Below are 72089 nucleotides of genomic sequence, written 5' to 3'. Positions count from 1 at the left end.
CAGTTCCCATTTGTTGCACACTTGCTTCGCGCAAATCCTGTGTTACACCCCAAGTCCTCAGAGGTTACAGATAAAAACCCAATGTAAGAAATGCACACGCAGTATTGTAGTACAAGGCAAACAAAAAATTGGAAAATAAGGAAGAAAAGGATATGGACTCTGACGAGCTTAAAAAAAGCTTCATAGAAGTGGAGAAGGAAGATTAAAGCCAAGTTGTTTTTTTGTTTTGTTTTTTTATTGAGACAGAGAGAAACAGCATGAGTAGGGGAGGGGCAGAGATAGAGAGGGAAACACAGAATCTGAAGACAGGCTCCAGGCTCTAAGCTGTCAGCACAAAGCCTGATGCAGGACTTGAACCCACCAACCGTGAGATCATGACCCGAGCCAAAGTCGACTGCTTAACCAACTGAGCCACCCAGGCGCTCCTACAACTGAGGAAAGGAGCCAAACTTCTACACGCAGAGATGAGGAGGGCACCTAAGGCATTTGAAATAGGCGACAGAGTGACTAAGACATGGGAGAAAGAATGTGTAGCCTGTTCAGAGAGCACACAGGCTAGGCTAAGGTAGCAGGTGAAGTCGTGAGGTGCGTGGCAACCCTGTGTTCTCTAACGCAGTGCTCCGTGCGTTTTTGGTTTAGCTGCTCACTGAGTTGCTTGAATCACTGAGCAGAGCAGTCACTCCATCAAACCTGTCAGGCACGGGGCAGCTCTGAGCTTGCCTCTGCGCAGCACCTGGTCTGTAGTGAGAAGACACTGCACCACATTTCTTGCTCCAGGGTGGGGATGGAGAGAGTGATCTGACCCATAAGCACATGTGCGCACACGCGTGCACACACACATGCACACTTTTGGGAGGTCTCCCAGCACGGGGGTAAGTCTGTCTGGGTTAAAATCCTAGCTCTGCCCCTTACTAGTTATGCGAACATGGGCAATTTACTTCACCCTTCCTAAGGCTCACTTCCTCCTTAAGAAAGGACCATGATAACATCACACCTACTTTGCTGGAATAACGTGAGGATTAAATGTGACTTATTGCACATACATTAACCAGGACTGCATTACACAGCGCCGTTGTGCAATTTAGAAAATTTCAACCCTCTCTCCAGAGAGGCAAAACCTTTAGCCAGGGCACTCAGATCAATGAGTGGAGATGAAGACATTTTCAGTCCCTCGGTGCCTTCACCTTGCAGAGGTGCAACCTGGACAACTGTACATAGAAAACCCAGAGAAAAGACTCAGCATGATGCTTTAAGATGATCTCAATAAATATTGGCCATTATTATAAGTGTTAGGCGGCAAACCTCTGCAAAACACAGTGTGGAGGCTCCGCCGGAGACTGCTTGGTTAGGCTGGTTATGAAGAGAGACTGCTGTATTCACCATCCACCCCTAAATCTTAGGAAAACGTTCAAAATACAGAATTGGAAAGCAGAGCAGTGGGCATCCACGCCCGTGTGACTCTCCCACTAGATGGTGCTGTCTCTCAATGCAGGCTCAGCTTGGGCTTGTTTTGGTGCGAACTGATCTCCGTTTAGAAATAGCCTTTATTTACCAGGAACTCAATCGATAGCCAGGTGGTGTTTGTCTCCCACAGGCTTCCTTCAGCTCTTTGTGGAGGAGGAGGTGTTACATCTCTCTCCGAGCATCCGTGTTCCACAATATACTTAAACACCGCTCCAAGAAATGACTCTCCGTACATGGTAGAAAGCGTCAGGAGGGCTGTGAGCCGCTATGAAGAAAGTCCATTAACTTCCTGACTCTTTGAATTCTAAACCAGAATGGCATCAATAATTGATTTACCATGTAACAGACTCACTTTCCTGTTTGACCACCCCCGGCTGTTATAGTGAGAGCGGAGGCAGGACTTGATCATTCGACTGTGTGGTTATAAAAAGTTATTCTCCAGACACCCGGCAGCAAGCCAGGGGAAGAGACTCTGCTCAACTTAAGTCCTAAGGCTATATTTTCATTACTTCTATCTTCCTCTTATTTTCTTTTGTCTCATTCTAAGGAATTTGTGAACATCACTACCCAAAACATAGGTTTTTGAGAAGTCTTTCAGTTGAATGTGTTTATATCACATTATGTGGATAACCTGCTGCTTAAAGAAATTAACTAATCACTTTACAAACTGTAAGTTTTCTTTTATTACTGTTTAAGTTCAGGTGTCAATAGACAGTATCTGCTTGCATATTTTTTTCCTTTTTGTCACTCCTAAGTCTGAAAGATTTTTGAGGGAAAGATATGAGACTTCAGGGTATTTTTCAAAAGATTTCTGCAAACCGTTTAAAACGGTATAATGGAATTTTTAGGTAAAGCAAATGGATCGATTAGCGAACTGAAGAGAGCCTTCTCTGACGTGCGTTGTGGGCAGTGCTGGGGCAGACGTGGTGCTGCTGTTTCTCCAGGTCCATTTGTGAACAGAGCACCTCCTGCCAAATTTGGAACAAAACCTACATCTCAGTTTTAATGGTAAAATATCTGCAAAATGAGAAGAGGGAAGAGAAATCACCGAATCAGATCATTTTCCTGCCTAAAATGCTCCTGCTGCTGCTTCTTGCCTCTTGCAGCGGTTCTCAGAGTTGGGACACTTGGACAAACTCTCTCCACAGCATTTGAGGTTGTGGGTTTTCGGAAGGCTGTGTGAGCTGGGAGGCGGGGCTCTATTACAGTATCCATCTTCAAACGTTCAGACTATACACACGGCCTTTGAGGTTCTGGCGACTAATAACACACACCCCGGTTCATTCCAGGGAGTAAGTCCTTTTAACTCCACTGCCCTAGAGGAAAAAGTAAAAGAAAACCAAAATTTACCAGGGCGCCAGGGTGGCTCAGTTGGGTTAGCAACTGGATCTGGATTTCGGCTCAGTTCACGATCTCACAGTTTGCGGGACTCCCGAGTGAGGCTGTGCTGACAGTATGGGGCCTGCTTGGGGCACTCTCTCTCTCTCTGCCCCTTCCCTGCGCGTTCTCTCTCTCCATCTCTCAAAATAAATAAACTTTTAAAAAGTGTTCTTAATTTAAAAAGACATAACTTACCTAGTTCAGTATATAATGTTCTCCATACTCTGACTCCTGCCAAAAAGCTCCAGCTCATTTACTGCCGGCTCCTCAGTGCGTTCTCTGACCAGCTAAGGGAAGTGTTCATTCGTCCTCCCACTATGCCATTTTCCTTCAGAGTTATGTGCATGTTCTCTGCCTGGGATGCCTGTCCCATTTTAGATTATCAAAAAAAAAAAAAAATCCTTCTCCTTATCCTCAGCTCAAGTCTTTATTTTCTCTGTGACACATTCCTCCTCTCCTCCTGAAAACTAAATATCACCTTCTTTTGGCCATCTCTTCATCTCCTCCATCAACTGAGAGTAAGAACTGCCTTGTCTGATATGATCACTGTACCTGGCACTTAGCTAATAAACCCATGCTTAGTGAATCCATGATTGCAGTACTGTTCAAAGGGAAGCACATTGCGTTTGGGTTGCTTGGTAACAGTGGTGTAGGATGGTGAAACAAACCAGTGCAAATCTTTTTTTTTTTCCTAACATTTATTTAATTTGGAGTCAGAGACAGAGCATGAGCAGGGGCAGGGCAGAGAGAGAAGGAGACACAGGATCCAAAGCAGGCTCCAGGCTCTGAGCTGTCAGCACAGAGCCCTACACAGGGCTTGAACTCATGACTCGAGATCATGACCTCAGCCGAAGTCGACGCTTATCCGACTGAGCCACTTGGGTGCCCCAAACCAATGCAAATCTTATTTAAGGGTTAACCAATTAGCCAGTTTTAAAAACTAAGTCAGACTGAAGAGGAAGGACTGGCCAGCATCTCACACAGAAGTATCTTGGCAGGATCTGAAACCTTAAAAGTATGGAACATTCAAACTATAGAACATAAATGATAGTCTTATGGATTCTTAAACGGGAAATAGCTTGTCTCATTTCAGACCTCATTTTAATATTCTAGCTGAGACAGGGAAGATCCAGAGAGGTAAGAGACTGACTCTTTTCAAAATGTCTTAGCCCTTTCAGCTCTCCGGCCCTGGGGGGAGCTGTCACGGGGAGTGGACTCTGAGGAGAAGCTGCAGGTGAGGGCGGTGCATTGCAGCAAAATTCCAAACAGTTCCAGAAGTCCTCACCTGCAGTGCTCATCACGCTCGGGTCCTGCTCTCCGCCTCACCCTGTGTTGGGTGATTTTCTAAGGAATTGGTAGAATTGTAAATTCTACTTAAATGTCTATATTATTATTTATTTATAACATTATTTTATTCTAAAGCAGTTGCTAGTATAAACATTCAAAGAACTGGTTTTTATAAAGCCATATCTCTAATTCAAACAACAAGCATGGCTAACAAAATGAGCTGAGAGGGATTTTTCAGAGAGAAAAAGTATAGGAAAAAGAAGTAACTTCCCAGATTTAGGGAGCTATGTATGCGTCCCACAATTCCCCAAACATACGACCACTGTCTCTCTCCCTCATACCGAGAAGCAAGGAGAGGGGGAGAGATGAGAAATCACCGAAAGGAAGCCTGGATGGTTACTGAGATGATTTTGGAATAGAAAACAAACCTAAAGGTTGCTAAGTCCAATGGTCAGTTTTTAGTTCTTATCTTACTTGACCCAGCAGCAGAATTTGATACAGTTGGTCAGTCCCTCCCTCCTGCTGCAAATATTTTTCTTCCCGTGGTTTGCATTCTGTCTTGAAGCTTTGGTTAACCCCAGGGCTCATCCCTTGAATGTATTTATTTTTATATCTACCGGTATTCATTTGGTGAGCTCATCTAGCCTCATGGCTTTAAATATCACTAATTTATTTCTGCAGCTCAGTCTTCCCTCCCTCCCCCACCCCATCACCCCACATGCATGGGTGCATACTCACCTGCCTACTTAACTTTTCCCCTTGGACTTTAATAGGTATTTCAAGTTTTACATGATCCAAACTGAGCTCCTATTCCTCCTTTTTAAACCTGCCCCTTCTGGAACCATTTCCATCTTAGTTAATGGTAACTCTATATCCTTCCAGATACTTAGACTCCGTCCTGGCTTCCCCTCTCACAAACCCAACATCCAGTTCAAGCCGATACTCAAACAGATAAAAAAATCCCTACATGTTAGAGGGTAATGTGTTTTATTTATTCCTATACCTTGAACAGTATGTCTGGAAGAACACAACACTGCTCACAAAATACTTGTTGAATAAAGGAATGAATGATTTTGAGACTAAGAATAAGTACATGTTTTTAAAATTTTTTAATGTTTATTTATTTTTGAGAGACAGAGAGACAGTGTGTGAGCAAGAGAGGGGCAGAGAGAGAAGGAGACACAGAATCAGAAACAGGCTCCAGGCTCTGAGCTGCCAGCACAGAGCCTGAAGTGGGGCTCAAACTCACAAACCGGGAGATCATGACCTGAGCTGAAGTTGGCCGCTTACCCAACTGAGCCACCCAGGCGCCCCAATGTTTTCAAAAAAGATTTTTCCTTAAAATCAAGAGTTTAATATGTCAAAGCACAAAGTTAGCTATTGGGAAGGAAAGAAATAGATTTTTGACAATAAATTTCTTATTTTAGATCACCCATACATATGGTTCCTATGCTTGGCAACATGTTAAAATTACCTGCAGAGTCTTTCTATCCTGATGCTCAGAAATTACATCAGAGTATGTGGGGGAAGCGCCCAGCCATCAGGATTTTCTAAAGATCTGCAGGCGATTCCAATGGGAGCCAAGCCTGAGAACCACTGCCGTGTAGGAATCATACTTAAAGTTAGTGTTTGCATACTAATTACTTGTTCTAAATGTTTCCTAGTGCAATCTTTCTCTTTTTTCTTCCCTAACAAGCTAATCTATTATTTTTCGTAAGATTTTTCAACCACTCAGCCTGCTAGCACTGTGTACAAAAAGTAAAGAATGCAAGAAAATCAACCTAAAATTAACAGAACACAAATAATTGTTCTGAAAGGCAGCTAAAATAAGAATACAAGAGGGTTAGCTTTCGATGTGCCAGAAATAACCATTTCAAATATACTGCAGAAAGACAAATCTATTCACAAAGAAATAAAAATTACAAAATACTAAGGGATATTTAAGATATAATCAAGACTTAAATAAAAGACAAACTATAGTACTTTATACAAATTTAAAAAAGAAACGTTTTGAATCAGTTGAAACATACAGTATTCCTGCATGGGGAGATTAAATATTTTAGACATGTCAATTCTTCCCCAAAGAATCTAACCTTAATGTATGCCCAGTCACAATCCCATCTTGACTAGATGATTTAAAAAGTCACCTGGGCAACTGCGTGGCTCAGCTGGCTAAGCATCTGACTCTTGATTTAGGCTCAGGTCACTGACTCAGTCGTGAGATAGAGCCCAGATTGGGCTGTGTGCTGAGTGTGGAGCCTGCTTGGGATTCTCTCACCCTCTCACCCACTGACCCTCTGACCCTCCCCTACTCACATTCTCTTTCACTCAAAATGAATAAATAAAAACAAACCAAAAAATTCACCTAAAAGATATTAAAAAGAAAATTAGGAGGGACAACTTACCCTCTCAAATATCACACCAATCAATACAGCTATAATAATCTAAATAATGTGGTTCTAGTGAAAGAATAAATGGATATAGGAATGTGTTAACATTTTCTGGTGTTTTCCAATTGTGGGGCTATAATTACCTCAACAAAGAACTCAAATAATCTATTGTACTTCAATTGTGTACCAAGTCCCTCTCTTAGAGATTTATTTTTTCTAGTTAAATTTAGTGAAAAACTGTTTTGCCTTATTAAGTGGTTAAAGAAAAAAAAAATTTTGAAACAGGAAAGGAAACTTCCTCCTTGTTCCCTAAATCCTAATTTGGGAGGCACTACAATTAAGCTCCCCAAACTGATCCATTACTTGTGGGGATTCATATGTGACATAGTTGTTACCAACTACTGCCATGTCTATTTTTTTCATCAAGTTTACCACAATTTATTTTCTCACTTATTTAATATTTACTTCACCAAGATAAAAATAAATTCCTCAAGGAAAGGGACCTGGTAAGTCACTGGTGGTCTAGAGAATGGTACCTGCAAAATATTTGCCAGATACAGCCGTGGTGAGAATCCCACATTCATCGACTTCTCCGGGTCCTACCATTTCTGACTTCGTAAGATGCTCCACAGCCTATGAGTCGGTTCACTGTTATATCCCACCCAAAGTCCCCTGGAAAGTATTTGCTTACACTGGAGCTGGATGGTCTAGATCTTCAGGACTGAGAAATTACCCAAACATTCCATGCTGCATAAAAACATGTTAACAAGCCTCACAATTCAACTTTATTTTAATATTAAAATTTTTAAATGTTTATTTCTTTTTGAGAGAGAGGGGAAGAGAGAGAGCATGAGAGGGGCAGAGAGAGAAAGAGAGGGAGACACAGAATCTGAAGCAAGCTCCAGGCTCTGAGCTGTCAGCACAGAGCCCGATGTGGGGCTTGAACCCACAAACCATGAGATAATGATCTGAACCCAAGTGGGATGCTTAACCAATTGAGCCACCCAGGTGCCCCTGATTTTAATATTTTTGATACTACAGATCTATGAAAAAATATGAAAAATTCCCTTAGTTGTGTGGTAATCACATACATATTAGATCCTCAAATCAAGCCACAACTAAGCCAAATTTTTTGTAGAAATACCATTTTGGAAAATCCAGAGTATTCTGCCCCATTACTTACACTGTTCTATTAGAGATAAATCTAAACCTAGCAGAAATAATCACATTTTTCTAGTTTCCTCAAAGAATCACTAAGCTTAACTTTTATATTGAAATTAAATTATTTGAACATATAAACAGTGGGTCAAATTTAAAATAAGGATCTAAGTGCAGAAGGGAGAAACAGGGTTTTCTGATAGCAGATAGGGCAGATTTACATTGAGATTGTCGAGTTTAACATGGTAAGTTTTATTCACCAAATTCACATAACTTTTATATACAGTTAATGTTAAAATGTTCTTGTTCATAACCAAATGTTAGTTGATGGAATTTCATGAATTAGTAGCTTCAAAAAAAATGAAACATAACAGGTGCATATGAAAAACATCAAACTTTTCAGAAAGAACAGAATACAATACTGAATTTTCAGTAATTCGAATTTTACTATGCTTGCCAATATAAAGTTCTATTATATAGCTTTGATTATGATTATGTTTAGTGAATATTAAATAAGGTACTAAGAATAGTGAAAGTCTCCTTGCCTTAGCATTATCAATTTGGAATATGTATGAGATCAATATTACAAAAGATAAGAAGAAAAAGAAAGGTTCTCAAAATACTTGGATGATCTATTAATGTAAAACCATTGTCTTTTTTTAATTTTATCTCTATTTATTTTTGAGAGAGAGACAGAGAGCATGTGCAGGAGAGGGGCAGAGAGAGAGAGAGGGAGACAGAGAACCCCCCAAGCCTGATGCAGGACTCAAACTCATGAACCATAAGATAATGACCTGACCTGAGCTGAAATCAAGAGTCAGGTGCTTACTGACTGGGCCACCCAGGTGCCCCCCATTTTCTCTTTTTAAAACGCAAATGTGTGTATGTCTTTGTTCTCTGGCCTTCTCCTTCAGACCTACTTATGTATTATCTCTCTTACCAAATTCTGGCCTCTTTTCTACTTATTTGTTCTCTACACAGTGGTAAACTTCTTAAGGATCAGAACTGCATGTCCCACCTGTCTTAGCACGCATGTCCTGAAGTGGTCTAGCACCACGTTCTGCGTATACTAAAACGTGTGTTGCTTGTATAGAGCAGGCAGCCAAGTGGGATGGTCCCTTTAATGTCCATTTTAGGACAGAGCTATAATACAGTTAATGCTTGAATAACACAGGGATTAAGGGCGGCAACACCCATGCACTTGAAAATCTGTGTATGACGTTTGACACCTTCAAAACTTAAACGCTAATAGCCTATTGTTATTGTTACCAATAACCAACAGTTAACACACATTTTGCATATGTGTTTTCTATTTTATTCTTACAATAAAGTTAGCTAGAGAAAGGAAAATATTATTAAGAAAATCATAAGAGTAAATACATTTATAGTACTAAATCAAAAAAATTCACATATAAGCGGATCTATGCGATTCAAACCTTCAAGTGTCAACTGAACTATAATAGCAAGTACTCTATCTGTAGAGTGATTATTATTTTTTCAAAGAACTTCCATAATTATGCTCTCACTTTACTCTCGTATTAATGATGTAGAATATCAAAAGCAGAATTATTATGTAGGTGGAAACCAGGACATAGGGATTTAAGTGATTTGTCTTAATTCACACAAACATGGACCCATCTGAAACCCAAATACAAATTCCCTGCCTTCTTTTAATCCAGGATTCTTTCTCTAGATGCTCTTGACCTGTCTTTCATGGAAAGAAATCAACCTGCTTTCATGAAATTCACTATAACTCCATTTTAATTGAATTAACCCTTAGTTAAATTACATAAGAAATAACTACTAATCCATATGAACAAGTCACTGTCTTTAGCAAAAATTTAGCATGGATTTCATGTGTTTTTTCTACGAGACACTGGGGACAGAGTGGTAAATGTAACAAAGTGGTAAATGTAACAAAGTGCCGTTAAGAATTCTCTGCACTTTTCAGGCACGTGGGGTTCCTGTGCTACATACAGTGGTACTGTACTAAAAACCACTCACTCGTCGCTTGCCTCTGTGCTGCTGCATGGAAACAAGATGGCAGGAGTGATGTCAACAATGCACGTTCCTCAGGGCTGTGACATCAGCACCCACAGAGAATGTGGTCCTAATACATTGGACTAAGAGTTTCAGCTGGATTTTCAATCTGAAGAAAACAAAACAAAACAAAACAAAACAAAACAGGAGAAAGCACAGCAAAAGCAAACAACCAGTTATCAAAGGCCTTGGAAGAACACTAGAAATAAAGGATTTCCTTTTCTCTGCTGTTTTATATACAAGCATAATAAAATGTGCATTTTTAAATCCTAGTCTCCCCATGACCAAAATAATGAATGAGTGGAAAAGGAAAAAGGAGGAGAAAATTGGAACTAGTGTATTTCTTCTTTTCATTTTTCACATTAGTTATGATTTTGTGGGGGTGTTGACATACATCAGGAAGTACTGTATTTCAAAACAAAACCAAGTGAGATATATACAGATATGGTTTCCTAAACTGCAAAATAATGGGAAAAAGCAAAGCGGGATTTTCTGAGGAGTTTGGACAACACCATTTTGCCCAGAAGGCAAAGATAAAGTTACAGTTGTGTTAAGGCTTTTATAAAGAAAGGGCTGGATCAGAAAGGACTCTGATAAATGGCTTTGTACAGATTGGACATGATTGTTTGGCTAATCTTGGCAAGATCTGTAGTTTTAACTCACAGTCAGAGGCCTGCAGAACACAGAGTACCTGTGAGGAGCAGCAGGTGCCTTGAACATGAAGGCCCGGATGCCACATTGCTTTCTGCAAGTTAACATACCATGCTACCCAAATCTTTTGTTCCCAAAATAAAAATGGGTGCTTCTAGGGACAATACTTCTAACACTGTGCTTCCAACATTTCAACCTAAGGCTCTTCATATCAGTTGCTATAATTATCACTGTGAAATGGGACACTCATTTCTTGCCATATATAGATATAAGGGACGTGTGCTGGACGTCAGCATTATTATAGGTGCCTTCCTCAGGACAGTCCTCACTGGTTGATCACACACCTTGCCCGAAACACCCTTTCCAGGCAACCTAGAAGTCCATTGTTCAAACATCGGATTCACTTTGTTTGCATTTTGAGAAAATCAACAGGAAAAGCCAACTTCCCAGACTGGCAAATGTTGGAAATGGTTATGAGCATTATGAACAGATCATTCTTTTAAATATTTGAATTTACTCAAAGCATGCTTTAGAAAGTGTACAGAGATGATGATGAACTATTTGAGGAATACTTCTCTTAAAAATCAGGGCACCTGGGTGGCTCAGTTGGTTAAGCGTCTGACTTTTGCTCAGGTCATGATCTCATTGTTTGTGGGTTTGAGCCCCATGTCAGGCTCTATGCTGACAGCTCAGAGCCCAGAGCCTGCTTCAGAATCTGTGTCTCCCTCTTGCACTTGTGCTCTATCTTAATAATAAATAAACATAAAAAGTTAAAAAAAATCCACAGTGGGTGTCTGGGGAGGCTGGGTGTCTCAGTCAGGTTGAGATCCCAGAGGTTATGATCTTGCAGTTCATGAGTTCAAGCTCCACGTTGGCTGCCTATCAGTGTGGAGCCCACTTGATCCTCTGTCCCTCTCTATCTGCCCTCCTCTGCTTGCTCTCTCTTAAAAATAAAATCCACATTTTAAAAAATGGTGGATGTCTGGGGCGCCTGAGTGGCTCAGGTCATCACCTCACAGTTGTGGGATTGAGCCCTGCATTGGGTGTGGGCTCCATTTTGGGTTCGAGCTGACAGAACAGATGATAGTTGGGATTCTCTCTCTCTCTCTCTCTCTCTCTCTCTCTCTCTCTCCCTCTCTCTCTTTCTGCCCCACCCCTGCTCATGCTCTCTCTCTCAAAAATAAATAAATTTTTAAAATATGGTGGTGTCATGGTCATCGTATTATTATTTTTATTATAATGGTTATTCTTACTATTACCACTTCTACATTACAGATGGAGATATTGAATCTCAGAAAATTAAATAACAAATCTGAGGTGACAGAGACAATAAGTGGTAAGACAAGATTTGTTCATAGGCCCATATCATCAGTAACATATTTTCATTTATTTGCCACAGTGTCCCGCTTTTTTTGTCCTTTCAGTTTTTTTTTTTGAGGGATTATCTATATATTTTTCCCCATAATATTTTATTGTCAAATTGGCTTCCACACAACACCCAGTGCTCTTCCCCACAAGTGCCCTCCTCCATGACCATCACCTCTTTTCCCCCCTCCCTCTTCCCCTTCAACTCTCAGTTCATTTTGAGCATTCAATAGTCTCTCAAGTTTTGCGTCCCTCTCTCTCCCCAACTCTCTTTCCCTTTCAGTTTTTTTAAACATTATTTTAAATATTGTGTGATCTAAGGAGATATATAATAACTATTATACAAATGGATTAAACAGTCATAAATTAGTTGGTATAAAACCAGAGATGTCCCTGAAATGTGCCAAACCACATTTTAAATGTTTGGTATAGATTTTGTCCACAAACTGCATTATACTCTAAGCCTTCATATGAATTTTTAATATTGTAAGTTAAAAGTATTGTATAAAAATTAAAGTTTCACAATGCTGTTTGTCTCTGTAAGAATGTTTTATTGCAAAGTTCCAAATTAAATGAATAGTTATAAAACATGCACAATGTTCTAACCTTCAACCTTGACTATTTCAAGGTTAATAATGGTATAAATACATAATATTTCTCAGGGTTTGCTCTGAGAGTGACTGAAATACAGCCTCTTTTATCACAAAAAGCTAGGACCTCTGATTTTACATGTATAGTGTTCCAATTTTTGAAATAAAACTGGAAAACTTATCACAATCCATGTGTTTATCCATTAACACCAAGTCCCAAAAAACGGATCAGAGAAATAGAAGAAAAACAAAAGCATGTATAGTGCTCCCCGAAGCCTGAGTAGATAGTTCAGGAAAAAGGGAGAGACCAACAGCAGGAAATCCAAGAAGGTCTGAAAAGTAATCAGCGCAGTGTCTTTAGACACTAGGAGGTCACTGACGCCCTTAAGAAGAGTCCTTTTAGTGCGGTAGTGGGGACGGAAGCCAGATGGCCTTGTGAATGCTGACAGTGGCCTGAGTTAATCCAAGCATAGCCATGTCAAAACAAACTTACGTCAGATTATTTTCATTAGAAAATCAGCAAGACATTCAACTTTAATGGATTTTTTAAAATAGAACATAGCCCTCCCCAGTTAAAATCCTGATTTTCTTCTTGATTTACATCTCCTGCTCATTTTTTTAAAGACTATCTGTGTTTTACAACTTGACCTACACATTTCTGATTACATTAGGTGTCGGTGACTGTTGTATCCCTATCTGAGTATCAGACTGGAAGGTACTAAATGCAAATCAAATGAAAGACAGTAAATGCACATACTAAGACGGCTGTATTCAGTGAGATTTGACATGGGTCTAAGAGATGAAGAATGAGAAACGGTGTGTGTTAAAACTGATTACAAGTGGATATGGATCTGCAGTCACACAGACTCACAGTTTTGTGTCTTAAACAACTAATTTTAAAAGACGAAAAATTCTATTAAAGTGATTTTACTTCGTTCCCTCAGCAGGAACCCTCATGGCAGCTGGGTTGGCAGATCATTTGTTTTCATGAGCAACCTTTGAACCAATCAGGACACAGATAATCTTATTATACCTCTGTGGGTTTATGTTTCTTTTGATGAGAGTCTAGAGAAGTCATGGGTAATACTTCACTGTGTGCCAGGAACCGCTTATGTTTCAGTTGCACAAGGTCAGATCTTAATTTAACCACCAACTGGGTACTTAATTTTAGATACACAGAGGAACACATTGGCTCCAAGGCACTTCCTCTGGTTTAGGAAGGCAAGGCCCTGGATAAGAATGACAAGACGATCATTCCAAAAGGTGAGATTATGAAATATTTGATCTGTACCTCACCAGCTAGCTTATTAAGTAGTTTAGTATTGGGAATATTTTAAACAAATGGAAATACCTGTTGTGGTAGCTTCTCATTACTTTTTTCCCAATTGATCACCTGTCGGTTTGCCTTTCTGAGGTCTTTTAAGTCACAGGACATAGGCAGGGCTGTTTTTGTTTGTTTATAGAATATTAACTCTATGGCATAGTCACAAAGCATAATCATATCATGAGAAAAACAGACCAAGAATAAATATGCTTATAGGCAGTGTCAATTTGCACACTATGGAATCCCAGAAGGGTCTTAGCCAGCCCTGGTTTCTGAGTAAAAAATTAAATGATTTTTGTCACTAATAATAAATTTCTATCAAGGCTCTTTTATCACTTATAGCAAAAGATGGATGCCTTATATTCAAATAGAAAAATTCCTTAAGTTCTTTTAAATCAGTTGAAAAAAAAGGAACTTGGTAGAATTGGAAATTTGCTTCCACCAAATGAATCATAGAATCTTGAGGTTGGAAAGTCTTTAGAATTTGCCTGAGAGCATCATCTGGCTCTTAAATTAGCACATAACTTCCAAGGAAGCTTCTAAATCTAAAATGAAATGATTTCTATGAAAGAATAGTAATGTAGATGAGGAAGTCATAACACTGCTTTGTACTGAGAACATTATAGTATTGTCATAAAGTATCATAATTTTACTCTCCTGTTGTTTCTATAGGAATAGCTTGTTTTCAAATGAAAATTTACCTAAAATGTTTCCACTAAAATTGTTTGGTAGGTTTGCTGATTGTTTACTTAAACTCTTAGAAAACTTATGAATATTTGGAACAAAAAATGAGACCTTCTTTTCAGTAATTCTATTATAGTAGATGGATCATCAGTCACAGTATGTGGGTGTCTAATCCAAACAGCTGGATTTATACCCATATCTCCACCACTCCCTATTATGTGCAGGTTTGGGCCAATTACCTAACAGCTCTGTGCCTCAGCTTCCATATCTGTAAAATAGGGGAAATTGTATTATAGAAGCTAAATAGCATAATCAACTAAGGTACTGAGCATAACGCATGTCATAGGTAAGTAATCAATAGATGTTACTTATAACAGGCATCAAATTCAATAAAACAAATTTATTGAGGATGTGCTTGACCATCTGCCAACCCTTGGAAAGGAAAGGAACAAATTGTGTTGTTTCTGGGGGAAAGTCTAGCATTCATTATTTAAAAGCAGCAAACTCCCTGCAGCCATGAATCCTATTATCTTGTGTCTAGCTTTATGCCTGGAACATAGCAGACAAGGAACACATATGTTTGAATGAATGAACAAGATGGTCTGAGAATCCTTAGGGGAAAAAAATAGTAATCACTGAGAACTGGTGGGTCAGTGTTTCTCCTTTGTCTTTCGGATTTAGTAGAGAAGGCAAATGTAGTAGACATTAGGCATCTGTGTTTCAACAAAGTATTTGACAGTATTTCTTGATGATCATCATGTTATCAAAAAGGAGACGTTAATACTAGACGATGATGTATTTTGGAGGATTTGTAACTGGATAAACAGCTTTTCTTAAAGGGTGCTAAATGATAGATCAATGTCAACCTGAAGTCCTCTCTGTCCTGTGCCAATTTCTGTTCAACATTTATCATTATTAATAGTGCAAATGGACATATAGAAGGCATACAAACAGATCTGCAAATAGAAAAATACTTGCAGGGATAGAAAATGCATTACATCTTAACAGACTGGAATAAAGTCCAAATTGTTAGGAAGGAAGGAAGGAAGGAAGGAAGGAAGGAAGGAAGGAAGGAAGGAAGGAAGGAAGAAAAAAATGTAATAGGGTTATATAAAGAGTCCTGCACAGAATTTCCCAGCAATGATGTGAGGAAAAAATATGACGTGTAGAATTGGGGCCAATAAGGATCCAAACAAAATGTGTAACATGATAGCCCCCAAATTCATCTGAGTTTAGGTTAAATTAACTAATCTATAGTGTCTAGGAAGAAGGAGATGGTCATCCCTGCTTAATGGTGTGTTGATCTGAGTACAACTATTGTGTGGCCATCAGAGCCCATGGTCCAGAGCCACAAGAAATGGATAAATGAGTGTGTTTATAGGAAAGCAATCGAGATGGTGGAGGGAGGTGAACCTGTGGCACAAGAAGAAAAGTTCTTCAGCCTCGAGAGGAAAGGCTCACTGGAGACTTAACAGCCTTTCTGGGGAATGATGCCCCCATGTAGCAGAGAAACAACAGTTTATCAGTGCGACTCTGAGGAATAGAACTAGGATCACAGAATAATGATTTGAAGAGATAGGTTCAATTTTAACGTTCTTTTCCAATTGCTAAAGCTGACCCAAGGGCTCTGTGGAGATAGAGTATGCTTCCTGTCGCTTCAGTGTTGAGGGCTGAGGCTGGACAATTGCTTCCTGGGCTTGTTGTAAATGGAATTTACAGGTGGAGCTACCTAATGGTCAACTATGAAGTCTGGTGATTCTAAAGAAAAGGGAGAAGAAGGAAGTAATGAATATGTCAGAGTAATTGCTCAAGGGTGAGGAATTGAATGTAAACTGCCAAACAACCCCTAGAATTCTAGTTCCTTGTTCCAGAGGAGTTAACCACAGAATGATAAGAGGTAGTGTTTGTTGACTACTCACGTTGGACACAGTTAATGCAGCGGCTAATCCATGGGGCAGGTTTTGAACAAAGTTTCAGTTGCTACACTCAGCTGTCTCCCCCAGAAAGAAATCAATGGCCTGTATATGATGTCAAAGTAAACTATGAAGAAATGCAATCGCTCATTGTTGTTTGAGTTTTGAATGGGAAAGATTTGACTGAGCCGCAGGCAGAACTTCTGTAATGTCAAATAAACATGAATATACAGTAGTATACACATATAGAATGTATATAGTATATGCAAATATATAGTGATATACATAGACATGTAGAGTACATAACAATACTTTTATTACGGTCTAGAGGCATTTCATTTTTATTGTTATTATAGCTAATTAATATAGTCAAACATTTTTTACTTACCCTAAACTTACCTGCATAGACTAAATGTAGCTATTTTATTGTCTATAACCGGTCTTACTTTTCTCAAAAGCTGCCACTCTCTAATTAGTGGAAAATGAAATTTTGGTCTCATACAGACAGATAAGATAACTCTAAAACCTGTGCTTGCATGACTCAGGTAAATGGATCAGTCTTTCAGATTTCTGTTCTTCCCAAGCCAAGAAACTCCCTCCACCGGATTTCACTCGCTTTACTATAAATTCTGCAAATTTCCCTCTTCTCAAAGTCACCAAGGTCCCTGGAGTGTCAGGAAGTGACCTATCTCATCACCTGTAAGGTTCAGCCTATGAGCCAGATGCTGGGGCCAGCTTTCTGGAAGGCTTTGTAAGCTTTGGCTGCATAAAGTCAGTTTTGGTTCCTTCCAAGTGGCCAGTCATATCTGATTCAGTGAATATCATTTTCACATGTGACACTTTATGTCTGGCAGTAAATATTCTTCAAGGATATTAATTTTAATAAATGTATAGTTTTCCATTGCTTAGATATGCAATAATGTCTTATCCAAATTTCTTACACAAATGTTGGACTCTCTATTATTTCTAGTGTTTTGACAGCTAAATACAGCTGAGATGAGCACTTTCATATACAGTTTTTTTGTCCACATCTCTCATTATTGCTAGAAGATAGATTCCTAGAATTAGAATTATAAACAAATGGTAGGACTTAAAAAAAAGTTATATTTTCATTCTAGCTTGTGATAAGGGCACATCCATTAATAAGTTGCCTTTTCATGGGCCATGCTTGCTCTGTTCTTTTCTTATCTACATTTATATTCCTCTAGAAACCCATCTACTAATGAACGTAGATCTTCTTGCTCTTTGCATCATTTTCACAAACTAGCACACATCTTTCTATATCTCTGTTTTAGCTGAATTTGATGTAGAAATCAATAGTAAGGGTAAAAATACCTAATGTTGTTATTTGAAACTAGAGATAAGCAAAACAAGTTTGACAGTTCTTATCACTGGTCTCTTAACCTGGAAATTAAGCCTCAGTTAATGCAGTCCCAAAACTGGAAGCCATCAAACACAAGCTGAATCTATTAATCTGCCAATTTTAAGAGTAGTGTCTATTTGATTATTCAATTATTCATTTGTTCAGCCAATCGTTAGTGAATTCTTATCAGATATGAGATATCATACTTAGATAGTATTGGTCTAGAGAGGAATATGTCCATTTTTCCTTCTCAGATCTCTTCTAAAATGTCAGGTTGGGTCTCTCTGAGTCAACATAAAAGTAACCCTCATTTCCTGGATGAAGTATGTGTGCGCGCATGTGGGTACGTGTGTAATTTATCAGCAGGGCAAGTCATGCTATGGAGGAAGGGAACTGGTCTAATTCTCCCTGTATTGCTAGGATTACACCATGAAGAGGGAATTGCTGTAACTTATTACTTATAAATACAGTTGCCTGGGTCCTGGGGGTGGAACCCAATTCTGACAGAGAATTTTGGCTCTCTCTGAAATCTCTTGGGGACTGGTTGACTCACTGAAATTAGCCCCACAAAGCCATTGATCTGATTTGCCACTTTGTGCTACCGGATTCTGAAAAAAGCAAAAGTGGGTAGCCACCAGTAAATACCAAAGTTATGACAAAATTTTATTTATAGTGATGTCAACTTATCTTTAAAATTGCGCATATAATGGTCAAAATGCAGGAAAATAAAGATGAGCATTCTTTTGAATATAACAACTATTTTCTTGACAAAACCAAAACTTAAAAATCCTCTTTAACTATTACCTTTCCTCTGATAGGACAAATCCTGATGATCCTCTCTGAGGCCTCCAGTAGATGAACACATCACTCAAAACCATAGCAGTTTCAAGGTGAGAGAAAATGGCCTCAGGGTCTCAGGGTCCCCCATTCCACACAGCAGTACCTTCAGGATTGAATTTGAGCTAACCGTGTATAAAACTCTGAAGAAATCTAACTTTTACTATTTTTCCCTTTTCTTATCCCCTTATTACCATCCACTAGACTTGGTCTTAGACCCTCTACCACCTTGTCCACTCTTAATGTGACCCTCAGTGACTATTCCAAGAGATCCTAGTTCTGCACTGGGGACCAGTATAGCGCTGTGGACATTTTAAAAGGGACACTGGAAGATGGGACAATAAGCCGTAAAGGACAGAGTCTTTCACTGATGCAACCGAATGACACTGAGGAGACAGATGCTGGGGACAGTGTGATATTTATGGACACAAAGCCCTTCCTTGCATGGAAGTGAATCGTACACTCTGGGAACTGTTTACAGCCAGCCCTGCTTAGGACTCACAAACTCATCAACAGTACAGTGTTAGCATGGAAAATGGATTGGAGGTAGTGTAGAGAATCCAATGCAAAGAGGTGTTATGTACCCTTGTTCATTCCTGCCACTGACCTTGCAACACCATCCCAACCTCCTGACCACTTCAGTCAGGCACTGACTGGTATGCTGATCCGCTTTTGAAGGACAGTAATGTTAAGACTCCAAGACACAAAGTACACAGAACGAAGGTGAGTGTAGGACACCCCAGACCACCCTAAGCAGCACAAAACCTTATTGCAGGGAGCCAAAGATAAAGATTTATATGTCCTGGAAGCTGTTTTGTATTTTTGGAAGTTACTGTCATTAAGAGCTGGCTGTTAAGAGCAAGATCAAAGTGTTTGTTTGGTTTTTTTTTCCCTCCTGTGGGTTGTTTTCCTGCAGCTTTGGAAAGACCTTAAAAATGAAGGTACCTATAATCTGTCCAGACTCTACTTATTAGCTCTGTGACTCAATAATGTATGACTATTATTATAATCACCATTGTTATTATTATCAAAGATTTTCTTTAAAAAATTTTAATGTTTATTTTTTAAAGAAAGAGAGCATGAGCAGGGGAGGGACAGAGAGAGGGAGACACAGATCTGAAGCAGGCTCCAGGCTCTGAGCTGTCAGCACAGAGCCCCACACAGGGCTCAAACTGACAAACCACAAGATCATGACCTGGGCTGAAGTCAGATGCTTAACCAACTGAGCCATCCAAGTGCTCTTTACCAAAGGTATTCTAAAACTTCCATGACCACCAAATTTCCCTTTTACCACTGTCTAAATCTAGGATTTCACTAGGCTCATCTATAAAATAAACTAGTAATTACTGATATCAGAATAATGCATTTAGCACTTGGAAATCCTAAGTTTTGATTGCTTTTTGAGGGATATGTAAGAGGGCTTCAGAGGCTCCATGAATTCCCCAAAATTTTGTGCAGAATTTTGAGTGGGATTGCATCCCTCTGGAGAGAGAAGCCATTGCTTTCATCATATGTGTTCTTGACCTTAAGGAAGGTTAACCAGCACTTTACTTTTTTTGTTTAAATATTATAAATTTGAAAATAGTTGACCCACAATGTTACATTATTTTCAGCTATGCAACATAGCGATTCAGTAGCTCTGCATGTTATGAGATGCTGCCCATGAGTGTGGCTACCCGGGGTCACCATGCAATACTACTGCAGGATCATTGGCTGTATTCTCTATGCTGTGCCTTTCTTGCCATGACTTACTCCTTCACTGGAAGCTGTAACTCCTTCTCCACTCCCCTCCACCTTTTTCTTGCCCCCTCTGGCAAACCATACAGTTTGTTCTCTGTATTTATAAGCCCGATTCTGCTTTTTGTTTGTTTATGCGTTTGTTTTTTTAGGATCCACATATGAGTGAAACTATGGTATGTGACTTTCTCAGTCTGACTTATTTCACTGAGCATAACAGCCTCTCGGTCCATCCATGTTGTGGCAAATGGCATAATCTCTTTGTGTGTGTGTGTGTGTGTGTGTGGCTGTGAAATATTCCGTTATATATATTCATTCATCTATCCATTCCTTATCCATTTATCTATCAATGGTTAACCAGTGTTTTAAATGAAAAGGCTAATTGCCTAACACTATTGTTCCGATTAGTTTGTAAGCAGCTACATATGGGTAATAAATAAATCTCACTAGAGTGCTTCTCCAGGACAAGACCGGCAAACCATTATTTAGGGAGTGTCAGTTATTTTTTCTCAACTGAGAAGTAGAGCACTTGTGAATAGGTCTTAAAGGATGTCAAAATATTATTTGGTTTTCCTAAGATTCCTGGTTGGTGCTTTATTTATTTATTTGTGTTGTTGTTGTTTTATTTATTTTTGATACAGAGAGAGACAGAGCATGAGAGGGGGAGGGGCAGAGAGAGAAGGAGACACAGAACCGGAAGCAGGCTCCAGGCTCTGAGCTAGCTGTCAGCACAGAGCCTGACGCGGGGCTCAAACCCACGAATGTGAGATCTGACCTGAGCCGAAGTCGGAGGCTTAACCGACTGAGCCACCCAGGCGCCCTGGTGCTTTGTTTAAAAAAATTTTAAATAAAGGTTGGCAATAGACTTCTGCCAGCCTTTAGCTGGGATTGAATCCTGGTCATTTTAAATTTGAGATACACATAAATAACTCTTCTCTTTGCTCTTCTCATAGCATCTTGGTGTCTTTAGGTCTATTCCAATGGTGTTCTTTGATTGTCTCTGTGACACTTTACTGGACTTGCACACAGATCTTTATTTCATCCGGGGCTGTGAGTAAAAGGTTAGAGACAGTTTGTGTAAGGAATGGGTTGTTCGATGTGGTAGGGGTTTCTTCCGTATTTCTACCCTACAGTTGTTATGAATACAAAACAGTTAAGAGTCTTAGATAACTTTCTCCTGGATGGTAGTTAAAATGGCATTAAAAAGTAAAAAGGAAAACTTTCCACAGATCAACTCGGTTCTTTAAGGAGCCTGTGGTATCTCACGTACTGGAAGTCCACATTTCAAGCAGGGTTAGAACTGAGCTGGTGATTTAAATAGGTAAAAGGCTCTGGATCTCATTACTAATCCCAGAGCCATGCAATCCCCGTATCCCCATAGTGATACCAGCGAGAGAGGCAGCAGGCAATGCCACAGGTTGAACTTCACGATCTAATTGTGCTGTCTGAAGGACTCGATGTGTATCTGCTCGTAATGAGTCGACAGCTTTTTTTTTCCACTGAGAACGGCCATTTGCTGTAGTTGACTGGGAGTGGAAGTAGAGAGAAAAGATAGAAATGAAAAAGAAAATAAGACATTTTCTTCCCTCAGAAAACTAATAATCCATGTGAGAAAACAGATTGCAAGTATGTGAAGAATTTGCCAGGCAAATGCAGAAGGAGTAGAAATCCAGATTCTGGAAAAATATTATAGGAGAGGAGATAGTCACAGACAAGGAAGGCCAGAGGGGAACAGGAGAATTTCAGCAAGCTCCCAGAGGAGGAACATCTTGAGCCAGGCCTGAGGCGGTGCGGGCCATGTGTACCGAACAGCCGGAGAGACTTGCAAATGAAGGACAAGATGCAAAAGGAGAGAGGTGAGAAAAATGAAGCCAATCACAGAGAGGCAATCAGATCTGTCTCATTGGAAAAAAAGACTCCATACCTGAGTACAACAGTTAGTTTTAAGAGTAAATCAGGGCCTAGCTTATGTTAGCAGCTTTTTATTAACTCATATTTATTCATTCATTCACTCATACATTTAGAGACCACGAACCTTGAGATGGTGCTTTTCTAGCACTGGAGATAGAGGCTAATTCTCTGATCTTATTGGGTTACAGTCTAGGGGGAGGAGATAGACAATGAAGTAATAAACAATTAATAAAAAACAAAATACAACTTGAGTGTATTTGGCAAATAAGATCCCTAGAGCACATACTGTCTTTTTGAGTAGACTGAGGTGTCACCAAGAGGAAATACACTTGGTGGATATTGTTACTCTCTCATGGGCAGTCTCCCAACATCACTACTATTCTCTCCTTAATGTTCCAAGATGATAGATAGGAAGGGCACTGGTGCAGAACAACAAAAATATGATCAAAATGATGCCATCAAGTTCACATGCGGCATGTCTGCAGGTCAGGCACCCTGACTATCAGCACGTAGAGAACTTTGAGCTCCTCAGTCTTGAACAATGAGAAGCAGTAAATATCAGCTGTGTTTTAAAAATTGCCCAAGGAAAACAATTTCTGGGTTTTTTTTTCTCCTTGGAAGGACACACTGCAATGTAAAATTTCTAATAGATGATACATCTTGGCTCATAACGTACCACTAATCAAAAGTAATTTCATATTGATCATTAAACCTAGTTGTAGAACTGTTTTTATTTCTATACTTACTGAAGTTTCTCTCCCAAGAAGATAGAGCAACCGGCCCAATAGTAATGAGAGACACTCACTCCTTTAATTTGATATTTGGAAGAAATAAGCCAGTGAGATATAATGGACATTTTTGTGTTTATCTTCAGAGAAAGTGGACCAGTGAACAGCAGTGCCTTGTAATGGACAGAACTATGCAGGGAATGAATGGGGCACCGTAAGATGGCGGTCTCTGGTCTGGGGATGGAATTAAGATGGTCCTTATTTCAATTGTTCAAATGATTCTCTGAGACCATAACACCATACAGCTTTCCCTGTAAGACCAGCCAGAAAACCAAAAAATGGGGACCACCAAATAGTAGCCATGTGAAGGTTCAAGTCAAGAAGCATCATGGACATGGCTGCCATAGCATTCTTACCTTTCCTGAAGGAGAATAATCCAATCCTAAGACCCTTCCACTCCAGGAGAAGTTTGGAAAACTAGCTGCTCCAAGGTATCTCTCCTCACTTATTATCCCAAACACTAAATAATTAGGCATCTTTGTGTTTAATTTCCTTTTGTTGAAAATACTCAACTCAGTTCAGGAATCCCACAAGCCAAAGCCACTTTGTTGCAAATGAGAAGATGCTGATTCCTTGGGGCATGTGTAGCACTCTGTCAGGTTGTAAAACTCCATTAGGGGACATTTGGCTGGATTCCCTCAGCCAGGAACACTTGTGTAGTGTACATCCTGCCCAACCCTTTGTGGTGGGTCTGATCTGGTTGAAACAAGAAAGTGCATTAGGAAGGGTTGAAATAGGAATCAATAAATTACGCAAATCAGCTTCAAAGCCTCTTCATTTTTTACTCTTCATTGAAAGCATGAGTTCATTTTTACTCTGCTTATTGTTTTCCAAATTAATGTACCTGCTGGCATTTCCCACAACTAATGCTCACTTAACAAAGCTGGACTTGACCATGACTGTTCATGTAGTAGCAGTTCCAGCACCCCAAGCTGAGGATCCCTAACTAATTAAGGGTGCCCTTCTGCCAAGGTATCAGAAAGGATCTTTCCATGGCCAGGAATGCAGGTAGCACAAGTCCAGAGAGTTAGGTTTCCCAGAGCACCTGGAGAACCATGAGCCAGTAGTAAGGAAGTTTTCCAAAAGCCTAAAGCTGTTTTTGCCAGAGTAACCCTCTCCTGTCTTATTTTAAAACTGTTTCAAAAATGTTTATTTATTTATTAATGTTTATTTTTGAGGGAGAGAGAGAAGAGAGAGAGAGTGTGTGTGTTGGGGGGGTAGGGGCAGAGAGAGAGGGAGACACAGAATCAAAGCAGGCTCCAGGCTCTAAGCTGTCAGCACAGAGCCTGACATGGGGCTCGAACTTACAAACTGCAAGATCCTGACCTGAGCCCAAGTCGGATGCTTAGCTGACTGAGCCACCCAGGCACCCCATCTCCTGTCTTATTTTAAAGTTCTGGAATTTTGGAACCTGTCCACTTCATATGTGAGACTAGACAGTACTTTCTAACAAAGAACAATGTTTGAGGATCTCAGTTCCTTCTATTAAAGTTTCCTTCATGTCTTCTCTATCTGCTCTGTTAAATTTCTTGAGGGAAAAATGAGGCCACTGCACTTGTGATATTTTATTCTCTCTAGTTTAATTCAACAAATGTTCATTGGGAAACTTTTCTGGGCCAAGCACCTTGTAGAGTCATAAGGGATGGAAAGATGAGTGACGCAGAGCCCTTACCTCAAAGAGAGTATAGAGTCATTACCAGAAGTTGAATACAAATACAGAATAACTGTAATTCAAGGCAGCCAACTCAAACCATTACTGATGTGAGGAAAAGAATAAATCAGCAAATAAGCAAACACAGCAGATAAAAGGTAAGAACATGAACAGCTCACTGTTCTCTATTCCTGTCTCTGTCTTCCTTCTTCTTGGTTCAAGTTGCTAATGTGCTTCTAATGTGCTGTGTAGAGCAGTGTCTTCAGAAAACTGAAATTAGTGTCAGCCAGAAGCATCGAAAAAGTGTATTCTTATGAGCCTATTGGCAGCCACTAATGAAAAGGAAGTCCCAAATCAGAAAATGCAGACACCAAAATGGCAGGTAATTAAAACTTTCAAAGGTTAGGATGGGCTTCCTATATAATACAGATTAAAATGTTAACTGCATTTGTGTTTGTTAAATAAAGAAAGATTAATGCATTTTAGTTTTTCATTTTGCATCTTCACATTAACTGTCTGTATGTTCTGTGTCGTTTGCTGATAATAACAAATTGCCTCTTTCAAATTTATATCCAGTCATGGATAGTAACAATGACCCGGATGAAGACCATCTTACAAGCTATGATATTCAGCTCAGTATTCAAGAATCCATTGAAGCCAGCAAGTCTGTATTTTATTCTGAAAGGTAACATTCAAATTGACCATCCTCAACAAAACTGCTTTCTGGCATTCATTTTGTTGTCTGATAAGATGACTCTTCCAGCCTCTATACAGAGATCTGTTCTGAATTTCCAGAGTCCACTCTGCCACTGACTCAGACAACCTTTATCAGCCATGTATTTCATTTTTGGATCTTCAAAATATGAAAACTAATATGGATTAGGCCCTAAATCTAATGAATGGGGAAGAGTTGAGGGCTTTTAGTAAAATAACAAGTAATATGTAAACCACAGCCTATTTAAATATTTGTTATCCACATGACAGAAGTTAACAAATTATATACAAAATTGATGTTTATGTTAGAGGGGTTATTGAGTCTGAAGCTGAAAAAGTAGATTTCTGTCTTGAACAACACGCATTGCACTTCTGACAAAAATAAACTTTAGTTTTCATCCTTTTATAGTATTTAGAATGCTGTATTCTGAAATTGAGTAGTGCTTTAATATTTTTTAATGTTTATTTATGTTTTGAGAGAGAGAGAGACAGAGCACAAGCAGGGGAGGGGCAGAGACAGAGGGAGACACAGAATCCGAAGCAGGCCCTAGGCTCTGAGCTGTCAGCACAGAGCCTGACTCGGGTCTCAAACTCACAGACTACAAGATCGTGACCTGAGCTGAAGCTGGACACTTAATCGACTGAGCCACCCAGACGCTCCTAGTGCTTTTAAATAGATTCAGTTCTATAAAATCATTGCTTATGAGCTTCTTAAAAGTGGACATAGTACCTTTAAATTGGGTCTCTTTCGTTTTTCCCTTATCCCCAACAGAGTTTCCAAGAAGGCTTTAACAACCCTAGAATGCCAACAGATGTTTCTGTTTAAAAGAGTTGAATCAATTTGTTATGAAACACCTTGTTTCCTTAGAATCAACACACACATACCAGAGAATTGCCATGAGGGTTGAAATCATGACCTGTTGGGCCAGTGACTAGGAATTTGTTGAGGAAATGCTCAACCTCTTTTCACTTGTAGATCTGTTGTTGATGAAAGACTCTAACATGCAGTGCTGGATCACAAGCTCCCAATTAAGCAATTATTAATTAGCAATATTAAGTTCAAAGCAACATTTACTGAGCATAGAGATTTTAAAATTGGACAAAAGCCTTAGAGATCTTCCTATGTAATCCCATCATTTTAGAGGTAGAGAAACCACTATGGAGAGAAGCTAACTAGCCTCCCCAGGATCACAAAATCACAAAACCTGAGCCTTGCTCTCCGGACTACAATGGTTTACTCCTTTTTCATTGCTTAGAACTCATTATAGAGACAGCGTCATAATCTTGTATTTTGTCATCTGTATTGATGTGCCTAGGTCTCGTGTATCATAAATATACTCTGATTCTTGAGTATTTATATTTTCAAAGTAGATAAAATTAAAGCAGCTAGTTAGCTCAGTTGGTTAGATTGGTGTGCTAATACAGTAGATAAACTTAGTTGCATGCATTTCCTGTAGATCTTGATAATTAAGAATATGCATAAAACTCCATCTAAGTTAAATGTTTAGGTTTTTTTTTTTGAAGTACACCACTAGGACAAATATGGCTTATTTTTCTTTCTCTGGTAGATTTGTACCACTAAGTGATCAAAACAGAAAACTCGTGGAAGCCATCAAACAAGGTAAGATGGGTGTGTTGTCTGTAATGGGGGAGGTTGGAAATTTCACACTGCCAAGACAGAGATTGGTTACCAGCCGATGTGTTTAATTTAGGTCACATTCTTGAGCTCCAGGAATATGTGAAGTATAAATATGCATTGGATGAAGCTGATGAAAAAGGATGGTTTCCATTGCATGAAGCTGTGATTCAACCCATTCAACAAATACTCGAAGTTGTCCTGGATGGTAAGAGAGCATAAAATCCCTCTGACCCAACGAAAGCAAAAATGCAGAATTTATGAGCTTCCCATAAGAGAAAAAGCAAAAAGAAAAAGCAGAATAGAAGATTATTTGGAAGATGGGAAAGAGAATATCCATGTTTTACACTCAAAATATAAGAATCAGCACATTTTGTGAGCTTCAAGTTTTACCCTTTGCATCTTTCTAAGAATGTGATTCAAGTTGGCACAAAGATGTGGTTATAAGCTAAAAGTAATAAAGGTTTATATGTACATCATGAATTAATTGATTTAAATATAAAACTTTTTTCTTTGGAGAGTCAGCTTTTAACTTTTCATCTTGGCCTATCTCTTGAGTTAGAGATTTCCAAAAAATCATTATCATGCAACAAGTATATTTACAATATTTTGTGCTCGTATTAGTTTTGTCATGGTGGAAACATTAATCAGTATCCCAGAGAATCAACCCAGGGTTAAGTACTAATAAAATAATTTTGATGTTTTAACATAATATTTGTCACATCTCAGCAACTTTATTTTATTGTTATTTTTTAATGTTTATTTTGGAGAGAGAGAAAGAGAGACAGAAAAAAAGTAGGTGAGACAGAGAGAGAGGGAGACACAGAATCCGAAGCAGGCTCCAGGTTCTTTCTGAGCTGTCAGCACAGAGCCCCACGCAGGGCTCGAACTCACAAACCACGAGATCATGGCCTGAACCGAAGTCAGATGCTTAACTGACTGAGCCCTCCAGACACCCCTCAGCCACTTTTAATGCCTTGTGAGTGCCCTTTCAACCTGTGCTGGAGGAGACAATCCTAGCTGCTTGATAATTAACTATCCAGCCAGAAGAAAATACATAGCTAAACGGATAGACAAATAAACACAGAAAGTGATGTTAAACATGCTATTTCTTTTCTAACATTTTCTGACAGTTTTCAGATACATTCTCAGGTACAATTTAAAGAATAATACAAAGGATTGGGGAGTTATTTTACGAGTTATCAAAAAAAAAAAAGAATATGCAATTCACGGGGGAAAACCCCCTTGAAACGCAGATGTTGGTTTTCAAGGTGTTGAGTATGTGCTCATCTGTGTATACTCACCATCATTTGATAAACACTATCACATCTTTTAATCTTTCGTTGTCATCAACTGACTATGTTCACTCCAAGTATGTAACGTTGGGTTATTCTGATCTTTGTGATATCTTTTATGTAAAGATTTTTAACATTATACAATACTTTCATATCTCAGCATCCTACCAGACACTCTGGGAGTTCAAGACCTCTACTGGAGAAACACCCCTGACTTTGGCAGTCAACGCTGGTCTGGTGGAAAATGTAAGAACTTTATTAGAAAAAGGAGTGTGGCCAAACACCAAAAATGACAAAGGAGAGACACCACTTCTGATTGGTAAATAACCTTCTTTTCTAGAACTTACATAGTTTGAGACATATAAATATTTAACAACTATTATTGGAAACCACTAAGTATTGAAGTTATATGATCTCATCTCCTTCTCTTCCCTGAGCTTTCCCTCACACCCGTCTAATCTGCCCTATGGTGTTTTTTGTTTTGTTTTTTTTTATCCTACAAAAAGGTCCAATGTGAAAGATCTTTTTCAGCACCAACTAACCAGGAAGGATCCAATCCTGGAGGCCTGAAATGCCAGTTCTTGTTTGTTTTTTTTTTTTTAATGTGTATTTATTTTTGAGAGACAGCACGAGTGGGGGGTGGGCAGAGAGAAAGGAAGACACAGAATCCAAAGCAGGCTCCAGGCTCTGAGCTGTCAGCACAGAGCCCTATGTGGGGCTAAAACTCACAAACTGTGAGATCATGACCTGAACCGGTCAGATGCTCAACCACCTGAGCTACCCAGGTGCCCTAAAAAGTGTCAGTTCTAAAGGAATATCCTCTAGGTAGGGTCCAGTTGTAATGAGGGTTGCGTGTGCAGCAGATAATGAGAAGAAAGAAGCAGAAAGAGGGTTTCAAAGAGAGATTCCAGGCCCACCTCAGAACAATGAAGCACCAGCAGATTCTGATCACATAGATGCAGCCCTGGGCACCTAGGGTCACATAATGGGTGACATTATGACAACTCTGACGCAAGTAATAATGGTAAACCTAAAGCTGCCATTTATCAGTTTCTTCTCAGTCTGTGTATCCTGCTATTTCTGTTGACCAATAAAAAAAATGGCAAGTCTGTTTGTACAAGTAAGATGAGATTAACTACAAATGACCAGAGATAACATTTCCTGTCACTTAGGGATATAGAGTTGTGGAATTTATTACAATAACTGGTGCTTTTTAGAGGTAAACCAGAACTCTTATCCTGAGCAGGTTCTATACACAGGAAATAGCGTCTTCACCACTATTAATGTGATCTGTACTATTTTTAAACGCATACGCCATGGAATATTTGCAATGACATCCATGTATATGTTCTGTTTCTATAGCTAGTTCCAAAAATATCTGTAGATCTTTGATTTCTGCAACAACAAAAAAAGCACACACTTTTCTGGAGTTTGTATACTGTCTCATTTTGCAAGTGTAGAATTATTCTCTACTTGCTATCCTTAATTCACTTATTTAAGGCACAACTAAGTCATGATTATCCCTTATTTGATTTCTTTTTGCTTTTAATGATTACAGCAGAGCATTAAGTATTTATATGTATTTCAAAGTTGCATGTGTTAGTTTCTCTACAACAGCAATATCTGAAGTATGCAAAAGGAAGTTGATCATTATGTTATCAGAGTCAAAATAGAATTAACATTTATAAATAATGTGAAAAACTAAATGGTAAGGGGGATCTGGGTGACTCAGTCAGCTGAGCGTCCAACTTCAGCTTAGGTCATGATCTTATGGGTCATTGGTTCGAGCACCATGCAGGCTCTGTGCTGACAGCTCAGAGCCTGGAGCCTGCTTCAGACTCAGTGTCTCCCTCACTCTCTGCCCTTCCCCTACTCACACTCTGTCTCTCTCTTTTAAATATGAATAAACACTTAAAAAAATTTTAAAGGCTAAATGGTAATACCAAAGAGAAGACTAAAGTCTTGGAAAGGAAATTTTCTGAAAGTGTTTTCCTATGTCCCCATCATCCATGTGCCCAGGGAATAGGATTTTTCTGGGGTTACCTTCTCCAGGACCTTCTTGGTGGAACCCATGTCAAGAATTTTTAGGTTCTATGGGAAAATGGATCACCTGTGGCACTTTCTCAGTTTTCTTCTTCACTCTGTAGTCTACTTTGAAATTTGCTACTCATAGTCCATTAACTTACAAAGGAAGAGATAAGAGAAAAATATGTTGTTCTTTTTATTTTCATGTGTGATGTCATTTTTATTTTTCTTAGACTGATGGCATTGTCTTTGTCTTTATTACAGAATATTCTTAGATGGCCAAAAACAAATATCATTTTGGGTCCCTCCAGGGTCCCTCTTTGCTATCAGTCATTGAGCCCTGACTTGTGGTGCGTTGATGTATTACCGTCCATCACATGGTTACTTGCTGAAGGCTAGATAACTAATTTATGACCATCTGACACTTATGAGAGTATTTTGCTTCCAGACTCCTTCTCTGCCCCCTCCTCTGAAGCTGGTGTCACCTTTCTGTAGTTGGATAGCCACAAGATCATCCTGGCCAGTGGGGCCCAGGGGACCGTGGGGCACAAAGTCTCAGTTCTGCTGCCCTCCTCGCCCAACATCCTCGTGCCATTTCCAGCTCGGTTAATTTTATTTCAGACACTTTCTTTGTCACAAATCAATACACATCCTCTTCGCTGCTCTTCTCTTTCAATCTGCCAATCCTTGTCAAGAGACCTCAGAAAAATATCTCTTCTCTATTTATATGTCTTACGAGTCACAAGATAAATCATTGCTGATAATTTAAAAAATTACATGAGTAAAACAATATATCAAGAAAAAGAAAGAAAATGACACAAGTTTGGGGCAGCTGGGTGGCTTAGTCAGTTAATCATTTGACTCTTGGTTTCAGCTCAGGTCATGATCTCATTGTTTGTGAGTTCAAGCCCGAGTCAGGCTCCGCACTGACAGCCATGAGTCTGCTTGGGATTCTTTCTCTCTCTCCCACTCTCTCTGCCTCTCACCATGCATGCATGTTCTCTCTCTCAAAATAAACAAATAAACATAAAAAAGAGAGAATTACAGAAATTTAAGGTAAAAAGGAATAGTGCCAGCAAGCTATAAAGTGTTTAAATGTGTCTATAATCTATATAGAAGTCTCTAATTCCCTAACTCTTCAACTGAAGTTTGTTTTTAAGCATTATTATTGAAGATATCTATGTACATATTACTGTATGTTATTTAAGCTTTATTTTACTTAGTTATGTTACACAAATACTATGCCTTATTAGTTTTCATTATTTCAGCCATTTATTAGTTAAGAATATGTTCATGGGTTAGTTTTGGGGGTGTTCCCATAACTTCCATTATTATTTCTATTCAAAAAAATATATATTCTTAGTTCCAAAATAGTTAAATTGCAAGTAAGGTTTTATTTTAAAAATTATTTTTAGCTGAATATGGCCTATATATGATTTTAGTTTCCTGAAAAAAGACTAATATCTCTAACCAACATGTTTTCTGAGTCAAACAAAAGGAAAACAGATCACGATGGAAGAAATTCATTATTTTAATACATTTTTTCACAGAAAAAATGTAATAGGAGCAAGAAGATAAATGAGGACACATGCCTCTTAGTTCATTTAACTTATTGATGTTTTTCCTGCAATGACACCAGCTAGGATGAGGTAATTCACTATCATTAGAGCTGCCAGCGGCAGGTGGGTGATTCAGAGAAAGGCATTCGTCAACAGACTCTAGTGAGCAGGAGAAAAACTGAAATCTCGCCACAGTGACATCTTGGCTGCCTCCCCATTAAGTCTTCGTCCTCTTGTCATGCCTTTGAGGGCCCTTCCTGCTCCCCAAAATGTTCTATGTGCCCCTTTCCCCCACCCCATCTCTTCCTGCCTTTCCCAGCAAAGCCCTGGACTTGGAGTCTCTCTTAAATAGAAGACAACATAGAGCCTTCCTCCCTAAATTGTCAATTGCATGAGTGAGAACCAAGTGCATCCGTTTCCTGCTGTCCACAGGACTCAGCACAATGCCTCTCCTGTAGCCAGAGCATATCATCTGAATAAATGAGTGACTGGATGAATGAATGAGTGAGTGAATGTAATTGTATTTACATCTTTTGCAGGGAGTAGCACTCATCCTTCCATGTTTATTACTAAGATTTTACTTAGTGATAAGAGAAAAAGACATTACATCTTGTAGAATTATTTATACCTAAACTGGGACCATCCCTTAATAATTCAAAGCTGGATTGGGGCAGCTTTTTACCTGTAATTTCATCTATTAGAAACAAGCAGAGGGAGAGAGCAGCATATGATCCAGAGAATCCCCTACACTGTAGTATATTAGCTGTCATAGACTTCACCTATTTAGAATATTGGACCTACCTGGATTCTTTTTTTTAATTTTTTTTTATTTTTGAGAGACATAGAGAGACAGTGTGAGCAGGGGAGGGTCAGAGAGAAAGAGAAATACAGAATCTGAAGCCAGCTCCAGGCTCTGAACTAGCTGTCAACACAAAGCCTGACGCGGGGCTCAAACCCACAAACCACAGGATCATGACCTGAGCCGAAGTCGGACGCTCAAGCGACTGAGCCACCCAGGTGCCCCTGGACCTACCTGGATTCTAAACCTTCGCATTGCTAACCTTCCATTAAGATCACGGGAAAGAGAAGTTCATTTAATACTTGCTGTTATCTTTGGTGAAGGAAAAAAAATCTTTTTAGGGGTGATGAGGGGACTTCATAAACATTATTCATACATGTGACTCCAGGATCCTAGAAGTGATGAAATTATATTAATAATAATAGTTATAATTTATTGAGCTGCTAGTATATACCAAGCTTTCCATACATTATTTAATTTATACAACCCAATAGGGGATGTTATTTTCATTTTCTAAAGTTTAGAAAGAGTATACATAACATCCTATTTTAGTGATGTGCATGGTTTCCATGAAACTCTTACCCTCCTCAGGCCAGGGTCTTAAAGAAAAGACAACATCATCTTGGGTATGAGAAATAGAAGGAGTATGAAAACTACAGTATTTTCTTGTAGAAGAAGAGGGAATAGGGAATATCTATTTTGATATTTAATTTAGCCGTTAGAGGAGCCTGGGTGGCTCAGTCAGTTAAGCATCTGACTTCAGCTCAGGTCATGATCTCATGGTTTGGGAGTTCAAGCCCAGCATCGGGCTTTCTGCTGTCAGCACAGAGCCCTCTTTGGATCCTCTGTCTCTCTTTCTCTCCTCTCTCTCTCTCTCTCTCTCTCTCTCAATCTCTCTAAAAAATAAATTTAAAAATGTTTAAATTAAAAAACAAATTTAGTAATTAGTTTTATACCATCTAAAATATCCACGTCGGGGCACCTGGGTGGCTCAGTCAGCCAACGTCCAACTTCAGGTCAGGTCATGATTTCACAGTTTGTAGGTTTGAGCCCTGTGTCAGGCTCTGTGCTGACAGCTCAGAGCCTGGAACCTGCTTCAGATTCTGTCTCTCCCTCTCTCTCTGCCCCTCCCCTACTCGCACTCTGTCTCTCAAAAATAAACATTAAAAAAATTTTTTTAATCCACGTCAATATGCTTACTGTTGATAGTCTTTTTAAAATCATCTTCCAGCTGTAAAAAAGGGCTCCTACGACATGGTGTTCACTCTGCTTAAACACAAGGCCAGCCTTGACCAGCCCTGCATCAAGCGATGGTCGGCAATGCATGAAGCAGCCAAACAAGGCCGCAAAGATATCATAGCGCTGCTACTAAACCACGGAGGCAATGTCCATCTGAGGGACGGATTTGGAGTCACACCGTTAGGTGTTGCTGCAGAGTATGGTCACTGTGATGTGTTAGAACATCTAATCCACAGAGGTACGTGAAAAGGAATTGCACATTCTTGATGTTTTCCCTGCCCCTCAATTTCCTTTTCTCCATTCCTCATTGGCTCCCCTTCCTCTCCTGAATGTAACTGGGCTTTTGTACCCAAGCTCCTCGAGAAGTCTCTCAAAACCCCCTCTTCCACAACTTCCTTACACCCTCTATACATCATGACCTACAATCCAGCCTCGCCTTACTAAAACTTCTGGTTCTCCATTTCCTCCTTTGTAAATAAAGGCGAGGGCCATATGCTCCCCCAAGGATCCTCTAGGGAGAAAAGACTAACATCTTTGAGGCCCCCGGTAACACAACCTCATTTAATTATTGGATGAGCCCTATGAACTAAGCAGTATTTTACAGATGAGGAGACGGATAGTCCTAGAAATAAGTAGCTGGGCCCAGACTCCCAGTCTGCCGCAGAGCCAGAACTCAAACACCCCTTTTTTCCACCTCACGACTCCTAGTCCTACTGTCACTTGAGTGTTATACGGGTTGTGTTCTTTGATAATATTTTGTCTTAGCTCCTTAAGGTAGTCCTATTTTTTCATTTTAGGATCTTGTGCTGGGTCACACACAGCACACAGAAGACAGTTGTTGAGATGAAATTTCATTGCCTTTAAATTTAAAAGGCTAACCACCCCTTTTCTTGGGAGTATTTGTGTACCATGTAAATTGACTTATTGATTTCTCATGTAAAGATTTTCTAATCAAATCTATTAAACATGCATATATAATGGTTTATTGAAAATACTGAGAACACAGCTGTTCTTGATCCTATACTTTTAATTTTAATTCCTAGCTGGAAAGGAAAACAGCAGGTTATTATTAAGGTGACTCTCATGACAATTTCAAGATAATTCCAGTTATCACTCCTCTGCCATATGTCTTATATTGCCAGGTGGTGATGTGTTTGCTTTGGCGGACGATGGGGCGTCAGTGTTGTTCGAGGCCGCAGGAGGGGGCAATCCTGACTGCATTTCTCTCCTGCTGGAATACGGCGGGAGTGGAAACGTACCTAACAGAGCAGGGCATCTTCCCATACACCGAGCTGCTTACGAGGGACATTATCTGTGAGTAATAAATCATAAGAAGATCATTTTAAGTTGAAAGATACAAAATTGTATGTACAGTAGACTCTCAAGGCTTATCTATATAATACCTCCCAAAATCTGAAAAGAAAAAGACACGCTGTTCACATGTTTTGTGTATATAAACATTTGTGTTATTTTTCCCTTTCTTTTTGTATTCTGGGACTTTCTAGAATTTCCACATTGAACTTATACCACTTTTATAATTAAAAATTTTTCTTTTAAAAGGAAGAAGTTATAACTGAGAATTCTGCACAAGCCACCCAAATAGGTCTTTCTGTTTTGTTTTTTTCAATGTATTTAACCAAAGGCTTCATGGTTTCTAAAGCTTTTGCCTTTGACAAAGGAGTTTGTGACAATACTACCAGTATTACTTCAATTTTTATTAATACCTAGAGATATTATGATATAATGTCAAATTTATCCTTGACTAGAAAAGTTTCATTATAAGTTCAGATTTCTTTATTCTGGGGGTTGGGGGGGTAAGGTTGGATAGATTTTTAAATCACAAAATGTGCCACAATCAACACATCTGTACAAATCTATAATCACTATATTAAGAGGATGGTTTTAGGCAATCAAATATACTTTATAAGTTCAAAAACTTTGAAATCATTAGGCTTTAGCACTTTCAGTGGCCACATTAGCTAAGTTAAGTGGCCAATGACACATAATTGACGCTAAGTGACATGTTGTTAAAGTTTACCTGGATTTACTCCCAGTGTTCATAAATTCACACATGGTAGCTCTGAATTAGGCACAAGAGATCAAGTTCTCCTTGCTGTGGCTCTCATGCGTGTCTAGTTGTTCAGGCAAGTGTGAAATTCACAACTGTTTCTCACAGGTCCTTAGAAACCTAAGCTGTGGCGAGTTATCCCCATTGGACTGATGTAGGGTAAATGAATAATATTCTTTTTTTTGTGACTGTTAATTTCATTGCAAACTATATGGAGGCAGGTGGGAGGGGCGTGGCCACTACCCAAGCATAGACTGCTCAGGAAGCAGTGAGAGAGAAGGAACGAATGAGAATTCAAAAGGCCTGAGCTCTAGGCCTTGCTCCACATCCAGCTGCGTGACCATGGACAAGTCATTTTACCTCTCTAGACTTCCTGTTGCTCTTCTGTTGAATGAGGGGTTGAACTAAGCAACGTTCAAGGTCACGTCCTGTGACTCCATAATTCTCATGGTCAAGATTACAGAACATTCTTCTATGGAATCACATTAGCTTATCTTTCTTTTATATTTTTTTCATTAAAGAGCTTTGGTTATTTATAAGTATTATGTTGTTCCAAAGAGAACTGGAAGACAGAGAGGGTTCCTGAAGAACCACAATTCTGGGACCAAATATAGGACATCGAGCATGTTCCCTAGGGATATTTAGAATGGGAAACTAAAAACAAAACTGAATTACACTAAACAGTAAGCCAGTGGGCAAAGGTTAAATGTTCAATGTTTTTGGATGTGGTTATCTAGAGCTAAACAGGCTACATTCACTTGTCTACTGAAGAATCTGGTTTATTGAAATTCTTCATTTTCTTCATGCCATGCGGATATTTGACTTGGTTTTTGGTTTTTTTTTTTTTAGTGCGCTGAAGTATCTTATCCCAGTAACATCCAAACATGCAATCCAGAAAAGTGGGCTAACACCAATTCACTCAGCAGCAGACGGACAAAACGTACAGTGCCTAGAGCTGCTTATTGAAAATGGCTTTGATGTCAATACCCTGCTTGCTGACCACATTTCCGAGAGCTATGATGACGAGCGGAAGACCGCGCTCTATTTTGCCGTTTCTAACAATGATATCCAGTGCACAGAAGTCCTTCTGGTGGCAGGTGCAGACCCAAACCTAGATCCCCTCAACTGCCTGCTCGTGGCAGTGAGGGCCAGTAACCATGAAATTGTCCGGCTGCTTCTCTCCCATGGAGCTAACGTCAATTGTTATTTCATGCATGTGAATGACACACGTTTCCCCAGTGCCATTCAATATGCCCTGAATGACGAGGTAATGCTGAGGCTGTTGCTGAATAATGGCTACCAAGTGGAGATGTGCTTTGACTGCATGCATGGGAACATCTTCGGAAATTCATTTGTGTGGTCAGAGATAGAAGAAGAGGTACTACCGGGGTGGACATCTTGTGTAATAAGAGACAACCCGGTGAGTTACATCCTGTTCTTCCTCCTGGGTCATCATCCTAACGTTTGCTCACTTAGGGACATCACAAGAAAAGAAAAATCCACTCTTTTATATTTTTCTTTTTCTTGAATTTATGTTTGCAATAATATGGGGATATAAGCATAAAACTAGGCAAAAAAAGATTAATTATTTTTCTTGAGTTGGAAACTGCATGTAGAAGAATGTGAACATGTATGCAATTAGTAATCTATGCTTATTTGGTGGAATATTGGGAGTGGAAACATGGAGAGAAGAATCATGAGAAGCAGCCTGATTCTTCCATGCTATGTTGACTGCAATCACATCAAAGTCATGCATATAGTCAGGGCTCATAGGTTCCTAGATGCAAGCAAACCTTTTTTGTTCATTACAAGAAAGGTACTTATATTTTCTATAAGAAGACAACAATAGTAATTTTTCACAACAAAATTGACTGCTTGTGTAAATGGTATATTAAATGTATTACTAAATTAAGTTTCACCAATTCTCTCAGTTCTGTGAGTTTATTACAGTTCCTTGGATGAAACACTTGGTAGGCAGCGTTGTTCGTGTATTAATTGATTACATGGATTATATCCCTCTGTGTACTAAACTGAAGTCTGCACTCGAAGTACAGAGAGAATGGCCAGAAATTCGTCAAATACTAGGTAAAAAAAAGTTTTGTTTATAATTTTTTTAATGAAGAATGTATACAGGAGGATTTTCTTAATGTCATCATATTTGATACATTTTCTGTGCTACTTTATTTTCAGAATCACCCATCCAGGCTTTTAAAAATCATCCTTAGTACTTCCTCTGATATAGGATGTGAAGTTTTTGCTTTTCTTGATGCTTTCCAAATCTTTAATTGTATAATGATAATACTATAACTATATTAACATTTGATGAACTTATTAAAAAAACACTTCTATAAGACTATAAGATATGCAGACTGTCATCTCCATGTGGGCAGGCATCTGTTTTGTTTATTTTTGTATTCTCAAGGCTTAGCATGATATGTAGTGAATAGTGAATAACAAATACAGAGTAAATGGATGAATGGAATGAGTTACAGTTATCCTTTTGGATATGCTCTCTCTCAGGTCTTTACTGACAAATTCCTATCAATAGTTTGTCTTTTACACTTATATTAGTTTATAATAAAAGTGAATCATATTATTAATACGAACTAAGACTAAGAGCAATTACAAAACAGTCTGGACCCTATAAATTCTCTGTCTTTTTAAAGATGTTAAGTCATCCTGAAGCTCACTAATGTTTGGGAACCAATCTCTTATTTTATTTTATTTTTATTAAGTAAGCTCTATGCCCAACCTGGGGCTTGAATTCAGGACCCCAAGATCAAGAGTCACGTGCCCCACCAACTGAACTGCCAGGACACCCCTTGGGCCCCATAAATTCTTGAAACTGACCTGTTAAGTCTCCCTTTCTGAACCACAGCCCACACTGGGAATAAAATCAAAACCAAACAGGACAGAGCCATGAGAAACTCCAGACAAAAGGAGGGGCAGCAAAGAGAACCAAGAAACCTCAGGAGCAAGCCGCTGTTTGAGATCATTGCAAGAAGACAATAGACAGGGGATTCTGTAAAGTCAAAGAGCTGTCTTGGACCAAGCATCCTTCTAAAACTCTAGGCAAACTAATCTCACGTCAAAATGAGCACCAGAAAATTATCACGGTCCAGTTTCATATAAATTTATTATAAGAAAAAATAGGAAGAACAGAATAATATCCTCACAGACAAGAAAGCCCACTAGAAAAGAACATCTTCAGAATATATGAAAACTAAAAAGTTAATTTCAAAACAGGCTAAATAGCATGAGGAAAATGATACAAGACATGAAAGAACCACACACCTTCTGAATTACAAAAATTCAGAAATGAGGTAACAGAACTAAGGAAGGAACTAGACATAAAAAGAAAAAAGTAATTTCTTTTTCTTTAAGTTAATTTCAAATGTAAAGGCTGAACCAGAATGAAAGCAAGAATTAATAAGGCATTAGATGATACTTTCAGGGAAACAGAAGCTGAAACAGAAGAAAAATTTTTAAATAAAGTAGAAATAAAAAAATAAACCAAAGCTTGAAAGGCAGTGACAGATATTACAGACAGGCAATAAAGAGTAAAGAAAGGGAGAATAGGGTTCCTTGAAAAGGAAAACCAACAAATGATGTTTGAGGGAACAGAACAAATGCAAAAACCTATATTACAAAAAAAAAAAATAACCTGTGTTGAAAAGAAAAGACAAAACTACAAATTACTATATTCTTTGGTCATGTAGGCAAAAACAGTTGACTTGCGGGGGAAAAAATCAGATTCCCTGTGTAATATTGTTCCTCTGATTGCCTTCTGAAGAAGCACTAGGCAATGAGCTTCAGACAAATGAAAATGAGGAGCGGTAGTGACATAGGACTAGTACTGAGCATTAGACAGAATACCAAGACTAACTGCTAGTTAAAGGGGAGAGCTATAATATGCAGGGTTGCATGGGCAGATAATGTGCGTATGACACAACTATTTTAAAATGGAGAGAGCAGTCAGTTGAGCATCCAGCTTTAGCTCAGGTTATGATTTCATGGCTCATGAATTCAAGCCCAGTGTTGGGCTCTGTGCTGACAGCTCAGAGCCTGGAGCCTGCTTCGGACTCTGTCTAACCTCTCTCTCTGTCCCTCTCTCACTCAACTCTGTCTCTCTCTCTCTCTCTCTCTCTCTCTCTCTCTCTCAAAAATAAATAAACATTAATCAATCAATCAATCAAACAGAGCACAAAGAAAAACACTTTTTTATTATTTTATTTTTAAGTAATCTCTACACCCTCTATGGGGCTTGAACTAACCCTGAGACCAAGAGTTACATACTCCACTGACCAGGCCAGCCATGTACACAGAAATATTTTTTATTTTTTATTTTAATTTTTTAATGTTTATTTACGTTTGAGAGAGAGAGAGAGAGAGAGAGAGAGCGAGCATGAGCAGAGGAGGGACAGAGAGAGAGGAGAGGGAGACACAGAATCTGAAGCAGGCTCCAAGCTGTGAACTGTCAGCACAGAGCCTGATGTGGGTGCTCTTACTCATGAATCATGAGATCAAGACCTGAGCCAAAGTGGGACACCAAACCAACTGAGCCACCCAAGTGCCCCAAAAGCATTTTTTTAAGATATCAAATTATATGATGGTGGCATATTATTAACACTGTTATTTGAGAATGACAGATGCATTTAGTAAGCGAGTGATTGTGGGATTTTCTAGTTCTCTTATTCTTTGCATCCTTGAGAACCAGATTATCTGTGTGGAAGAAAGGACATAGAAATGTGAGATGTTAAAAAAACATCTTTTAGTCTTGAACTTGAATTGGAAGAATCAATATGAACTCAAGCTGTTTTACCTGAGCTGTGTGTGCGTGTGTACGTGTATGTGTCTACAAAAAAGGCTTAGAAACAAAGACAAACTGAGTAGCCATGAACATCCCTAGTACCCAGCCTGTGGTCTTGAAACATCATTTCCTAGAAAAGGAGATGGATGATTTCAGGTCTCAGAAATTAGTGTGCAAGATGAGCCTGGAATGTCTGTCATTCCACATTGCAAAGAAACGCTCAAAGCCTACAAGAGCAGGTCAAAAGAATTCAGAAGCCAACTTGAAGAGGCTCCTACTGGCCAAATATGGGACAATTAAGCTTGCAAAGAGTAATTATATCAATAAATTGAAACCAGTTAAGTATGCTTAAATACGGTATTTTAAAAATTGGTCAGCTCCAGAAAATAAGAAAATCAACTCGTTACCTTGAAAACTTACAAAGGAAAAGATCTAAGCATTTATTCTGCCTTACCTATGTGATTTGAGTCACTAGTAACCATCAAGTAGAGGAGCAAAAAGGTCTCTTTATTAAGGTATTCCAAATAATAAATGAAAAAGAAATGATATAACTAGATGTCACCATTTTGCAGCCCTCAGTCAGCTAATGGATGTAGCACTGAGCATCAGTTGTTCCTACTATCCCCTTACGTGGCCCTTGATGAAAGAACACAGCACCAGCTATAGTTTTGCCAAAGAAATCTCAAGTCTCTGTATCTGGCTATCAATTTGCTAGGAATAGAAATGGCGATGAAGCACAGAGCTGCACCATGAAAATGCAATCAGCAAAATTTAGGCTGTGGGAAGCTGCAGGGCTTTTTGATTCTTCAAAGATCAACTGAAGGAGAGAAGAGGATGGATTAAAAGAAACGTAAAGGTCATTTCAAATTTCTTTAAAATACTGTCAATCCAATAGCACAGGGATAGCACACTTAGATGATGAAACTCTAAGGGAAGTGATTACAGGGACGCCTGGCTGGCTCAGGCAGCGGAGCGTGCACCTCTTGATCTCGGGTTGTAAGTTTGAGCCCGATATTGGGTGCAGAGATTATTCAAAAAAATAAATAAAAATAAAAGAAGTGATTACTATAAAAGTCAGAATAGTGGTAACTTACTGGGGAGAAATGAATAAAGATTGCAATGGATTATTGAGGAAATTCTGGAGTGGTTGGGGAAATTCTTCCATTCACAACCTGGGAGGTGATTTAGGTATTTATCTTGTAATCACTAATAATGATTCATAATGCTACACACGTGTATACTTTATATTTTATTTTTAAAATAAAGAGGTTAAAATATTTTGAAGATTGTAAGGGAAAAACACCCCCAAAAGTCTTACATACATTAATTACCCAAGGTTATTGGCCTGGAAAACAACAAAACAAAGATTTGAACCTTGGCTCTCTTACCTCAAACCACTCCCTCCAACACCACTGTGCTTCCTGTCATGGGCAGAACAGAGTTTGCTTCTGCCTGCTAATTGTCCATGTGCTTCTATTACAAAAGAATAACAATTCTGATGGCTTTAGAAAGGAAATCTAAGGACGAAGACGACCAAGGAGGAGTTCTGCTCCTTCAGTCAGACATTGATGCAGCTGGCGTGCTGTGAGCCTGGCTAACCACTGGATGTCAGGATTCCTCCAGACATATGTGAGGCGGTGTATTTGTTAAAGAAGAAAATAAAATGTAATTTCTTTTTTTAAAACATGGGCTTAATTTGCCTATTTGTGTAGTAATAATGGTAATAATAATCATGCCTCCATAGTTTTTGAAAATCACTGTTTTAATTTTTTAAGAAGATAATCAGAAAGGTAATGGACATGCGATGTCATTTATTCCTGAACTGAGTGGTTGCAAAGTACAAAGCAGTTTTCCAATACTCTACATAAATTAATTTATTTGATCTTCAAGCAACCCTATGAGGTAGGTCCCATTGTTATCCACATTTCACAAGTGAGAACACGGAGATCACAGAGGTTAAGTTCAAGGTCACACAGATACTAAGTGGCAGAGCCACAACTCAAATCTACACCAACAGTCCAAAGCCCACAGCTAAAACCACGTGCTCCGCTGCCTTTTCACTAGCTTGTACAGCTGGGGTAAATATCGGCGTTGAAAATAAAGACTAATAATCAGATATTTCAGTGACATTAGATTTTTTTTTGAAAATACAAAATGTTTAAGTATCAGAAAGTGAAAAACATGTGAGATTGAATTATGGACACGTGGAATCATTTAATCACGAGCTCGATCTCACAACCGTGAGGTCATGACCTGAGCCGAAATCAAGAGTCGGACGCTTGACCGGCTGAACCACCAGCAGCATTTGCTGCCTTAAGCCACTTCCATGCATTCATTTAACATGTTCTGGCGCTAGCCCCCCCTGAGCCACACTGTCTTCCTGACACGGAGACAGCCTAAGTGTTTGTCTTCATGGAGACTGCATTCTGCAGCGGCGCCTGGGAAGCTTAATTACACTTTGAATTTCTTTTAAAATCGCCAGTTGCTAAATGTATAGATATCTGATCTTTAGAATGACACTATTAACGTTATTCTAAAACAGTATATAACTTACAAGTCAATCTGTGATATTGGTTTTATTTTTTGCTTGTTTCCCCATCATTTTAGAGAATCCTTGCTCCTTAAAGCATTTGTGTCGGTTAAAAATTCGAAGACTTATGGGACTCCGGCGACTCTGCCACCCATCCTCTCTGGAAAAGCTCCCTCTACCACCAACCATGCGAAGATATGTATTATTTAAAGAGTACGATCTCTATGGACAAGAGCTAAAGCTGCCATAATTTTAAAAATAATAATTTTAAATGTGATTTTAAAAATAGTTTAAAATGGGATTCCTTCCGAATTTCTTGGAATCATTTTACATTCTTAAGTGTATTTAAATCCATTAGCAATGATCATGTGTTCTTATGGGGACACAGTACTTTACATCTTTAGAAGCCTTTACATTGTGATGCTTTAGAGCTAGTCAAGATTTTGTATGTGAATTTCTATTAATTATCTTCACTTCCAACAAGTCTTCAGATTCTCTCTATCAAGTGTCTCCTACAGCATCCATCTCTCCTGTGTTTATAAGACAAACAAAGAACCACTTTCTCAAACCCACATCTCCAGCCAGTTGCTGGCCCTTTCCTTTCTTTCACATCCACACTGCATAAAAGAGCTCCTTCCTGCCTGCAGATGCGCACTCTATAATCTGGCTTGGGCTCCCTCACGGCCTTTCTCAAGGTCTTTAACAACTGTCTTGTTGCTAATTTCAATGAGCATTCTTCAGTCCTTTCAACTGATTCCTGCGGCATCTGGCACTGCCGTCTGCTCTCTCCTTGAAACGGTTTTCTCTTAGCTTTCAAGACACCTTGCTCTCTTGGCTCTCCTCCCCGCTCCCTGCTCCCTGGCCGACCACTTTGCCTCTGGCTTCTTTCTGTATTGTTTATCTGCTGACAACCCGTTAGTATGTCCTAAGCCCTGTTTCGGTCTTATGCTGTGTTCTCTGCGAGGAATGTCATCCATGCCTATGGTTTTAACTAACTATATGCTACTGACTTAGAGAATTCAGCTCTTTCTCTCATGCTCTGTAAACAGGTATTCTAATGGACTTTTCAAGACAGAGGCACCTCAGATTCAACATGTCCCCACATGAGCTCACTCCCCTCCTCCACAAAAGGGCTCTTTTTTTTACATCCTCTAGCTCAATAGTTAAGCTCAATTATCATCAGTTCCATTTCCTAAGGAAAAGCCTGGACATCAACCTTGACCATCCCATTTTTCTTACCCAATGTAACGAATCACCGATTCCTGCTAAGCTTGTCCCTTGGAGAAATAGTCTTCTACTCAATCTTGCTGATTTGGCCCCAGTTCTAGCCATTCTCGCCTTTCTCATGGGTTATGAGAGTGCTAACTGGACTTCCCTTCCTGCTGTCTTATTCCATCCAACATACATTCGACACACAACATTCTGGAATGATCTGCTACAAATCTAAATATAGTTTCACCCCGCTGCTGAAAATCATTCCCATTTCTCTTAGGATAAAGTCCAGAGGTCTTCCTGACCCTTCCTGTTCTAAATCCCTGCCTACCTGCTTAGTCTTATCTCTTGACTTCTCCTGTACCCTTCTCCTTTAACCATATTAAACACCTTTTAAAGTTTATTCTTTGAACAGTGATTCCCAGATTTTTAGATTTTACATACCTGTAGTTTTTATTTTGCTAATTTAAAAAATAGGGTCCTCCTCTACTTTTAAAAAATCTATCATCTACTATTGCTGTCATTTTATAAAAGGGGGCCATTTTAATGCCAGAAATATCAGTCGGTTTGACACACAATTATTAACATGGAATGACTTTAGCTTTTAAAAGATTTAACACGCTGTCTTCATTTCCCTGTTGACGGGTGAAAATGTCACTGTGGCCCAACAGATATCTGAGGTCCTTTGTTTGGAAACCATTGTTGTAGAAATCGACTATGCTCTTTTATACCTCGGGGTCTTTGCATTTTTTTCTCTCTGTGCCTAGAATCTCTTTCCATCTCCTTCCCCTCTCACCCCTTGTCCTATAGATCTCAACTTGCATAATCCTTCCTGTAGGATGGAAGGCCACGGCACGGCACTTGTCAGGCTATATTACAGGTGCCTGTGTTCACAGTCTGCCACACTAGACTGGAAGCTCTATGAGGGCAAGGTCTATGTTTTGTTTTCCAATGTTTTCTTAGAGCCAAACACATTCCCTGGAGCACAGAGAATGTTTGACCATTGTTTGTTGCATATACTGAATGAGTAGATTTTTGTAGAAGACCCAAACAAAAATAAGCAGTGACTTCATCACTACCATGGTAAAATGATAGTTTTGAGTCTCTGAATTGGCTATGTAACCTTAATCATGTAATTATCAAGATTTGTTTCTTAGATTTTAATAAAACATTTTTGTATTTATGTTTGTCTTTGGAGTTACTTTATTCTTTGAATAGTAATGCCTGATTGGTTTGTCAATTTTTCAAATTGTATTTAGCTTTAGTTATCTTTCAAAGAGAAATAAGGCTGACAAAAAACTTGTGCAACTAGAGCTCTAGCTTTAACCTCCTGTATTCTCCAGAGGATATATTTTATATAAATAAAACTGAAAATTGTTTATTTAATTCAAACTACAATCTTTTGTGTGTCGTATTTGATGATTCCCTCTATTTTTCACCTAATTGTGGCTAAATGCATTGTTACTGGTAAGCATTGCTCTAAATCAATAAGAACCAGTACTGGGGATGTACATCAGGGATGATGTCTCTCAGATAGTCAGTAACTAAAACATTGACATTTTCTTTAATGTATTTTTGAGTAAATACATTCAAGATAGTTTGGATGTTAGGTAAACTCTAGTACACCAAAGCCGTGACATTTTCTTTAGTGCATTTTATGTAAACATATTCATAAAACATTTGGATGTAAAGATATGAGCTCATGGCATATGTTATGGGTTTTACAGGTGGTTCTTCTGATGCTTGTGCAGCAGGAAAAAGATGTATTCTATGAAACTGACACAACTTCTGTATCCAAAATGGACCTGATCTTTTTCTCTTACATTTTGAAGTTTCCTAGCCGTGTGTTTGTTTGTGAGTGGGCTGGGTGGCGAGGGGAACTGATACCTATCTAATTCGGACTCTGTTTCTCCTCGAATATGTCACTTTATCTGCAAGAGGGCAACAGCTGCTTCTCCCCACTGAGCCTCAGGAGAAGCCAAACATTCTACAGTGGTGCCTGTTGAACCACTGTGGAATCGACATGATAGAGTTTTGATGACATCAGCCCATTTGCCAAGATGTACATGGTTGTTTTGGTCACAGCGGATCTTGTTTTGTATTCCACAGGGAGCCTGGAGGAAAAGGAGCAGCTCTGATCTCTCATTTGAATCCGTTTCCTTTAGTTTTTCAGTAGGCAATCCTTAAAGAGTATTTCCATTGCTGACTTAATAATTTTATAAGCACATGGAAACCAAGTGCCTCCTGAAGAATGCAGTTTAATCAGTTTCGCTGGTCACAGGACATGTTTCTAGGCAATAGGATGACAGTGCAAAAGACGTGAGAAGGATCGTGTTCATGTGATACAATTCATAGGTAACCCTCCTTTTGATGTGGGCTTTCAAAAAAATCAGTATCTGTAGGTCAAACAGCATGGAAACTACAAAAAAAAAAAAAAAAGGATGGTGTCCTTTATGACAGAGAGAACACACTTCAGCCTCCTCACTGACCTTTTGCCCCACATTCCGATCCACATTTCGTTTTCAAGTCACATTACTGTCATGCGTATAGCCACCTTCCAAATCAGAAATTACTTAGGACATGTAAAAACTCTAAGCTGCTTCAAGGTTTGTGTGGGTCAAAATGAAACACTGCATACATATATCCATACTTACATACACCCAGTACATATACATGACATATGCACATATAATAGACATACATCCAGGCATGCATGCATCATAGTGTGGCATTTTAGCAGTGCCATAGAGTGCAGGAGGTAAGAACATATACTTAGTAATCCCATGGACCTCAGTTTGAACTGAGGCTCCACCAATTATCAGCTGCTTGATTTTGAACAAGACATGAGAGGAGCATGTAACCTAGAGGAGGTGCACGTGCAGCCCGAGCTCTCGGCATTGACTCCACAGCGGGAGAGCCAGCACCAGAGCTGCAAAGGCCAAGAGGCTTGGTCTCATGATATGTCTGCCGCTCGTCATGCTTATGCGTGAAAATATGAAAAAAATGTCCCAGATGTGTATGGCCTCTCACTATCATCTAATAACACTTCGAGAAAATTCAGAGGATGAAAACAACAGAGAACTGGCCCAAGCACACAGAACCCCTCTCACTTTTTACCAGTATGTCCCTGACCATCAATTGTTGAGAAAGAAAGGCTTCTCGGGGGAGAAGATGTGTAGAGGGAGTACTTATTTGACCTCAGTGGCCTGTGTTTTGCAACCTCAGGGAGTGCTGGAGATGTCTGGGGATTTGCTGTTTTTGGAAGGGGACAGTCTAGTAATTTGAATCTGGGCACTGGGAGCGCCTGAGTTCTAATATCAGATTGGCCAGTGATTCCACCAGAGGCACTTGACGGGTATTCACATTCTGTGCTTGAGATTCCAGTAAACTGGGAACAGCCATTTCTCTGGCCTTGGAGGTCTTCCATCCCAGATCTCCCAATGAGATTGAAGACAAAACTTCTTGGAAGCAGCCCATAGCGTTGAATAAGGTAGAAGGTGTGGAGGGTGCTAAATGTGGTACTTACCTTAGGATTGAGTGGGTGTGAGATACCAGTATCTGGTTCTTTCTGTTTGAGGCAAAGTCCGTACTAGCTTCTCAAGGAAAGTACTTTTTCTTATGCTTTATAGAAGTCAAATACCTTGATATGACATCCAATGGTCAACAATCCATGAATTCCTGAATATCTGAATACCCCTTATGATTTAGTTACCCCAATTGGTTTAATATTATTTCAGTGAAGTGATAAGGTCTAATCACCCTTGACTGGAGCATGGTAACATTTGCTTAGGTTTGACTTACTGGAAGCCCCTCAACCTGACTCACCTCTGCCCCCAGACCCTCCATCAGGGTTCTGCCCTTCACAATCACCCGAGGTACCCAAGAGGCTAAACTGAATTTGTGGATTGGAGGATTCCCTGAGTAAATCTGAACTTCAACTTTACTGAGTCCCACTTCCTACAGTGATTCTAAGATACCCGAAGACCCTCTTTTCACCAGGAAATAAAACCTTTTACCAAAAGTAAGGTTTAAAATGTAAGTAAATTTAAAAGAAGTGGAAGGATACTAAGACCTTTCTACACAGGCTTCAGTAAGGAAACGTGGTGAGAACCTTAAGTCTGTAAAAGGAAACTGGTAAATATTTCCTATAGATCGAAAGTTTAATCATTTGTTATATGAAGGTGCAAAGAATCTTGAGAAACACCTAATTTATTTTAATACGTTCTAGAAAGGCAACTTCAATAACACTGTCTTTTAATTTGTTCCACGTTTTAGAGTTCACAAAGCATTCCACGTACATCATCTTACTTGATTTTTAGAACTGTTTTGAGAAGGGCAGGAAATGTGTTACTTATCTACAACTCTATAGATAGGGAAAACAATCTTACAGTTAACTAAGGTAGTCGATGCCAGACCTAAGACTCAACCAGAAACTCCCGACTCCAAGTCCCCAACTCTTACCACCCCAGCATTTTTAGCTCAGATTAGAAGGGCATTGTTCCTAATAGCTGACAAGTGGAAATAGTCTAAATGTCCATAAACTGGTGAATAACATAAACACAGCACGGTTTACTGTTTAGCAACATGCTACAACTTGGATGAATCTGAAAAGCATCAGGTTAGGTGAAAGAAATCAGACACAGAAGAATACTAGTCTATGACTCCGTGTATATAAAATGTCCAGACAAAACAAATACATTGAGACAGAAAACAGACCAGTGGTTGTCTGGGGTTGGGTGTGGGAACAAAAGTTGACTGCGTGGGGTCTTTGTGGGGCATTGGAAATGTTCTAAATTTCTAGTTCGGTAAATTTGCTGAAAATAATCACTGATCTTTACACTGAAAGTGAGTGGATATTATGGTATATAAATTAAACTGAATAAACCGCTTTAAAAAAGCAGGCGGTGCCTGCCTCTCACAGACGGGATGCCGTGTTTACAGCCTCACTGAGGCGGCTCCACTGAACAATGGAATCTGGCTCAGAGGAAAGCACTTGGTTCTTGTGCTCGCGGCACATGATTTATTGGTTTTGCTCTGCTGATAAGACCATTAGAAGCAGATGACGCAGCATTCAAGGGCAGCGCCATGTTCACTGCCTTCACCAGTCCTACTGGCTCTCAACCCAGGCAAATGGAGCCTTTCTGCCAACCTCTGCCGTTTTCATGCTGGTTGCAATATGGCTTTTGCACTTATTGTTGTTGTTGTTGTTGTTGCTATTTACAAAACATACAGAAACGTACAGATTGGAGAGCTAAAAAAAATGAAGATTTCCTGTGCTATTAAGGGCATGAATTGGCAAAGAATCAGGGGATTCCAGTGGGTTAGGACTTTTGTAACACCGTTGAAAACTAGTGCTGATTCTCTAGGGCGTGCAGTAGATAGGGGAGAAAGGAAGCAGGGGGTGGCATTTGGAAATGAGTGCCAGGGGACAATGAGAGAAGGCAAACATTCCAAAGGCTCTCAATCTGAAGAACACAGGGTAACCATGGAAGTTAAGAGTCAGTGAGGAACTGCGAGTCTGTGTGAAAAGACAGCGCCTTTGATTTTCATGAGAAAACTGCAAATGAAACAGCTCAGTAACCGGATAGCGGCTTTCAGGCATTAACTGTCGCATTATTGGGTACACCGAGTTTCCAAAGTCCTCTACTTTCACGCTGAATTTACCTTTCTAGCCCGTCTTCATGTCAGGAGGTCAATTTTTTCTGGCGCTTCCCTGCAGGACTTGGAGTTTTCTAAAGTGACAGCTGTCGGCACCCCAGGGGAGAGCCACCCCAAGGAAAAGATCCACATAGTGGGAGCTGACCCTTCACATGATTCTTCCCGAGACCACAGTGAGCAAATCTGTCCAAGACAGTAACATCCACACTCAAGGTTACAAATAACTAGTTGCTGACATGAATGGAAGCTCCAGACCTTCCAGGATACCCCAAGCAGACTTTCCTTTCTTAGAACTTCACAGAATATATGTCAATTCTGCTCTTGCTGCACAAGTAGAATTCCATACTCACAATCTGCAGTGTAAAATGAAAGACCTTACTGATGAAGGTCAGCTATCCACCCCTCACTCTAGAGTGGTTTTCTGGAACTCCCTTGTGTCGTGCGTGCGTGTGTGTGCATGTGTGTGCATCTTTATAGTTGTGACATTATCAGTGTATCTATCTGCTTGCCTAGAATTCATTTTTACAGATTTAAATTAGTTCAGCAAACAAAAACCGAACCTAGTCTCCATAAGGTGAAGCATCTGATGCTCTATTAAAAATTTCTTTTACTCCATCTGTCTTTCATTTCGGTACATTTTGAAATGACAAATGAGTAAATTTCAACATAAGAAGCAGCTTGGACTTCTGATACATAACTACAATGATACTAGCTGGGTATGCTTAAAGAGGTTTTCTTTGATCTCTCAGAACCTCAGAACCCATTTTCATCCTTTGTGAAATGGAAGTAATAGCATCTATTTCCACCAAGGGCTGCCTTCCACGCTTGAAGTGGTAGCTGCCCAGTTACTAAACGGAGATCGTGTTCGTAGGGAAGACTGCCAGGCAGGCAGTATGCAAAAGCAGTTTGTGAACTACGAATGTTATACAATTGCAAGATATTCTTTTTATAAATAGCTCTAATAATAATTTTAAATTTGACTCATGCTCACTCCCGTAAGCTGGCACGGCTTGGAGATTTGCTTGGCCGCTGGGTCAGAGCAAAGCCTCGATAAAGGTACTGCCAGCTCTCATCTGGACCCTGTGGCTTGTTTGGTTGCTGTCTGTGCAGAGCCTGACCTTTGCTGGACATTCCCCCTGGGAGCCATCTGACGCGCTCCCGGCAGACTCACGGAGAAGTCGGAAGCTTAGCTTCCTAGGGGCCATAATGTTAGTTCAGCAGCCTGATGACAAGCCGTCCATAGGAAATGTTGAAAACCCAAATCCTTCTGTGCAAATGGGAACCATGTTAGAAATAGTTCAGGAAGCAATCTTGCACCTGTACATTGAAAGAGATTAGATAAGCCTTCAAGAAAAAAAAAAAAAGGCAGGGGTAGAGGGAAGGTAAAAGTGAGGAACAACTTGTTAACAATTGATAGAACCATTGACATGTGTGAGAATAAGAGGACTTCCAGTTTCCCAGTTTTGCAAATGACATTAACTTCTATGATTTCTATGTTTCCTCATCAGCAAACTGAGGACACTTTCAATAAGAAAGGTCTCCATTAGGGGCGCCTGGGTGGCTCAGTCGGTTAAGCCTCCAACTTCGGCTCAGGTCAGATCTCACAGTCGTGGGTTCAAGCCCCGAGTCAGGCTCTGTGCTGGCAGCTAGCTCAGAGCCTGGAGCCTGCTTCCAGTTCTGTGTCTCCTTCTCTCTCTGCCCCTCCCCCTCTATGCTCTGTCTCTCTCTGTATCAAAAATAAATAAAACATTAAAAAAAAGAAAAAAAAAAGAAAGGTCTCCACGAAATGAACAAGAATGCCACCATGAGACAGAAACACTTTAGTGGCCAATTGGGCTTGCTCATTAGTTGGAGACCACACTCCGAAGCTTCTGGGCCCCTGTGAGTATTGGGGTTCATAAGAGTAGTGGGGTTTCTGAGGTGGGTAGAGAAGCTGGGTTACAATTTTGCAGCTCTTCTCTGCAAGCAGTTTTGGTAAACTGCTTAAGGAGAGCTCAGAAGAAAGAAGCTCAAATCACCTAACACCTCATAGTTTGTCATGATTCTATTATTGCTTTGAATACAGTCTCACCTTCGTGCTAATTGTGTACTTACAATTTCATATTGTTATTCTTAAAGAAGGCCTCAACACTCTATAAAACTTGGATCCACTTCTGCCTACCTGGCAATGCATCTGGTTTGGTTTGGTTTTCAGCCGTACTTCTTGAACATTGAATAACTGTGCTAAGCCTTGGTGACGGTTAATGGGGCAGGCACGGCCCCTCCCTTCGGGGAAAACGCCTGTATGGCAAAGGGGTCTTAATTAGGACATCGCAGGCGGATGCTGCATGGAATGCAGTCTAGGGAAACTGGGAGAACCAAGCCGGCCCGGGCATCAGGAGAAGCCTCTCCTTGGGAGTGTTCCTTAAGACCTGAGCTGAGCGTGTAGAAGAGACCAAGGCATTCCAGGCACAGGAAGGAGCATAAGCAATAGCCTGAGGGTGACGGAGCAAGGGTACTGAGTTCAGGAGCCCAGTGCGGCTTGGGTGTGAGAGTTGCAGGGAGTGACTCCAACTGAAAGATGGAGCGGTCAACAAGGTTTGATCTTGGAGGGGCCAGAGGGCATGTCAAAGATTCTGTCTCAAGGATGATGAGAGCCATTCAAGGATTTTAAGCAGAAGATGACCCAAAGAGATTTGTATTTTTAAAAAGTTACTCTGGTGGCACCGGGTGGCTCAGTCGGTTGAGCATCCAACTTCAGCTCAGGTCATGATCTCACAATTTGTGGGTTCGAGCCCCGCATTGGGCTCTGTGCTGACAGCTAGCTCAGAGCCTGGAGCCTTCTTCAGATTCTGTGTCTCCTTCTCTCTCTGCCCCTCCAATGTTCACGCTCCATCTCTCAAAAAAATCAATAAATGTAAAAAAAAAAAAAAAGGTGCTCTGTTGGGGTGCCTAGCTGGCTCAGTCAGTTGGGCATCTGACTTCAGCTCAGGTCATGACCACCGTAAGTGATTTAGAGCTCCTCACTAAGCTCTCTGCTCTCAGCGAGGAGCCTGCTTCAGATCCTCTGTCTACCTCTCCCTCTGTCCCCTCCCCCACTCAGTCTTTCTCTCAAAAATAAACATTAAAATTTTTTCTTTAAGTTACTCTGTTAACAGTACACCTATCTTGATGAGCACTGAGTAATGTGTAGAATTGTTGAGTCACTATTGGTCACCTGAGACTAATATGCCACTGTAGGTTAAATACACCAAGATTTTAAAAAACAACTTACTTTGGCTATCTTGTGAAAAAGGGGAAAATGTCAGCCTTCCACGAAAATGAGGACAGCAGCTTAGATTCAAGTGGAGATAAGGGGGAACAGTCAGAAATGTAGCAGGAATTTGTGACTCCTGTTTAAAATCCAGGAGTCTGGACCCTGTGATGGAAAAGTCCATGTTGGTGAGAGAGGGCCCCAAAGGTAACACTGGGGCTCTAGTGAGTGAGGAAGTCACTTTCAGGAATGTGGAAGCCTGGGTGTGGGGGAGGGGAGGCAGGAAAAGGGAACTCAAGGTGTGGAGCAGGTTGAGTTGTAGGTGCCTCAGGGACACCCGAATACAGACTTTCATGGTAGTTTCATGAAACATTCTTGAGCTTGAGGTTATAAATTTGACCGCAGTAAAATATCATGTCATTGTAAATCTTGACCGTCAGGGTCCTGTGATGTCACTGAAACTACTCATATGAAATCTGTGACTGATGAAGGCCTATTGTAGAATGAAGCAGAGGACTAGGGGAATCTATTTTATTAAATGGATTCATATAATACATTCATTTAACTCTAGTATGTGGTTATAAATAGAAATGCCTATACATTTTGAAATATAGACAATTCCTGGAATTGCCAAATTTTTCCTGAAATGTGGAAGTTATTAAAGAAAACAAAGAAAGAACTGACAGGGCCTCTCAACACTTCCAAACATCGAGAGCCAAAAGAATGTAAACCATAAGCAAAGTGATTCACCTTTAAGCGGAGAGTCTCCTGCCATGTAGAGTGTTAGGCTGAAGTACTTATGACCTACGAATGGAGGGAGGAGGTCTCTGACCACTGCTTGTAAATAATATTTCCTGAAATACCAGATCTGCTTTCAGGGCTGGTATTGCTGAGTTTTGCTCCTGTTGAGTTTCCAATAGCATTAAAACACTTGCTGGGATTAACAGTTGCCTGTATTTAAAAGAGCAAACTAGTGGCTCAGTTAAGCGTCTAACTTCGGCTCAGGTCATGATCTGAAAGTTTGTGAGTTCGAGCCCCGCTTCTGGCTCTGTGCTGACAGCTCGGAGCCTGAAGCCTGCTTCATATCCTGTGTCTTTCCCTCTCTCTGCCGTTTCTCTCTCTCTCTCAAAAGTAAATAAACATTAAAAAAAAATAAAAGCGAACTATGGCTATGGGATACTGTCAAAGACTTCCATTTAACAGTAGATAATAATAAAGTCCAAATTCCTTGAAAGGCCTTTCACATAAAAAGTACTCAACATCTATATGCATCTACCATGATGCTGATGGCTGTTGGGGGAAAAAGAAAAAAAAAAAAGAATTGAGGCTGGGGGGCTGGAGAGCAAGGCATTGTTTTGGAAATAGTGGATGAGCCAGGATCCATTTCTGCTCATCTCTACCTCCTCTCCACCCCTTTATGGAATAGTGCCAGGGGTTTTGTTTTTATTTTTGCTCTCATACTCCTATGTGTTTGCTCAGAGGCCGCTATCTCTGTCTGGAAAGCTCTTTATCAGCTTCTGCACCCTCTCCGACTCCACCCACATGGGCCGCATTGCTGCTTTGTCTGTCCTTTCTCAGGCACCCTGGCTGAGCTGTCCCTGCGCTGTGTGACCGTCAGCTGTCGGCCTCTCTCCCAGGAGTGTGAGCTCCTGAGGGCAGGGACTAGATCAATTGCTATTTTTCTGTTTGTAATCCTAGCTTCCAACACAGTACCTGTCCACCCAGCAGGCACTTGGTAAATGTGTGTGAGTAAACAAACACATGATAATATTTTCAGGGGGAAACCAAAAGAGAAAAAAGATTGAGAAAGGAAACTGTTTTCACTAAAAAGGAAATTGCCAATATAATGCAAAACGGTGTGTATGTGATTGTGAACCAAGAACAATGGAAAGAATTCTCCCCATGACGGATACTTTTTAAACAAAAGATGCTAATTGTCAAAAGGCTTGTAGTACTATTGACTCTAAAAGCAATTCTACTCAAAAACACCATGTAAGCAAGTAAAAATCCGAAACCGACAGTGTTGATACCTGGAACACGTTTACGTGGATCTTTTTTCTCACAGAAGAAGGTTCCCCACTCTCTCCTTCAAGGTAGACAGGCTTGCGAAGCAATCTAAACTATTCGTCATACTTAAGTCTGGCCGGGGTCAGGGGGCCATGTTTAATTGCTCAAGGCATTTCATCCAATGGATTTTAAGTTTGTGGAGAACACCTAGAGGGAGATCCAGTGAACTAGGATCGTCCATGAGTGGTGACTATCACGGCAGTTACTCCCCATCAGAGTGAAGGGTAGCCTGTATGCAAGGTATCCAAGGACGGTCGTTCATAAGGTGCTGTCCTTGAGACGCCCAATTGTTTCTTCAGTGATGCTGTCAGAGAGCGACACTCTTCCAGATTAACTTCCAAAGTCATACATCAGCCATCCAGGATTTGGGGGAGGAAATTCACATGAGACGAAATTTATTCTGGGTTGTGCCAATGAGAAAACTAAAATACATGGGGTGATTTTTCAAGAGACCAGTTTCAACCCAATAGAAAAGCTTTTTTTTTAAATGATTTGAGCCGTCCAACAATGAAATGAATTTTTGCTAATATATAACTTTCACTGAAAGTGTTCAAACAAACTCTAGGTGACCACTTACAGAACTGATAAAGAGAAGATTTATGTATTTTAAAGTCCCTTTGAAAGCCGAGAATCTGTGATTCCAAGAATACCTGTCACACCAAATATATATTAAAATCTGTGTGCATCAAGCCTTTTCTTCCCCAGGAGTGTGTTCAAATGTTACCTTTTTATAGAGATCTTACCTATATGAAACCTTCCCTCTTCCCTCTTACCCTGCTCTCCACAGAGCTTCTGTTGGATATGGTTTGTACTTACTTGTTTATTAATATATGGTCTATTTCCTCCAACTAAAGAATATAAACTCCACAAAGGAAGGGATTTCATTGGTTTTCTTCACTACTCTAACCCCAGCACCTAAATTAGAATCTGGCATAAAGTGTATGTTTAATTAATTGTCAAATAAAAATAATATTAAAATGTTATAGAAAAATTACAAACACGAGAGGAAGGGAAAAAGAGAAAATACACAATTCCACTATTTTTGGGGGTACGTAATTACATACCCCTTGTATTTTCTTCTCATCTCTTTGCTTTCAAAAAAATCTAGGTTTTTATAAAGCTGTTGTCATTATTTTATCTACAATGTTCTATACAGCTGAATAACTCTTATCTCATTCACTAAGTCTGGCTATTCTGATTTGATGTCATTTCCAAAAATCAAACCCATTTTCACATAAAAAAGTGTGACCAATGAGGCTACATAAAAGGTGTATGCTACAGCCCTTAGAAAACCAACTGAACTCACCATTTCTAAAATCATAATCATCACTCTCATCAGTATCATTGAAAAGAGTCATAGTTATTTTTGGAGGCAGAATACCATCATGAGTGAGTTAAGATCATAACAGCCAAAACATTCTTGCAAAAAAAAAAAAGTTGGAGAACTTACACCTCCTGATTTCAACAGGCACTACAAGTCCATAGCAATTATGACAATGTGGTATCACAGAAAAAATAGACATATAGACCCATAGAACAGAACTGACTCTCCAGAAACGAATCCTTACATTTATGGCCAATCAATTATCCACAAAGGCATCAATGCAATTCAGTAAAGATGCTAAGCCAATCAGGTATCTGTTTGCAAAAAGATGAACTTACACCCTTACCTTATACATATGCAAGTATAAGTTGCAATGGGTGACAGACCTAAATGTAAACACCTAAAACTATAGAACTCTCAGAAAGAAAATATAGGAATGAGAATCTGATCTTGGATTAGGAAACCATTTCTTAGATAACACCAAGTAGACGAAAAAAATTGATAAATTGGACTTCATCAAAATTAAAAGCATTCATTCTTCAAAAAACACCAGTGGGTAATTCACAGAATGGAAGAAAATATCTGCAAATCATAAACTTGCTGAAGTCCTGTGTATGTTATAGACCTCTTACTGGCCAATACTTAGAAGATGACCCAATTTAGAATGAGTGTAAGATTTGTTCCAAAAAATACTTGATCAAGGTAAAAATAAATGTATGTAATGATGCTCAACATTACTAGTAATGAGAAGAATGAAAATTAAAACTGCAGTGAGACCTATTTAACACCCACTGAAATGGCTAGAATCAGAAAGATGGGCAGTAACAAACTAAGATGTGGGGAGACTGGAACTCACATCACGGCTGATGGGAACATAAGTGGGGGCAGCCATTTTGGAAAATAATTCCATAATTTCTTGAAAAGTTAAATGTAAACCTGTCATGTAACTCAGCAGATCCACTGCTACTATCTACTCAAGAAAAATGAAAACATATGGCTACACAAAGAGTTGCATATAAATGTTTGCAGCATTATTTATAACAGCCCAAACCTGGAAGCAACCCAAATATTCACCAACTGTGGAATGTAAGAAACAAAGTCTGGCATATTATACATGTATTAATAAGTGTATGTTTCTATGCATACACATTTTAACAGCTCTTCATATATCTGGATGCTAAAATGATATATTGATGAACTCCTATAAACTATGTATATATTTTTTCACACTCATAAGAAATGGACAAATATGTATATAATTTCATGTTAGCGTCTCTTCAGCTTTCAGCCCACACACCAATCTGAGTTCAAATTCTAGTTTCACCACTTTTTCAGCTCTGTGGTTGTGGGCTAGTTACTCAACCTCTCTGTGGCCGTACTGGTAAAATATGGATGACAATATACACCTGAAAGGACTGTGGGGTTAAATGAGATAAAAATATAGGAAGTGCTTAGCACGAATAAGCTATACCCAGTATTATTATTTCTCTTTTTGGGGTTTTATTTGCAAATCTAGTTACTTACTACTACTTCTGGTTGAGGAGAGGGAAGCCATTTTGCGCGGTGGAGAAAGCCACTTCTGTACCTCCAGCTTCAAAGTTTTCACTTAATCTCTCAGAATCTCAGTTGCCGACACCGGTAAAGGAGGGGAATCAGCTGACAGGACTTGTTATGCTTAGTGTCTTGTAAACTGCAAAACACAATGAAAGTTTAGGCTGCTGTATTATGACCCTTCTGTTACCATCAAAGCCACCCACCATATGTTTTGAGAAGAACCTGCATAACTACTTATAGAGTGATGTACAGTCATTTCTCAGCCTCTGAGATTATAGTCAGAGAATCTTTTCATGGCCATGGTGGTGGTAGCAAGTCATTTTCAAAATAAGTTCTATTCCCCTGTTGTTTGCATACAAAGTGAGGACTGTGTTACTCTCCATCTGCCACACTCCCTGCCTGTCCTCAGGAGCTATCAGGCTCAGCTAAATATGTCCCTGGCCAGTATGTTAATAATCCCCACTGGTTCTGAGACCTCCGTCCACCACCGATGTGACATTCTTTGTGTTCAAATGTCTAGCTGACGTCTGCTGCTTAAAACAGCCCATGCTTTCACCCCCTCTCTGCATTGTCACGGCCCTGTATCACCGCTCTTAAAAGGCCACTCTGAGCTGCAGTTGCCGACCAGCCTGCCTACTTGCCTCCCTGCCTGCTGCCGGCTGCCTTGGATGCCTGGTTCTTCAAGCTCCTTGTGGGTCTGACAACGCAGGGGCCATGTCGACCTTTGGCTACAGGAGAGGACTTAGCAAATATGAATCCATCGATGAGGATGAACTTCTCGCTTCCCTGTCAGCTGAGGAGCTGAAGGAGCTAGAGAGGGAGTTGGAAGACATTGAACCTGATCACAGCCTTCCCGTGGGGCTAAGGCAAAAGAGTCTGACCGAGAAAACCCCCACGGGGACATTCAGCAGAGAGGCACTGATGGCCTATTGGGAAAAGGAGTCCCAAAAACTGTTGGAGAAGGAGAGGCTGGGGGAGTGTGGAAAGGTAGGCTCTCGGGTTTTTTCCTTAGCTACTCCCACCCCCAACCCCCACCCTGACCCGGGAACCTGTTTTCTCTAACGTTTTAGCCCTCTTCATTTCTCTTTCCTCATAACCCATTTGCACCTGCTACTCTTACAAGTCCTCAGGCCACCCAGGGGATCATTGTATGTAAAATTCTTAGCTGGGATCCTTTGATGGACTTTTAGTCAATCAAGATGGGATTTTCAAGAGAAAAATAATTCAAGCAAGTCATGGGTTTAGATATACTGCCAAACATAAGTCTAATTTGAGCTCTACGTTGCTGACGTGGCATAACATGTGTGACGTTACATATATATTGCCGTTAGGTAGATCTATTTCCTTCTATAAAGACAGAAGAGGGTATTCTGGTTGCTTTGACTGTAATGGTGACTACAGTAAAAAATAATTCTTTTTTTTCCATCATCAAAAAGTGAGCAGTGGTGGAAAATTTGCAGGACTGAGAGCTGGCGGGGGGGTGGGGTGGGTGCTATTTCGAGTCCCTGTGTTGTTCCTAAGTTGTTGGACCTTAAATAAATAGTCCATCTTTGCAGGGGTCTCCTTCCCATCTGTCATTGAAGGAGTTGAATCTAGGGTTTCTTTTGTAAATCAAGAACCCCTCTGAGATTTTGATAAGTTACACAACTTCTCCTGCAAATAATGTATGTCTGGTGCGCGCGCACACACACACACACACACACACACACACACACACTTTTATGTGGAATTTCAAAACGATGACACACATCCTGAAACCCACCTGGGGACCCAGGTTAAACACGCCTGAATAGATAACCTCTATTCCTTCCTGCTTTCTGATGGTGATCCTGAGACCAGGAAATGTGTGTATATTAGAGCTCGGGTCTGTTACACTCTTGTGTTCTGCCCAGTAAACAGTAACTTCGGATTTGCCTTATGAATCATTAAGAGAAGAAAGTTAAAAAGACTATGCTCTGGGAATATAGTAATGGCAATAGCCATTTGAATACAGTATAATAAATTGCCTAATCTATGGAAGAACACAGGTCAGGAGCAACAGTTTAAAACCTCTGGGCTCCACTAGAATCATCTAAAATCAAAATGGCCTGAATCCAATCGCAAGACTTCCACAGTACTAATCTAGGCACTGTTAGATGATCTTGGTGATAGGGTGTGTGGGCCACATTTGTAGCAAGATACGTGTGAGCCTTGTTCATGTCAATCATCGCGGGAAGGGCCACTGGGATCAGGCCAGGGTCTGCCAAGGCCACCGTGGCTGCATGCACTGAGGGGCGGAAGGGGAAAGTGAGGCCAGGATTGGGCTGGTCAGTTCCTCCACAACTCTGATTTTCAGAGGTCTTTTTTTTCCCCTCCTGATGGGGGGCTGTGTGTCAAAAATCTGATAAACTATATAAACTATAACATTGTGATTATAGTTCTTAAAGAATTTCCTGGATAAAAAGATGACAATTGCCACAGAATATCCAGGGTGGAGAGCAAACAGAGCAGTAACCCAGCAAGGGCATTTTCATGTCAGAATGTCTTGGTATCAGTAGGAAACAAAGGGCAAAGCCTGTTGTCAGTTATGACGGAACCAACCCATCCTGATCCTGCCAAAGGGTTTGCTGATCGCTGCCAATGGCTTATCAGCTCAATTAGAGAGGCTGTGTGTTGATGAACTTTGATTCCCTTCTGGGTAGTTAACTTTTCTCCCACTGTTTTCCCAACTGGCCAGCTGTCTCTGTGGTCACAAGGAGGGCTGAGCAGAAGCCTCAGAGTGGAGTCTAAAAACCCATTCCCATCACAGGACAAAGTTCAAGGCAGCTGGCTGGTGGGTGGAGGGAAGGAGGGGCCATGTAAGTGAAGAACAGTGCAATGTGGACCACGAGAAGGAGATGGGGGCCTTGGTTATCAGGCGGCTGGCTCTGTAAAGGCTTATGAAAATCGCATTCAATTCCTATTGAATGACAGCCTCTGTGCACTTGGGTTCACACAAACTTATACCGCATTAAGCTGGCCAGAGTGTCCAGCTCCCCTAATTTGAGTATCTGCTGGGTCTCAGGCATAGGTGCCAATAACTTCACTCAAATTATTTAGTTGAATTCTTACCCCTGCGCATGAGAATTGAGACTAGGAGAGGTGAAGAAATTCAGTGAAAGTTAACAGTTTTTAAGGAGAGCTGACACTCAGACCACGATTCTTAAATTGTGAGTGCCCAACCCATCAGCATTCCCTGGGAACTTCTTAGAACTGCTCATTCTAGGGCTTCCCCAGGCCTGCTGGGAGCGGGGCCCAACATTTTGTGGCCTCACAAGCCCCTCAGGTGATTATGGTATACACCACAGTTGAGGATCTCTCCACTATACTGAGACCTCTCAGAGGCTTAGATTTGACTAAAGCCAACCAGCTCTTTAGGGGTAAGACCCAGAACCAGAACCAAAAACCCAGCCTCTCGCCTCCTGCTCATGTAAAGATGCCAGGAACGTGATCAGGAGACATGGTTGGCCACTACCTCCTTGTTGCCTTATTTATTTCAACATTCATGTTCTCTCTACTAGCCCTCACACCTCACCCCCTCCCCACCTTCTCACCCCCATTCTCACAAGGATCAAAGTTAACTCCAGAGCACTAGCAGATAGCAGATTGGAACAGTGCAGTCAGTCCAAAAGCCAGATAACATAGGAAGCAGGCAATGATTATTTGTTCATATCCTGTTACCCCCGTCTCCAGACACTCTTCTCCCTTCTCGTCTCTTTCTCCTAGATTGCCCCCTCCCCAGAGTGGCTAACCATCTCAGATTATCTGAGACTATCTAGACTTAAGATCTGAAAACCGTGCATCCTGAGAGACCTCTCATTTCCAGGTGACCAGGGACAGTCACCCACTGAGCCCTGGACCAGTCCTGACTGTTCGTGGCTGGTAGTCAATGTCAATTTAGATCCGTCCAGCCAACAGATATTTATTGAGCCCCCACTATATGCTAAACACTGCGCTAGGTGAACAAAACAGGCATGATCCTTGTCCTCACACAGTTAACAGTCTTTTGAGAAAAATGACAAACAAGTAATTAAACTAGGTACTTGGGGTGCCTGAGTGGCTCAGTCAGTTAAGCTTCTGACTCTTGACTTTGGCTCAGGTCATGATCTCACAATTCATAAACTGATGGCAGGGACCCTACCTGGGATTCTCTCTTGCTCCTTCTCTCTGCCCCTTCTCTACTCTGCTCTGTTCTCTCTCCCTCTCTCAAAATAAATTTTAAAAAGATAGGTACTTTACTGGGGGAAGTACAATGCTCTATATGGCAAGGATAATATGAGGAAGTGTCAAAGAAGCCTTTCTGGAAAAAGTGTCATTTAGATGTTACAGGAGGACTCATTGCTAGATAACAGTTTCAGATATTGTCTCTCAGATACTTTTTTGTTTGCTTTTATTTATTTTTTTGAGAGAGCACAAGCAGGGGAGGGGCAGAGAGAGGAGGACAGAGGATCTAAAGTGGGCCCTGCACTGACAGCAGTGAGCCCGAAACCGGGCTGGAACGCAGGAACCATGAGATCATGACCTGAGTGGAAGTCAGACACTCCACCGACTGAGCCACCCCGCCGCCCCTCAGACACATTTGTAGGAGAAAACGTCTCCTGCAGATAAGATCCTAAAGATCTTCCAGAAACCAAAGGGGATACAATGTAAGGGTGGTGTGAAAGGCAGTTTACCTTAGAATTTGAGAAGGTCCCTTTCCTCCAAATACTGAAATAGCTAAACCTTCGCAGAAACACACCCGCACTCATGCGCGCGCGCACGCGCACGCGCACGCAGGCACGCGCACGGACTATCCCTTTCCTCCTGCTGCTGAAGAAGTGAGTGAAGAAGGACCGGATAACCATCCCAGGAGTGGCTGACCCCTTCCCCAGGCCATCACTTGGTGCCTGCCACTCCAAACAAGTGGATAACTGGAGGCTATTTTGTGGTAGCAACTGGGCAAACAAACCTGGAGACGTGCAGTGTTTTCCAAATCTCATTCCACATGCCACCGGCGGCGGGAGCCCTGGGGGGGGCGGGGCAGGTTGCCAAGGTAGAGGGAATAATCAAGGCTTTGGGGACAAGGGAGGGATTGGGGCCTTAGAGGAGATAAAAGAAAGGACTAAAAAGATAGCATTATGGGAATTCAGATTGTTAGCAATTTTGAGACTTTTTTTTTAATCAGAAAAGATAGCAAGAAAAAGAGAAAAAAGGGCTCATTCGGGCTTCTTAGTACAGTCTTGTAAGCAGGAAAGACCAAGACAGCATTCAGATTGTGTTTGCCTGAAAGTCTTTCATAATTGATACATGGTAAATAATTGAAGACCACGAGGGCTGGGCAACGTCTTGCTTCCAGATTTTCTACCGTTGGCTGCTGTCTCACGTTATGGTTAGAATCCTGTTAGCTCCAGGAGCGATTATCTTTCCCACCTCCTGTCTTCCGCAGCCGGCTCCTTTAACCCTGCCCTGGCGTGAGATTTCAAGCTGATTTGCTGCAAAGGGTGACCGAATGTTTTTCTGCATAGAGCTAGGCTTTGACCTGCTGCTGCCTAGATCGGCAGTCCTGTCCCCTTGGCTTCCCTTCCCCAGCAGCAACAGGGACAGCGGCCACGCTCAGGGGATGTGGGGTCTCTGAGACCCTGGCCAGGCTCTACCCCAGAGGTAGGTTCGTGCTGGAGAAGCAAAAGATGCCCCTGCCTCTGCCTTCACCGAGCCAAGCCCGGGCACAGCGCACTTGGCGGCTGTCGCGGCTGCTTGCAGAGGCAAATTCGAGGAAGAAATTTTAAGCATTAAAAAAGGAAATCCAGGGCGCCTGGGTGGCTCAGTCGGTTAAGTGTCCAGCTTCGGCTCAGGTTATGATCTCACAGTTCATGGGTTCTAGACCCGCGTTGCGCTCTGTGCTGACAGCTCAGAGTCTGGAGCCTGCTTCGGATTCTGTGTCTCCCTCTCTCTCTGTCCCTCCCCTGCTCGCACTGTCTCTCTCTGTCTCTCAAAAATAAATAAAAAATATTAAAAAAAAAAAAGGGAATCCATGAACATGTTGTCTATTTTCATTGTCATTTGTTTGGATGCAGAAATAAGGAAGGCTGGAGGAGTGATTCCAGAAGGGAGGGTTGAATTTGCTAAATTCCAAGTAAACAAGGAGTCAAGTAGTTCAGAACAAGTAGTTAAAGAGAATGAGAAATGTATCAAGGGTTTTCCAAAGCTGAAGTTCTGACTCATTTGTTCAAACTGACAAAATGATAGTAAATTTTAATACATATGTTAAATTCTAGATATTTATGCTGCAGAGGACAAAAGAAATGTTTGTTTAAAAAAGCTGACTTGGAAGGGGAGCAGCTTTTTTGGTTTTGCTTCAAAGAGCAGAACTCTGGACACTAGAACCATACAGGGAGATAGAAGACTCTGTCGTCAAATAAAGATTCTTCTGACAATTAAAAAAAAAAAAAGCTGTTGAAAGATATGCAATGAAAGGTTATAACCCTGACCATCCCAAGTAGACATGTCAGAAGCAAGAGAGTGAACTTTTTTCCTTACATACCTTTGTATGACGTGTCATGTGTTATTTCCCTTTTTTTTAATTTACTGAGATATAATCGACATATAACATTGTTTTGTTTTTAGATGTACAATGTAGTGATTTGATATATTGCAAAACGGTGTGTTACTTTTGCAAATTTTAAAAAATGTGCTTAAACATGACCAACATACTGATGATACTGTGCTTTTCAGGTTGTGGAAGAAGACAAAGAAGAGAGTGAGGAAGAGCTTATTTTTACTGAAAGTAACAGTGAGATTTCTGAAGAGGTGTATACCGAAGAGGAGGAGGAAGAGGAGGAGGAGGAAGAGGAGGAAGACGAAAGCATAACTGAAAAGGAAAAAGGTATTAATGGAACGGTAAATTATGATAACATCGATTCTGATAACCCTAAGCCAAAGACATTTAAAAGTCAGATAGAAAACATAAATTTGACCAATGGCCACAGTGGAAGGAACACAGAGTCCCCAGCTGCCATTCACCCTTGCGGAAATCCTACTGTGATTGAGGATGCCTTGGAAAAGATAAGAAACAACGACCCTGACACCACAGAGGTCAATTTGAACAACATCGAGAACATCACGTCACAGACCCTCGCCCGCTTCGCCGAGGCGCTCAAGGGCAACACGGTGGTGAAGACCTTCAGTCTGGCCAACACGCGCGCGGACGACAGTGCGGCGATGGCCATCGCGGAAATGCTCAAAGTCAACCAGCACATCACGAACGTCAACGTGGAGTCCAACTTTATCACGGGCAAGGGGATCCTGGCCATCATGAGGGCTCTGCAGCACAACACGGTGCTCACGGAGCTGCGCTTCCACAACCAGAGGCATATCATGGGCAGCCAGGTGGAGATGGAGATCGTCAGGCTGCTCAGGGAGAACACCACGCTGCTGAGGTTGGGTTACCATTTTGAGCTCCCAGGACCAAGAATGAGCATGACGAGCCTCTTAACGAGAAATATGGATAAACAGAGGCAGAAGCGGATGCAGGAGCAAAAACAGCAAGAGGGGTATGATGGAGGAGCCAATCTTAGGACCAAAGTCTGGCAAAGAGGAACACCTGGCTCTTCACCTCATGCGTCTCCCAGGCACTCTCCCTGGTCATCCCCCAAACTCCCCAAGAAAGTCCAAACTGTGAGGAGGAGCCGTCCTGCGTCTCCTGTGGCCCCGCCCCCACCTCCTCCTCCACCCCCTCCTCCTCTTCCTCCCCAAAAGCTGCCCCCTCCTCCTCCACCACCACCTCCTCCACTCCCAGAGAAAAAACTAATCACTCGAAACATTGCAGAAGTCATCAAACAACAGGAGAGTGCCCAGCGGGCATTACACAATGGACAGAAGAAGAAAAAAGGAAAAAAGGTTAAGAAACAGCCAAACAATATCCTAAAGGAAGTTAAAAATTCCCTGAGGTCAGTGCAAGAGAAAAAAATGGAAGACACTTCCCGACCTTCTACCCCACTGAGATCAGCTCATGAGAATCTCATGGAAGCTATTCGGGGAAGCAGTATAAAACAGCTAAGAAGGGTAAGTAACCGAAGAGCAGACTGGGGCACAGATGCAGTGAGTGAGCGCCTATTACATGATGGTACCAAAGTCACCTCTGAACATATTTGTTAACGTTTAAACTGTCTTAGTATGCAAGAGCAAGCATCCCAAATCGAACGCCAGGAGCAGGTCACCAGTGGGCACATTTCCGCTGCAGAAGTGTCCTGGGCCTCCTTCTTAGCAACTCGGTTCCAGAAGGGCCAGGCCTATGTTAAGGCACTCAAATTTATAAAAATCCTGATTTCCTTAAGAGGAAAATCAGGGAATATACTCTATATTCCAAAAAAGATGACCACTTGTCAAAATTTTTTACCACAAAGTTGCAGGTGATTTAAAATCTAATTTACAATATGGAGGCACGTGGGTGGCTCAGTAGGTTGAGCATCTGACTCTTGATTCTGGCTCAGGTTTTGATCTCCTGGGTTGTGGGATCGAGTCCCATCTCAGACTCTGTGCTGACAGCTTGAAGCTTGTTTGGGATTCTTTCTCTGCCCCTCCCCAACTTGCCTGTGTGTGCCCTCTCTCTCAAAATTATACAGTTAAAAAAATAATAAAAATAAAAATGAACATTAAAATATAAAACCTGATTTATAATATAAAATTTGGATATCACACAGCAGTAATCAACTTATATCTGAGTTAGTCTCAGGGAATACTGCTAGAGGCATACACTATAGATATTTTTCATTTTCTCGCCTGTTTTATTGAAAGAACATTCCCCGTTCTTCTAGGTGGAAGTTCCAGAAGCTCTACGATGAAAACAGCATCTTTAGAAGAGGAGGCGGGGTCGTTCGGGGTATTCAATAAAATGTATCGTGAGCTGTTTCTAATATGTCTTCTTCAATTTGAAATGTTTCCTGACTTTAAAAATAGCCTCACCTATTAATTCCAAAAAGAATTTTAAGAAACAGTCATCATGTTTCTTCTGTAAATATGAAAATAAACTACTTTTTTTATGTTATGAGATTTGTATTGGCAAGAAGCAGTTCATTGAAAGATGCTCTTACGTCTCTGGGATGTGTTGGTAACTCTGAGCTGTTATGAGGTAAGGAAATGTGCTGTTATTTTTGTAATCCCAATAAATTTGGATTGAAGGTTTTTGGTTTTTTAAAACAAACTAATTTTTGTGTGTTTGAGTTTGATACATCTGTCAGGTGTTTATGTAACATTGCTAAATATTAAAAATATGGCATTCTACCCAAAAAGGGCTTGGGTCCATAGCATTTTCCTTTCTTTGTTTTTTCACATCCAAGACAATTCAATCAGAGCTCTTTCTAAAACATCTGAAATCAAAAATTTTCTTCAAAGTCTTCTTGGTAGTGAGATGAGGGCTGCAGGAAAGATCCTGAAGTGGCCATTATCATCCTGGATGCACGGATGTTAGACCCAGTCCCAAAAGGCTGATAGGTTCCCAGGAGTCAATTCAATCCTTTACAGTTAAAGTCAACTATTTCAAAGGAAATTTTAAAAAAAGTGAAGGAACGCTTCTTGATGGAGGAACTTGTGTGAGGGGAATTCCTGGAAAATAAGCCCTGAATGCAGAGCAATGTTGTAGCTGATACTAAAGATTCACCTCTCACGTCTCCCCTTGAACTTTCCTTAGATGAGCCTTAGTCCGGTGGGCCCCCGCCTTTGTGGGCCCCACACGAATGGTGATGTTGACTCCTCAACACACATCCAGGGACAGAGGCACCTGTACTTCTCATCCCCAGATATCATCCTATTCCACCCTCCCTGTCAGTCAGGAAAGAGCTGAATTCAAATTAGAGCAAGACATGCCCGAGATTTCCTTCCGCTGGCTCCAGTGCTCTACTCCAACTTACGAAAGCTATAAATCTCTTCTAAAGTCCTTTGTATTAACTGTGATTAGCAGCGTTTCCTTTGTGTCTGACAGAGTCTAACAGTGGTCCTGGCAAAGCTCTCTGAGCCACTCATTCAATAATTGTTTGCTCTACGTACAAAGCTTTGGATTATCTTCAATCAAGAAGATTTTGTTTCATTAGGATATTTCTCCGGTAGTTCTTGGGTCTGTTTCTTTTCGTCTGTTTCTGTTGTTCTGCCATCCTCTTACTCTGAGAGAGTGACCTGTATGACCTCTGAAGGTGGGTGCCAGAGACCTCTGAGCCAAGCCAGTGCCCTGGATCCACATGGGGAGTGGCTGAGATCTTCTGAACTATCTAAATTGTCTCGTGAATACTTTTCACAAAAATGTTAAAAGGGGCTGTCCCCATTTTAGAGATGAGGAAACCATTCAGGGAGGCAGCGGGCTCAAAGAAGCCAAGGTTGCATGTGACCATGCGTATCTCTGACTGTGAAGCCTGCGCCCTTTGTACATTATATCACCTCCCTGCGCCCCTCCAGAATCAAACCTTCTAAAGGGCCCCTATTCTTACAACGGTGATGGAGATTTCAGTTTCTATTTTTGTGACTTCACTATTTTTACTCTTTTTCATTAGTGTTCACAGTCATGCTCATTATGATTATGTGAACAAACAAAAAGCTAAAATGTAGGTTCTTAAAAGACGTGTGTGTGTGTGTGTGTGTGTGTGTGTGTGTTTATTTAGAACAGAAAGCCAAGGCCAAATGTCTTTTCTCATCACCCTTGGATGTGCATGAGGACCAGGCTCTTCTAAACTGGAAATACTTCCGACTTCATCATGATGAGGCAGGGGGCAAATGGTTCCTGATAAATCAGGGTTGATAAAACCATGTATGAATCCCAGAAAGCCAGTGCTGGCAGTTCTCTGGAGTGAGGAGGAAAAGGGTAGCAATCTGGGCTGCTGAGAGCCATATGGCTGGGGCACTGGCCAGGCCTTCTCACCAGAAGTGAGTGATTGGCAAACAGATATTCTGACCTTTGCATTTAAAAGTCTACCTTGCTAGGGATGTCTGGGATGCCTGGGTGGCTCAGTCAGCTAGCATCCAACTTCAGCTCAGGTCATGATCTCACAGTTCCGTGGGGTCAAGTGCCACATCGGACTTTGCACCGATAGCGTGGAGTCTGCTTGGAGTTCCCTCTCTCTCCCCCTCGCCCACTCTAAAATAAGCATTTATAAACAAACAAACAAATAAATAAATAAATATCAATCTACCTTGCTGGAAATGTTTGGGCCTGAGATAGAGCAGTATGCACTTCTTGGGAACGTCACAAAATGTAAATAAAGACATGGACCCTCACGTTCAATCTACAAAACAAAATACAAAGCCCATCACAACAGATGTGATGTGATCAGAGACTGAGTGTAGTGTTCAGGAAAACCATTTCTAGAATGGTCGTTCAGAATACGATCCTGTAAACATTGGAGGTGTCATGACTCTCTCTAGTCAGCACAGGACAGGGACTCAAGTTTATCCTTCTGCAAACTCCTAGAGTTTATATGAAAACTAATTAGTTCATCCTCTATCAAGAGCTCTCAGCTCACCGGGAGAAGAGTGTCCAAGATCAGATGAAGGGTTTAGGCTCTGAGTTATATTTGCACATTAATCTCTTGAAGTACCCATCATCCCGATTTGAAAGAGGGCCAGGTGGCTGAGTCCGCTCTGCTCCGAGGGCCGTGCTGCCACCAGTATTTAATAACTCCGTGTCAGCAGGATGTTGATTTAATACCGGCCCTCACGTAGTTGCTCTGCAGGAGTGAAAGAAAGAGCCTCTACTGAGATGCACCGAGCAGTAGGGTAGATCTACTAGTTCCAGAGAAGGCCCCTTCGCCGCTTCCCTTCGTGACTCACTTAACACTGTCTTTTCTCTGTTTCTCTGAGGCTTGGGAGGTGGACCTTTATTTTCAGCAATGATCAAATAGCATGATCTGAAAGACTAACAATTGATCTAAGAATTAAAAAAACTCAGAAATATGGTATCAACATTGCTGCACATAACAGCTTCCACAAATATTTTCCAACTGCCTAGAACATTCCAGAAACTTCTCTGGATGTTGAGGATACACAGCAAGGGAGATAAAATTTGTGTCCTCATGTACATTACATTCTTTTAAAATTTTTAAAAATGTTTTTTATTTATTTTTGAGAGAGAGTGCAAGTGGAAGAGGGGCAGAGAGAGGGAGGCACAGAATCTGAAGCAGGCTCTAGGCTCTGAGCTGTCAGCACAGAGCCCGACGCATTGCTTGAACTCGTGAACCACAAGATCATGACCTGAGCATAAGTTGGATGCTTCATCGACTGAGCCACCCATCATGTACCTTACATTCTAATCAAGGGAGTTTAGGTTAATACTGTTTCTGCAAGCGTCATGCATTTCCTTATCAAGCGCCTCCCATGTTTAAGATACTGCTCAGTGCTGGGGAGACCGGGTTAAATTAGAAAGTGTCCTCCATGTTAAAGCAATGGGAATCCTGAGAAAACCATCCTTTACTGAATATGCGGTAAGATCTGAGTTAGAGGCAAGTGTAGGATCCTATGTGGGCACTGAGGAAGCCTAATCATCTAAAGTTAGTGTCAGCAGACTTTTCCTATAAAGAACTAAGGAGTAAATATTTTAGACTTTATGGGCCATTTGGTGTCTGTCAAAACTATTCAATGTTGCCCCTGCAGGGCAAAAATCGCCATAGGCAGTATAGAAATGAGTGGAGCATGTCTGTCTTCTAATAGGACTTTATTTATAGACACTCAAATTTAGATTTCATATAACATTCATGAGTTGTTAACTTTCTGCTTTTAATTTTTTTCAACCATTTAAAAATATAAATGCTCTTCTGAGTTCACAGGCTGTACAAAAGTAGGTGTTGGATGGATTTAACTTGTGAGCCACAGGTCACCATAGACCCTTGACCAAGAGCAGATAAGGAGTCTAGTAGAGGTTCTCAAGTAAGGTGACACATGAGTTGGACATTTAAAGAAGACAGAAGATATCAAGCTAAAAAAAGAGTCACAGGATGGGGTTAGGGAACAAGGAAGGATATTTAAGTTTGTGGAAACAGGACAATATAGAAAATAGTTGAAACTCATAGGGTATAATATAATTCCATAAAAACAACGATTCGGTAAAGAGGTAATATTTCAGTCTTTTTTTTATAGTATTGATAATTTTGGTGAATTGAAAATAGAACTATTGTATAGTTTCTGCATGGCCTACTTTCTTACAATAATAGTCTGTGGTCATTAAGAAAAATCGGAATATACAGAGAAGCCAAAGAACTTGAAGAATCCTCATAAAACCAGCCACACGGAACAACCACTGATGGCCCTTTAGTGTGTATTCTTTTAGGTTCTCCTTGATGCATATTTAAATATACATATTACTGTGTTTCCTACAAAAAAAGGAAGAGGGCATACCTACCTTTATATAACCCACCGTATTTTATTTAAGAAAGTTCGGTAACTGTTGGATACTTAGGTTATTTTGATCAGTCCTCTGGTGTTGGGTATAGAGTTGGTTTTAACCCACCCCTTTGAGTTATTCTGACTTGTAGCTCTTCCAAAAAGCCTTTACAAGAACTGATTGAATGACTGGCAGCTAAAAGGCCATCTCCCATATAGACAGGGGTTGTGAGCCGTCGCTGTGGTATACCAAAACTGGAAATTAGGTTTTGACCAAATTATCATGTTTACCAACTTGCCCGTGGCCAGACTATGTGCCTATCTGAGCCGCAGAGGCAGGCATGAGTAAGATGCCTTTCAAAAACTTCATACGATTTTCTACTTCTGAATTAAAAAAAGCTGGGACGAATTGAGAGTCACCGAAGCCCAATCCGAGCAACTTAACACAGGCTAAGGAATGCGGCCTTAATTAGGAAAGTCT

General features: G+C 40.5%; 2 protein-coding genes and 1 long non-coding RNA gene across 9 annotated transcripts; 2 read left to right on the top strand and 1 right to left on the bottom strand.

Annotated features, from left to right (window-relative positions):
* Positions 1–13505: 13505 nt before the first annotated feature.
* ASB15 (ankyrin repeat and SOCS box containing 15) lies at positions 13506–45603 on the top strand. Of its 7 annotated transcripts, none has more exons than XM_029924070.1 (13): positions 13506–13588; positions 18428–18499; positions 24461–24691; positions 24786–24915; positions 25110–25218; positions 26816–26868; positions 26960–27091; positions 28339–28497; positions 33793–34038; positions 34943–35114; positions 36718–37288; positions 37800–37953; positions 43286–45603. In XM_029924070.1, the coding sequence occupies exons 4-13, from the start codon at positions 24909–24911 to the stop codon at positions 43456–43458; spliced, it is 1776 nt and encodes a 591-aa protein (XP_029779930.1). In that variant the 5' UTR covers positions 13506–13588; positions 18428–18499; positions 24461–24691; positions 24786–24908; the 3' UTR covers positions 43459–45603. The 7 variants fall into 7 exon arrangements, with proteins under 7 accessions (XP_029779930.1, XP_029779950.1, XP_029779933.1 ...); XM_029924090.1 differs by lacking the exon at positions 43286–45603 and adding an exon at positions 38059–38267; XM_029924073.1 differs by lacking the exon at positions 24461–24691.
* LOC115279599 lies at positions 34813–62989 on the bottom strand. The gene is made up of 3 exons (XR_003903534.1): positions 62947–62989; positions 58226–58391; positions 34813–35112 (listed from the first exon to the last, which is right to left on the bottom strand). It is a non-coding gene; the product is annotated as an uncharacterized LOC115279599 (long non-coding RNA).
* On the top strand, positions 58845–67432 carry LMOD2 (leiomodin 2). Its single transcript, XM_029924091.1, has 3 exons — positions 58845–59242; positions 64985–66313; positions 67066–67432. Exons 1-3 carry the CDS (start codon positions 58970–58972, stop codon positions 67090–67092), a joined length of 1629 nt encoding a protein of 542 aa, XP_029779951.1. The 5' UTR covers positions 58845–58969; the 3' UTR covers positions 67093–67432.
* The last annotated feature ends 4657 nt before the right edge of the window (positions 67433–72089 follow it).

Source organism: Suricata suricatta, chromosome 2 (genome assembly GCF_006229205.1).
Source record: "Suricata suricatta isolate VVHF042 chromosome 2, meerkat_22Aug2017_6uvM2_HiC, whole genome shotgun sequence".
Lineage (NCBI taxonomy): Eukaryota > Metazoa > Chordata > Mammalia > Carnivora > Herpestidae > Suricata > Suricata suricatta.
The sequence above is the reverse complement of the archived record's forward strand: the minus strand, read 5'-3'. Positions and strand labels throughout refer to the sequence as shown.

Coding starts and splice junctions, on each gene's coding strand:
- ASB15 (XM_029924073.1), top strand. Junction 26,869..26,959: donor CGTGGAAGCCATCAAACAAG/GTAAGATGGGTG, acceptor TGTTTAATTTAG/GTCACATTCTTGAGCTCCAG. Junction 28,498..33,792: donor AGAGACACCACTTCTGATTG/GTAAATAACCTT, acceptor ATCATCTTCCAG/CTGTAAAAAAGGGCTCCTAC.
- LMOD2 (XM_029924091.1), top strand. CDS start 58,970: ATGTCGACCTTTGGCTACAGGAGAGGACTTAGCAAATATGAATCCATC. Junction 59,243..64,984: donor GGCTGGGGGAGTGTGGAAAG/GTAGGCTCTCGG, acceptor TGTGCTTTTCAG/GTTGTGGAAGAAGACAAAGA. Junction 66,314..67,065: donor GTATAAAACAGCTAAGAAGG/GTAAGTAACCGA, acceptor CCGTTCTTCTAG/GTGGAAGTTCCAGAAGCTCT.